Source organism: Ovis aries, chromosome X (genome assembly GCF_016772045.2).
Source record: "Ovis aries strain OAR_USU_Benz2616 breed Rambouillet chromosome X, ARS-UI_Ramb_v3.0, whole genome shotgun sequence".
NCBI lineage: Eukaryota > Metazoa > Chordata > Mammalia > Artiodactyla > Bovidae > Ovis > Ovis aries.
The window spans coordinates 103,640,411-103,712,499 of NC_056080.1; the positions used below are offsets into that span (position 1 = coordinate 103,640,411).

Consider the following 72,089-nt stretch of genomic DNA (forward strand, 5'->3'; position numbering starts at 1 on the left):
AGCCTTCCTCAGTGATCAATGCAAAGAAATAGAGGAAAACAACAGAATGGGAAAGACTAGAGATCACCTCTAGAAAACTAGAGATACCGAGGGAACATTTCATGCAAAGATGGGGTCAATAAAGGACAGAAATGGTATGGATTTAACAGAGGCAGAAGATATTAAGAAGAGGTGGCAAGAATACACAGAAGAACTGTACAAAAAGATCTTCACGACCCAGATAATCATGATGGTGTGATAACTCACCTAGAGCCAGACATCCTGGAATGTGAAGTCAAGTGGGCCTTAGAAAGCATCACTATGAACAAAGCTAGTGGAGGTGATGGAATTCCAGTTGAGCTATTTCAAATCCTGAAAGATAATGTTGTGAAAGTGCTCCACTCAATATGCCAGCAAATTTGGAAAACTCAGCAGTGGCCACAGGACTGGAAAAGGTCAGTTTTCATTCCAATCCCAGAGGAAGGCAATGCCAAAGAATGCTCAAACTACCGCATAATTGCACTCATCTCACAAGCTAGTAAAGTAATGCTCAAAATTCTCCAAGCCAGGCTTCAGCAGTACGTGAACCGTGAACTTCCAGATGTACAAGCTGGTTTTAGAAAAGGCAGAGGAACCAGAGATCAAATTGCCAACATCCACTGGATCATGGAAAAGCAAGAGAGTTCCAGAAAACATCTATTTCTGCTTTATTGACTATGCCAAAGCCTTTGACTGTGTGGATCACAATAAACTAACCTTTTGAAATTGTATTTTCAAGTTGCTTATAGAAAACCATAAAGCTATTTCCTCTACTTACAGAACATTCAAAATAATGTCTTTCTTTCAAATACCATTTTGGAGACAATTTTCCTAACTAACTCTGCAATGTAAATTACAATTGGAGAAAAAAATCATCAAAAGTAATTTACTTATATTTTATTTTATAAAGTTAATAAAATCCATATTCTGTTGCCTAAAAAAAAAAAAAAGAAAAGAAAATTCTGAAAGAGATGGGAATACCAGACCACTTGACCTGCCTCTTGAGAGAAACCTATATGCAGGTCAGGAAGCAACAGTTAGAACTGGACATGGAACAACAGACTGGTTCCAAATAGGAAAAGGAGTACATCAAGGCTGTGTATTTTCACCCTGCTTATTTAACTTATATGTAGAGTATATCATGAGAAATGCTGGACTGGAGGAAACACAAGCTGGAATCAAGATTGCCAGGAGAAATATCAATAACCTCAGATAAGTAGATGACACCACCACTTATGGAAGAAAGTGAAGAGGAGCTAAAAAGCCTCTTGATGAAAGTGAAAGAGGAGAGTGAAAAGTTAGCTTAAAGCTCAACATTCAGAAAATGAAGATCATGGCATCTGGTCCCATCACTTCATGGGAAATAGATGGGGAAACTGTGTAAACAGTGTCAGACTTTATTTTGGGGGGCTCCAAAATCACTGCAGATGGTGATTCAGCCATGAAATTAAAAGACACTTACTCCTTGGAAGAAAAGTTATGACCAACCTAGATAGCATATTGAAAAGCAAAGACATTACTTTGCCCACAAAGGTCCGTCTAGTCAAGGCTATGGTTTTTCCAGTGGTCGTGTATGGATGTGAGAGTTGGACTGTGAAGAAAGTTGAGCACTGAAGAATTGATGCTTTTGAACTGTGGTGTTGGAGAAGACTCTTGAGAGTCCCTTGGACTGCAAGGAGATCCAACCAGTCCATTCTAAAGGAGATCAGTCCTGGGTGTTCTTTGGAAGGACTGATGCTAATGCTGAAACTCCAGTACTTTGGCCACCTCATGAGAAGAGTCGACTCATTGCAGGGGTGCTGCAATTCATGGGGTTGCAAAGAGTCGGACACGACTGAGCGACTGAACTGAACTGAAACTGGGGGAAAAATAGTCAGCTGGCATGCCCCAATTTAAAGATTTATTATAAATCTAGAGTTATCAAGAAACACAATACTTACATAAAAATAGAAAAATAGATCCATCAAACGGAGATAAAATGCAGAAATATACACAAAATGAATGGATGATCAACCAATTGTTGATAAAGTTATAAAGGCAATTAAAAGGATAAATTACAGTCTGTTCAATAAATGGTACTAGAAAATGTGCATATATGTGTAGAAGAAAAAAATGAGCTTCAATCCATGCCTCACACTATATATAAATTCAACTCCAAAAAATTTGTAGACACAAATGAAAAAACTATTTTTTTAAGTTTTAGTTACTTAATATGGTATATTACGTTGATTGGCATTGCTAGTCTTCAGAGAGTGCACATCAAAACCACAGTGAAAAAGCATTCACACCACTAGAAGGACTGCAATAATAAAGATAATAAAAATTGTTGACAAAAATGTAAAGCAATTGGAAATCTCATGCACTGCTGGTAGGAACACAAAATGATACAGTCACTTAAAATAATTGATAGTTTCCAAAAATGTTTAAAAATAAAGTCATCATATCACCCAGCAATTCCACTCCTACGTACATATCTGAGAGAAATGAAAACGTATCTCCACATAAAAACTTGTACTTGAATTTCAAAACAATAAGAGAAGAAACAATTCTTTTGGCTCTCAGCTGATTACTGGATAAATAAAACCACAAAACTTCTAGGAAAAAACATAACAGACAACGGGACCAGAAGTAAAGTGAGGCAAATGAGGGACTTGGGTACAAAACTCAAGATGTCCTCACTCTCAGGGATTTGCACAACTTTGAGAGACACTCCTTAAATTTTATACCCTAGACCAATTATCTCCTCCGTCTGGTGCGGACTTTGAGAGAATGCTTAGTGAGTGTGGAGTAGGCAATGATTTCTTAGAAATGGCACCAAAAATAAGATCCTAAACTTTTTTAACATAGTAAACTGAGCTTCATTAAAATTACAAACTTCTGCTCTTGAGAAGATTCCATTAAGAGAATGAAAAACAAGTCACAGACTGGGGAAAAAAAATTATCCAGAATATAGAGAAAAACTTTCAACACTCAATCAAAAACCTCAGATAAAAATCGGCAGAAGGGAAAATATGAAAAAAGTTCCAGGCTCCTCTATCCATGGAACTTTCCAGGCAAGAATACTGGAGTGGGTTGCCATTACCTACTCCAGGGGATTGATGCTTTCAAACTGTGGTACTGGAGAAGACTCTTGAGAGTCCCTTGGAAAGCAAGGAATTCAAACCAGTCAATACTAAAGGAAAACCTACCCTGAATATACATTGGAAGAACTGATACTGAAGCTGAAATGCCAATACTTTGACCACCTGAGGCAAAGAGTTGACTCATTGGAAAAGACCCTGATGCTGGAAAAGATTGAGGGCAGGAGGAGAAGGGGGCGACAGAGGACGAGATGGTTGGATGGCATCACTGACTCTCTGGACCTGAGTTTGAGCAAACTCCGGGAGACAGTGAAGGACAGGGAAGCCTGGCATGCTGCAGTTCATGGGGTTGCAAAGAGTCGGACATGACTTAGTGACTGAACAACTCTAGGGGATCTTCCCGATTCAGGGATCAAACCTGCATCTCTGGCATCCCCTGCATTAGTGGGCGGATTCTTTACCACTGGACCACGCGGGAAGCTCCAACATTATTGTTTTAGGTAACTATGAATCAAATATGGCACATTCATAACAATAATGGAATATTATTTGACATTTAAAAAGAATGAAGTTCTGAAACATGCTGTGACATGGCTGAATCTTAAAAGTATTATGAAAGACGTCAGTCACAAAAGGTTACATACTGTGTGATTCCATTTATATGAAATGTTCAGAATAGTCAAGCCTGTAAAGATAGAAAGTAGTTTGGTGGCTGCCTATACTTGGGGGATAGGGAAGATAGAGCATGACTGCTAATTAGTATGTGGTTACTTTGGGGGTGATAAAAATATTATTAAATTAGATTACAACAGTGGTTGCACAACTCTGTGAATACACTAACAATATTGAACACTCTAAAATATAGATTGGAAACTCTGAATAAATTGGAAATATCTGAATAAAGTTTTTAAGAATAATCAGACTTCTGTTCAGAGCAAGATCACATAGCCCCCTTTCTCCCAAACTCCTCCCTACCAAGTACAACTATAAGCTCTGGAAATATCTTCAGAGAAAACCAAAGGAGAATCTAAAACATAGAAGAGGAAGGTTTAGGACCCTAGGACAAGAGAAACAGCACAGTACAAAGACATCTTATTAACTAGTGTGTGTGTGTGTGTGTGTGTGTGTGTGTGTGTGTGTGTATGTGTGTTCACTCGCTCAGTTGGGTCAGACTGTTTGTGACCCCATGGACTGGAGCCTGCCAGGCTCCTCTGTCCATGGGATTCTCCAGGCAAGAATACTGGACTGGGTTGCCATTCCCTTCTCCAGGGGATCTTCCTGACCCAGGGCAGGCAGATTCTTTACACTGAGCCACCTGGGAAGCCCTTATTAACTCCTATGCAACAGAAAAAGGTGACCTAGGTCTGCCATTTCCTGAACACAAGCTTAGTTATAGAAAGAGAAGGTGGCCTAAATATGCTCATCCTTTTTCTGGATGAAATGAAAGGCCCACCCATAACAGTGAGCCAGGCAGCACTACAAATCAATAACAAAAAGATGACAGGAAAACTCGAAACAAAAAGTAAATTAACCTTTAGGAAATTTTAACAATATATTGAACTAAATGAAAATACAACATCACAAAACTTGTGATACACTGTTAAAGCACTAATATTTACATTAGAAAAGAGAATCAATAATCTAAGTTCCTACCTAAAGACTAGAAAAAGAAGAGGAAAATAAACAATCATAAAGCAGAAGAGAGGATGTATTTGGAATGAGTTAAGTTGAAAGAGACTGCTGTTTAAGGGGAATGATGTAGAAAATGGAATATGAACGGGAGGAGAATTAGAGACAGACATAACCTGGGGTGTGCAAGAGGATTGTTGAGTGGCCTGAGGGCCCAGTTGGGGTTGGAAAGTCTATCAGATGAACCGATATTTGGAGGGTTCTCTACCTTTCTCTCACGGTGGTCATTATGAAATGGGAGAAATCAGATGCTTAAAGGGACCCAAGACTGAGAGTAAATAGTGCAGATGTGGTATTTCCAAGACAAGGGGATGAAGATACAGTCAGTCCTGAATTAATAATATGCCCTAAGATCCTGCCTGGATAAGGAAAGAAGGGAAGAGAAAAGAAAATGCTTGGGTTACTGGGCATCTCAACAGGACCAAACAGCAGATGATGTGGGATCCAGCTATAATGAGATCTGAGTCATAATGGGATACTAGAGTTGAGTCTTTTGGAAGTGAAATCATGCCCAGTGATGCCAAGTGGCTGCAGGCAGGTGAAATGCTAAGAAATTAAAGGGTGAAAGGCCACGTTGTGTGGGATGGGCCTTCCGTGTAAATATTGAGGTCACCTAGAATGAGGACAGGACTTGAAGCATCAAGGAAGCCTGTTGAGTTGGCCCTTCAAGTATGGGGAAGAGTGAGAATAATACCCATATCTACTCACCACTCTCAGTCCCAACTCCTTGGTTGGTAGTCAGCACTAGGGAGGACTATAGGGGAAGCAATTAGATCAGGAAAAAAACCTGGTGTCAGGGAAGGCCAGGAAGTGAAGGGAAGGTTTTGAATCAATCTACTCAACTGCTCTGGTGGCTCAGACGGTAAAGAGTCTGCCTATAATGCGGGAGACCCGGGTTCGATCTCTTGGCCAGGAAGATCCTCTGGAGAAGGAAATGGCAACCCACTCCAGTACTCTTGCCTGGAAAATCCCATGGATGGAGGAGCCTGGTAGGCTACAGTCTATGGGGTCGCAAAGAGTTGGACATGACTGAGCGACTTCATTTTACTCAACTGCTCACTCTCTGGTTCACTTGTTGATCTTCAAGCTGAGTGGGAAAAACACAGCTGAACTCTTCCCAGGACACGTGGTACTATTTTGGCCCCGTGAAGTCGTGGAATGGATGAGCTCTGTATTTTCTGCTGGCTTTAATATCTGTGAGTCCTTGATATATCTGCTAGAGTCTGCCTGAGATGTCACAGTTATTGTCCAACGGCTTGTCTGAAGAAAGGATCTATAAGGAAGGAACCTGAAGCTTGCTTCTCAAAAGTGCAAAAATACAAACCAAAAAACCTGATTGCAGACATCTCAGTGCATCTTTGTGTCAGAGGAAGAATCCTAAAATTTTAGAATAAGCCAGTCTAGTCAAGCTATGGTTTTTCCAGTATTCATGTATGGATATGAGAGTTGGACTATAAAGAAAGCTGAGCCCCAAAGAATGGATGCTTTTGAACTGTGGTGTTGGAGAAGACTCTTGAGAGTCCCTTGGACTGCAAGGAGATCCAACCAGTCCACCCTAAAGGAGATCAGTCCTGAATATTCATTGGAAGGACTGATGCTGAAGCGGAAACTCCAATACTTTGGCCACCTGATGGGAAGAACTGACTCATTTGAAAAGACCCTGATGCTGGGAAAGATTGAAGGCAGGAGGAGAAGGGGACGACAGAGGATGAGATGGTTGGATGACATCACCAACTCAATGGACATGAGTGTGAATAAGTTCTGGGAGTTGGTGATGGACAGGGAAGCCTGGCATGCTGCAATCCATGGGGTCACAAAGAGTCAGACATGACTGAGTGACTGAACTGAACTGAACTGAATATAATCCAGTGGTTAAATTTTGAAGACCAGTTGTTTTCCACTAACCAGATGTGTAGTTTGGGCAGGGTTTTCGACCTCTCTGTATCTCATTTTCCTCAAGAAGAAAAATGAGAGTAACAGTAGCATGTATCTAATAGAGTTGCTGGGAATATTTTTTAACATGATGCATGTAAAGCTTTAAATATATTTCAAAGAACTCAATATGTGTGAACTTTCACTATGTTATTATAAAATAATTATTATTATAGGAAGGACCCTATATTATTATAGGAAGGACTACATTTCTGCTGTCAGTAAAACTCTACAGAAGGAAATATCCTAAAGCAAAGTGTTCAAAAATAAATACACACCATTCCTCTTTCTGGAAGCCTGTCCCTGACATGGGAAGTTTCCAAGCATGTCATGAACTCTTAGGATTTCAAGAAAGTTTGGCCATTCCATCAGTCAAACAGAAGCATGTTCTCTTGCCCTTGGAAATCATATGTCTCCAAGTGTTTCCAGGTTTGCATTTTTGACAATCCAGGGGGAATTTCTTAGTTGAGAACACTGAGTGATCTCTCCCTTTATTCCCCTCTTTTTCCACCTTTTAGAGGTCCTCCTCTTAAGTTTTATTCTTTCCCCATACTTCTCCTTTATCCCTTCTTCCATTTTAGTCTCCTTCATCACACACCACACCCCTTTACTCTTTCTCACATCTTATTCCACTTCTCTGCATCACTTCTATTCTTCACCACCCCTCTTCTTCATTCTTCATCACCCTAGTTTATTCCATCTCACTTCTTTATTCCACTTCTCTCCATGCCCTTATTTCATATCACCCCTTCCCCTTTATTCCCCAACTTTCCTTTATCCCACCTCTCCCTTGTTTATTCCACTTTGCCCCTTTTATTCAATTTCTCTCCATACTTTTATCCCATATGACCACTTCCTCTCCACTCCTCCTCACCTGCTCTCCTTTATCCCACATCACCTCCCTGTATCCCACTTGCCTCTTTATCCCACCTCACCACTTTTATTCTACTTTACCCCCTTTATTCAACCTCACCCTCTTTATTCAGTTTCCCTCCATCCCTTTATCCCATGTCACCCCCTTCCCTCTATTCCTTATCACCTGCTCTCCTTTATCCCACCTCACCCCTCTGTACCCCACCTCACCCGTCCTATTGCACCTCACCCCCTTTATTCAATTTCTCTCCATCCCTTTATCCCATGTCACCACTTCCTCTCATCACCTGCTCTCCTTTATCCCACATCACCTCCCTGTATCCCACTTGCCTCTTTATCCCACCTCACCACTTTTATTCTACTTTACCCCCTTTATTCCCCTTTACTCAGTTTCTCTCCATCCTTTTATCCCTTGTCACCCCCTCCCTCTATTCCTTATCACCTGCTCTCCTTTATCTTACATCACCCCTCTGTACCCCACCTCACCCCTTTATTCCACCTCCCCCATTTTATTCCATCTCACCCCCTCTATTGCACCTCACCCCCTTTATTCAATTTCTCTCCATCCCTTTATCCCATGTCACCTCTCCCCTACTCATCACCTGCTCTCCTTTATGCCGTATCACCCCTGTATCCCATCTCCCCCCTTTATTGCACCTCACCCCCTTTATTCAATTTCTCTCCATCCCTTTATCCCATGCCACCCCTCTCCCCTACTCATCACCTGCTCTCCTTTATGCCGTATCACCCCCTGTAACCCACCTCCCCCTTTTATTCCTTCAACCTCCATTATTGCACCTCACCCCCTTTATTCAATTTCTCCTTCCCTTTATCCCATGTCACCCCCTCCCCTTTACTTACCACCTGCTCTCCTTTATGCCATATCCCGCACCCCCCCATCCCACCTCCTCCGTTTATTCCGTATCACTCCCTTTTACTGCACCGCATCCCCTTTATTTCTCTTGGTCTCATTATCCCACCTCACCCCCCTCCTCTCTACTCCTCATCACCCACTCTTCTTATCCCACCCCCCTTATGCCACCTCATCCCCCCTTTATTATACCTCAACCCCTTTATTCCATTTTTCTCCATCCCCTTATTCCACATCACCCCTTCCCCTTTATTCCACTGACTTCATCCCTTTATACCATGTCACCCCTCCCCTTTATCTCACATCACCCTCTTCTCTTTTGTTCCTCTTCCCCACCTCGCTTTCCCCTTCAGCTCCAGCCAGAGCTTCCCAACTCACCAAGAAAATTTCACAAAAAGACAAAAAACAAACCAGTAAGCCATGAATATGCTGCTGCTACAATACAGATTTTTATTAAGGATTAAACGCCAGAGAAGTTTTAACTATCACAAATCTTCGAGCTCTGTGGTTGTTACCCATTGTGTGATCAATTTCTATCCCTCAATACAGTACATTCTTCATTCTATGGACCTTGGCTGTTGTTACCCCTCAATAACAGCTATAATTTTGGATGTCATACGTAACCCATATCTGTGTGTTACCGGAGCATGTCCTGCAAATTTGTACCGTCCCGCATAGAGGAACTACAGAGACGATAATTTAGAACTTTTGTAATCAAGTGAGTTTTACTACTTGGAACTATGTGTTCATACCTAACGAGCTGTTATGCTGATAGCAGGATATGCCTGCCAGCTCTCTGTAAAATGGATCTAGGAAATAAAGTCAAATTTTTCCTCTAACTTTTGACTCCAGAAAAGCGTGTTGGGTTTCTCAGTATTTGGGGGAATGACTGTTTGAAGAACCACTGGCCTAAATAATTTGGAAAATTTATCCAATCACAGTGGAGTGACTGTGGGGACACGGCTATGAGTTGGTGTGACATAATCTAGCATTAATTGTTAGTCAGCTGTCAGGAGGCTGATCTAACATCCTAGCATGCCTCTTGAGGGCCTTTCCAACTGAGCTCTTAGGAGGAGGGTAGGAAAGTCAGGAAAAGCATGCAATCCCCTTTGGGGGAGGGAAAGCACCTCGAGATTTGCGAGCTTCTCTGGGACAGGTATTTTACCACAAATGTCACATCAATTAAAGGGACGGCTGCAGTAAGGGGAAAGCCAGGATCAGGGGTAAAAGAGAGAGGCAAGGTAGCACCAGGGTGCCTGAGCATGACACAGAAACATCTCTGCTTTTACCAGCATAAGGAACCAAACATCCCCCAGGAAAGGGGCTGGCAGTGTGTTTGGAATTCTCACCCTGACCCGAGCATCAGGTAGAACTCCTTCTTACCCTCAGATCTTTACCTTCAAGACTCCTTAATGTTTCCTGTGACATCCCAGGTCTACCCCCACCCTTTCCCCCTGTCCGGCACCATAGAGAAGGAAAAACATCTAAGGAAAGAAGTAGCCGATGCCAGTTTTGGCCTCCTTCTCCCGGGGCACACGGAGCAATGGGCGGTCTTGCTCCAGAATGAGGGGGTTACCCGCTCCTTCCTCATCGTCATGGGAACGGGCAGTGCCGGGAGGCACAGCTGGCTCCTCAGAGGAACCTGGAAAATAGTAACAATGTTAACTCATGATTCTAGACTTCATACTTTGCACAGCACCCAAGAGACTAAGACCTAATTTTGAGTTTCAAATACAGTACGAAGCAAGAAGTTAGGGCAGAAATTATTATCCCCATTTAACATGTAAGAAAACTGAAGCTTAACAGTAGAAGATATATCTCTATATCTAGGCCCACTGTGGAAGCTGGCTGTGGGGGACGGAGGGTAAGAGGGCAAGCCTGTGTTAGAGAAGAGAAAAGTCAGACAGATACCCCATGCTCAGAGCAAATGGGAAATACCACCAGGGAAGCAGGGAAGCGGGTGGCCTCCTAACAGCCACCACCACCCTACAGCCAGCCTGACTAATTTTACTAAGCAAATGAGTAACAAAGCCGGAGCCGGAAGCTTACAGAACTTCATGGAGAGGCGAAAGCAGGCGTTGTTCTTCAGTGACTCCAAGAAGGACATGTAGTCCATGACTTGGCCAGGCTGAGACTGGTTCTTAAAGAAGGTGATATCTACAAGAAATGTAACATCTGCATCTTCTTGGCGGAACCAGACGGTCTTTGGATTCTGAACTTCTTTTGAGTCAACAGTATTAGGCACTGGGACTGTTTCCATATTCATGATTTCTTTAAGATTGACAGCTAGGTCTGGCTGAGGGTCTGGAATTGTACTGAGAATGGAGACATCTTCAAGCTCTGCAGTCACATTAACTTCATCTTCTTCAAAAGTGTTGCCTAAGTCTTTCTGAGAAACTGGAATTTCGTTGCAAATTTGAGTGTCCTTGGGCTCTGGAACCACACTGAGAACTGAGTCTTCTTCAAGATCAGGATTTTCTTCAGAGTCTTGGATTTCATGGACATCAGCGGCTTCTTCGCGCCCAGAGATTTCTTCAACATCTGAGGTTTCTTCATTGTTCAGTACTCCACTTTCATCTGAGGATTCTTCCTGGCTTTGAATTTCATCAGCATCAGAGACATCTTCGGGGCTTGTTACCACATGGAGAGTGGGGACCTCTTCAGGACTGGAGTATTCTTCAGATCCTGCAATTCCACTGATTTCTGGAATTTCTTCAGTAGCTGAGGTTTCTTCCTCATTTGGGACTCCATCAAGAGCTGGAACTTCTTCAAGACTGGGGTCTTCTTCAGAGTCTGAGAGTCCATTGATCTCGGGGGCTTCTTCATGATTTGGGATTTCATGCCCACCAGGGGCTTCTTCAGGGCTTGGGACATGACCACCAGAGGCTGCTTCAGGGCTTGGGACCATATGAATACCTGGGACTTCATCATAATCAAAGTCTTCATCAGAGTCTGAAATCCCATTGATTTCTGGGGCTTCTTGGTGGTCTGGAACTTCTTCAGCATTTGAGGCTTCATCATTTGGGATTTCATCCAGGGCTAGAACATCTTCAAGACTGGGGTCTTCTCCAAAATCTGGGTCTTCATCATTATCAGAGTCATTGGCATGGTCTGGAATTTCATCAGCATCTGAAGCTTCTTCAATGTTCGGGACAACATCAAGATCCGGAACTTCTGCGAGGTTGGGGTTTTGGTAGTCTTCAAAATCTTGTCCTTCATCAAGGTCGTGGTCTGGGTTTTCTCCAGGGTTTGGGTTTTCTCCAAGGTTTGGGACTTCTTGCACATCTGGAACTACATGAGGGTCCGGAAAAAAATTAAAATATGGTATTTCATCAAAGTCTGCAATTCCAATGAGGTCTGGAATTTCATCATCCACATCTAGAATGTCCTCAAGGAGAGGAAGACCATCAAAATTCAGGACATCATCGTTATCATCATCATCATCTTCTTCATCAAGCTCTGGAATGCCTTCGAGATGCGGGCCTTGAAACTCAAGGTCATTTGGAATCTCAAGACCTTGAAGTTCACCAAAGACTAATCCTTGATTGAGATATTCAAATACTAGTTCTTCATTGACTGACATATCGTCCTCAGAGGACTCATCTTCTTCAAGGGGCTCGACTTCAGCAAGGACCTGGCCTTCAGGAAGGGCCTGACCTTCACCAAGGGACTCACCTGCAGCAAAGGCCTGACCTTCAGCAAGGGTCTGACCGCCAGCAGGGAACTGACCTTCATCAAAGGGCTTGCTTTGACCAAGGATAGCAGCCCGGGCTTCAGCAGAGGTTTCCACCGGGTCAGAAAGTAAAGCATCCTCTTCCATTTTTATCCGTGCACTCCTGAAGGGGAATGAATTTGAAAAAGCAAGTCAGTTGATATACTTGGGTTGACTAACATAAGGGCGACCTGGAGTCAGAAGCCCCCATAGGAGATCCTCCTTCAGGCTAAGCATGAATAAACCCAGAAAACACTCACTGGATCTTCCTCAAATTCCTGCGTCTGATAAAATCAAGGGCTTCAGGGCTGGATTTCCACACACGCTTAGCAACCTGCTTCTGAATATGGGGAGGCACCTGAGAGCAAAATTAGCAAGGTTAGCTGTTATTACACAACATTTAAAAAGTCTATACTCCTCTGTATCAGGTACCCAGAACTGAAGGCACCATGCACAGCTAATGTAGGAAGGACTTTTAAACTGGGAGATTTGTGGCTGCCTGCTTCGGCTATCCCTCAGGGATGCACATAGAACTCTTCCTTGTCTTGGGAAAAGGAGAGAGAGAGCTGTGAAATGTGTGTGTCCAAAGCTTCCACCCACCTGGAAGAGGACATCCCAGTTATCAATCATGGCACGGACCACACTGACAGAGGCAACATAGTGGTCAATCCCCAGTCTGGTTTTCCTGGACTCCCTCTTGGCAGATGCCCCCTTCTTCAGGAGAGCAGATCCAAACACCAAAGCCAAATTGGTGGACGTCATACGATTGCCTGAAACCTAGGTAAAAGGAAAGCAGGAAGTGATCAACTCAAAAGCAGTAATGGAAATTACACAAATAGAAAGGTCCCTTTTGTTCTTGTTATCCCCTCCCTGTCTCTCTCTCTCTTTCTCATATATTCCCATACATGTCCCCTGCTATGAACCTCACTACCCTTTCCCAGAGCTTTTTACCAACTGTCCATCAATGCCAATGGAGTCCTCGCAGTTCTCAGTGACCTTATGCAGGACCTTCAGCAGACGCTCTAGGGTGTCACTGTGGCAAGGTGGCATCAGGTAAACCAGCAACTGCAGGGCAGAAAGCTGATCCTGTGGCTTCAGCGCTAGAGGGAGGAAATCAGGGGCTGGTTTAGGGGGCGCGCCTTGGCAGCAGCCTGACACAAAGAAAGGTGTGATTATGGTTGCAAATTGCTGAAGGCTATGGGGAAGGTACCTAGGCATCTTTTCTTTGCTCATTCCCCTGGCATTTGCACTCAGGATCCCTAGAACCCAGAAGTGCCCCCATCAAAATAAGACACCCCCCAAAAAGGAGACCCCCACCTCTACAGAATCTAGGTTTTACTTTGCCCTGAGAGGGTACACACAGCCTCAAGAAGCTCTAGAGAGATTTCCAAAGATCAGACTTGTAGTGGAATCTGGAGAGGTATTTTCATCTTCTGCTATTCATTTTGCCTTAGTGCCTTGGGGTCTTGCAGCCTGAGCTCTGTCCCCAGAGCCCCACATCCCCTGTGCTATTTCCTTTCCCTGCCCAACAAGGGCAAGCAGAAGGCTCACTGGCTGTCTGGAGGAAGGACATGTACAGATCATCCGGCAGCAACGAGTCCTTCATGTCCTGGAAAAACTCCTTGAGGAGCGCGGCCACATCGTGTACATTCTGAGAGTCATCCAGCACCACATCCAGGCCTTGGTCAAATTCTTCACGGAGCTAGAAAAAGAGAATACTGCCATTGAAGGCTCTGCCCACCGCAGCCTTCCTCCTGGCCACTCCTTCAATGAAGTTCAGCCCTCAGTAGAGGTAGTTGGCTATATGGTGTGCCTGAGGGGCTAGAAAGAAGACCATGCTCCCCTCACCAGGCGTGACAGTCTCTTCAGGTCTATGGGGGAGCCCCACCCCATGGGCTTTCTCTCACTGACGGAACAAAAGTGTGAACATAGTTGGTTTATTATTACCTTACGCACTCTCTTCTCAGAATATTCCAGGGTGAAAATCCCCACTGTGCTTAAGCCTGAAAGAAAAGACCAAGGGAAGCTCAGTATCTCTGCTCACCCCTCCCCCAGCACTACCCTTTTCCTCCTCCACCGCATTCCAACCCCAACTGGTGGCAGGGGAATGTTGCAAGCCCTTCCTCCTTTGACCTGTCACCCTTCCCCATCTCTAAAACGGCTCTCTTTAATTGCCTTCCACCTTGATTTCACCGCCATTCTTGGCCCCTTACCATGTTTCTCTATGAAGCTGCAGCAAGCCTCAACAACATGGGGGATTTGCTTAGCAATCGGATTGAGGCTCATTTTCCTTTTGGATCCCAGAAGTCGCTGGCCAATTGGAAAGGAAATCCTGGAAAGTTGCAGTGTCTGCAGTAGCAGGGCCCCATCCTCCAGTTCAGCCAGGCTGTCCACAGAGACTGCGCCCTGTGGAGAAACCCAGACTCTGTGAAAATGGGGGAGCTGGGGGGGGCGGGGTGTCACTTCGAACCTTCCTAAAGATTGCGTCACGTTTGCAACGGGAGACAAGTTCTTACGCCCCTCCAACGCGTTCTGTTCAGCATCCCCTTCCTTCTGAGGACACAGGCCTTGACCCTCCCGCCCCACATCCCGGACACTTCACGAAGGGCCCCTGCCTGAAACCTGAAAGGTTGAACTCACTCTACGCCCACGGCGAGTAAACTCCCGGGGCAGGAAGGGCTCATCCCGTCGGCGACTGAAAAAGCGCCGGATGCGGCCAAACATCCTTTGCACCGCGTTTCCCCGACGACGACCACTAGTAGCGGGACCGGCGGCTTCTTCAATCTGCATCGTGGCTCTCAGTTCAACTTGCTTGCGGCGGGTAAGCTCGTTCACCAGGACCTCTTCCAGACGAATGCCAAAGGTCTTGAGAGATACGGCTTGGGAGCCAGGGAGAGAAGGAATGAGAAACGTCAGCGCTCCACAGCGCTTAAATCGGGAGGAACTGCAGGGGCTGTAGCCCTCCTCTAAGCAACCACCCCCAGCCACCCCCACCCCGCCAGACCCGCAGCGCCCCTCCCCCGGGAGGGAGCCAAAGAGACCCTACAGTGATTTGGCTGAACGACTCAGCTCCACTCCACTACCCCGACGGGGTCCCTGCCTTAAGACCTGCCAGGGGGTGACCACCTTGAAGCAATGAGGGCAGTTTCTTCTGGGCGATCTGTCTGGGGTAGTAGATTCATCGGGGATCAGATCTGATGGGACTGTTCAGCACTCCAGGAACTAGTGCGCCATTTCCTGAAACCATACCCTGCGGGGTTTTTGGAAGCCCGAGGGGGGGGGGGAGGGTAGGGGGAAGGGAGGGGACGGGGGACCCAGGGGCAGTGGGCACCACCCTGTCTCCAGTAACCAGGCTCTCGAATGCAGGAGGGGTGCAGCATTCTGTTTCTTTACTAAGGAAAGTACAGTAAGAGAGACCCTCACCCCTCTCTTGTCCTCTCAGAATCAGAAACCACTTCTCCAAGGTGTTTGGACGGTCAGTAGGTAGAGCTATGGGAAGAGAAAAAACGAAAATACACGCACTCTCATACAAAAAGGATTTGATAAGTGACTAAAACATCGCAGTGCACGGATCCACAGGGACGGAGGGGGAAGGGAGGGGCAAACAGCTTTGTCTTGTCCTCCCGAAGTGTTTTGCTTTCACTCAGCCTCAGTTTCCCCATTTGAAAACGGGACCAATTCTGTTTACCTCCCGAGACTCCAAGGATGTCACCACACCAGATCCTGTACGGCGCCGCGTGCGCAGCGCGCATCTCGTTACGCACCAGCAGTAGCGCAACACGACGCTTCAACCTGAGATTCCAGGGCTGCGAGGCCGCGGGACAGCGCAACAGGCGAGGGGAGGGGCTCTGCCTGCGGCGCCCGGGCGAGTAGGGGTCGCTAAGTTACTGCGGGCGCGCTCGTTCCCCGGAGGCCAGCGGCTCCCAGCGCTGCTGCGGCGGGAGAAGCGGCGACACCCGCTGGCCCCGCACTGCCACCCCCCGCAGCGGCGGCTGCCCACGGGGTCTCATCGCCCTTCGCTGGGCTCCTATTTTCGGCTGCGCCCGCCGCGCGCGCGCCTGGCGAGCCCACTGCCCCCTGCACTTCTCATCCCTGCGGCGGCGCCCCTTGGGCTCGAGCGACCCCACCCCCCGACTCACCTCCCCTCAGCCGCCCAATCTGCGCCCGCGGGGGACACCCCGGTGCTCTTCGACCCCCGTCCTGCGCTGGGTCCCGCTCGCTCCCCGGCAGCCAGCCGAGGTGGGCAGCGCTCCCAGCGCACCTCCCGCCGCCGCTCCCCGCACCCGCATCCGCCCTCCCGCTACTCGCCGGGATTGGCGCGTCTCTCTCTCGGTCTCGCTATCTCCCTCCAACTCTTGGTCTCTCAACCGCGCTGTCTCTGTCTGTCCCAGTCCTCCCGGAGTATCTCTCTGCGCCTCCATCTCGTCCTGACTCGTTCTGGCACCGCACTTGGTCCGTCTGTCTCTTCACCTGTCCTCTGTCCACTTGTCTGTCTCTGATATCTGCCTGTCTCACTGCCCCCCAAGCCCCAAGCTTCGACCCAACTCAACTCATCTTTACCTCTTCCCAGTTGACCAAACACCCCTCAAGTCCCACTCCCTCGGTTATCCGGGAGCCGGGAGAACCGGCCAGGTCCGAGACCAGAGGAGAGTCCCTCCCACCCCTCGACCCCCAAACCCCCAATTCGTTCCGCCCGGCCCGGAGGGTCCACTCGGCCCAAAGGCGAGGATGCCACATACCGGGGTACTGCTCACCTCTTTCAGGTTTGAATTCAGAGAGGAACTGCCTGGCCACGAGTTCGTGGTAAGCAGCCTCTTGCAGCTTCAGACGCTCCAGCTCGGAGAGGCTATGTATTGAGATCATCTTGGCCCTGCGGTTCGAGTTGTGTCCTGGGGCTCCTCCCAGGACGTTCACTAAAAAAATCAAGGCAGACAACAACAGCAAAGGGGGCATGATTCTGGGGTACCGCGTCCTTGCTGTCTTCAGAAAAGGAATGCAGCCACCCATTCTGCAATCATCGGATGATTATGAGGACTGCATCATCCAATTGTCTCTGGACCTGGTGGAGAGAACTCTGGGGGGGGGGGGGAGGGTGATAAAGAGGGAGGGAAAACTGGGAGGCGGCTTAACCCTCAAGCAGAGCTGCCTCTGGCTGCTTATTTAAAAAAAAAAAAAAACAACTCCAACTTAAAAAAAAAAAAAAACCCAGCCCTGAACCGACAGTCCAGAAAAGAAAAAACCTAATTGGGCAAAAAAGAAGAAGAAAAAAAAGATTAAAAAAAACCCCAACCACCAACCTTACTTAAAAATTTTCAATGAAAATTAAGATAAGAATAAGGTAATATTCTTCCATTAATTATTTAGAACACTGATGAAGTTTATTTTTATTTTTTTAATGATAATGCTTGATGCTGTTCAGTTTGGGTGAAATGGGTACATTCATCTAGGTTAGGAGCTCTGTAAATTTTGTACAGCTCTTCCAGAATGCAAACTGGACACATGAATCTGAAGCCAAAAGTCATCCCCAGGCCCTTTGACCCAGTGATTTCCCTTCTAGGAATCTATCCTAATGAAATCTTCCTATAGAAAGGAAAAACCATGTGTACATGAACCGTAACAGTAAAAGAACTGTAACAGTAAAAGAAAAAAAAAAAAACTAGCCCAGCAACAAGACTAGTTATATACATTAGGGAATAGCCATTGTATGGAAAATTATGCAGTCATTAAAGTGATGCTTACAAGGAACTTTTAAACAACAAATATAAAATACAGAATTGTATCAATTATGATTACAACTATGTGAAGGAAAACATGCATAAAAATAAAAGACTAAAATAAATGCACCCAATTACTCATGGTATCTGTATTAAGTGGTGGGATTCTGTTGCCCTTTGCCTTTTGTCTATTTACCAAAAATTGTGCAACTTGATTGTTATTTTTTCCTGAAAAAAAAAAAAAGTTTGTACCAAAACAAACATCATTTCCAGTCCGCTTCTAATGAGACCTTCTATACAGGATTGGTATAGTGAAGTTTCTTTGTGTGTTGGCAAACCTGTTTTAGATGCCCCTTCTCCATCGTGCCCGCTATCTCCTACTGCTCCCAGAATGCACAGGACCCCCCCCCAGTGGGGATCTCCCTGAACCCCACACAGCATCCTAACTGCACATCTTCACCTCTAGTATTAATTTGTTTTTTCATGCATGCATTTAAAAGAATAAAAAGGTTTATTAATTGCCCACTTTGTGCCAGGCACTAAAGATTCAAATATGAGTGAAATAATAATATTCTTTTCATTAAGGGTTTAACAGTGCAGTGATGGAAATACGAAGGTTAGCAACAATTTACAAAACCCTGTGATAAGTCAATCGCCCAAGATATAAACAAACTACTGTGAGAACAGAAAGGAGGAATCCTCTAAGTCTGCCTGGAGATAAGGAGGGGGGAGCGTCCGGAAAGAGAGAACAGCTTGTGCAAAGGCAAGGACATGGGAGAGAGGTTGTTATATTCTTAAAGCTGTATAAAGGGGATGGACGGAGATAAATCTGGGTAGGCAGGAATGAGATCATGAATGACCCTATATGCCATGTTATGGAGCTGGACTTTCTCTTGAAGGCAATAGAGAACTACTGCAGGTTTTTAAGTGGGAAGTGACAGAGAGCTGCAGCTTGGAAAAATCACAGAGCAGTGAAAAGCCTGGTTTGGGTAGAAAGACTGAAGTAGATAGATGAGCCAAGAGGCAGGAGACGATGACAGAAGTCAGTGTCATTGGGGCTGGATTTCATGGGTAGAATTGACAGGACTTAGAGAAATCTTTTATTGTAAGGGGAAGGATAGCTCCGAAGTTTATGGTCTGGGTGAGTGTGTGATGCTTATTCCCAACAGAGAAGATAATTTGGGACATGGGAAACTAAACCTTTTGACAGGAAGGGAAGTGGTCACATGCAACTTTTCTGAGCTCCCCTTGCCCATGGAGTTTCACGATAATAGTCTATATATTATTGGGAGGGGGGAGTGCTTTAAACTCCAAAGATCAGGTAATGTAGCATTGACAGAGAAAGGATAGGTAGAAGTTTATCATCCAATAATCTATATAAAAGAGCTCTAGCCAAAAACAAAAACAAAAAAATCCCTCACTTCTTTTGTTTCCAAAATTCTCTTTTGCCCACTTTCCTTAAATGGCCAGAGTCACACATGTCAGAAATAAACACTTGCCTCATAATTAAGTTCAGTACCAGATAGGATGAGGAGTATTTTTTTATGCCTTTTGAACTGAGCTATAAAGCAAAATCTTAGCATACATCTTTATAAAAGTTCCTTCAAAATGCAAAGCAATATCTGTTGGCCCCAAAGTGAACACCTAAGCCCAGCCACCAAACTGCATCCACAAAATGACCATCTTAACCAAAGGCACATGCAGAGAACCTAACCACAGCATCCAATTAAGAGCCAGTAATTCCTGATTCACAAAGACAGGTCCAAAATCAATTAGCCAAAGGTCTCATTCTGACATACACAGCCTAGCTCTGGTTTAATTTTTTTACATGACTCCTTTTTTTTCCCTTACCCAATTCAAACCTTTTGGTACCTGTTTTGGAGTTGCAGCTATTTCTTCTTGCCAAGGGTTACAAGATCTGGTCATCCAAAGAGTATAGCTGGTTCTTTTACCCAAAAATCAGGATGAAAATCAATCCTTCTTCTTCTCCCCAAATAAGATGAGAACAAATAAGAGAACCTCAAAACAATGTCAGCCAAGAGAGAGAGAGAGAGAAGCCTTTGAGAGATGAGTCAGCCTAGATGCTTACAATTCCAAAGAAAATCAAAGGCCTTAGAATAAACCGTTTGTCATTGCCTCCTGCTCAAAGATACAGGGCTAAACTTAAGAGTAATCTTATGCTGCAATTCTGCCAGCAAAATTGACACTGTCTTGCATGCCTTCAACTCTCTCAGGGGAACAGTAGATATTAGACAGAAGCAGAATTAAGAAGGTCAGTGTGCCCAGACAAGAAGCAGATGGGCAGGTTGGGGAGGAGGGACCAGTAACTAGGCTTCAACACTATGAGAGGCACATAACAGATTCTTGAGATTTGAATATCTGTCCTAGGGCATGACTTTCCAAGATGATCACAAGAGGAGGCTCCTCACAGAGAGCCAGGTGCCAAGAGACCTCTCTTGCTCCAAAGTGTCTTCCCCTTCCCATTCAGCATGCTCTGGCACTGGCCAGAAGTGACCATAACATCGAAAAGGAAGAAGGAAGATGAAAGCAAGCCCTCTAAATTTCAGCCTAAAATTCAACACATTTGCAAAAACAATATCCTTAGAAAAATATCTGTAAAGGCCCCTGGGGTCAGATCTAAGTAGAACTGAGTTCAAAGCCAGGCTTTATTACTTCTTAGCTGTGTGGCCTTAGGAAACTTTGTTGAATTCTCTGAACCTCAGTGGCTTCCTCTATAAAATGGGGAAACCGTGAAGTATCCATTTCAGCAATTGTATAAGAATTGAATAATATATATGTGATACTTAGCATTGGTTTTTAATAAACACATTGATATTCAAGGTTCTTTACTGAGGGTCTGACTTTATCAGAAAGTATCAGGTTTCAAAAGTAATTGCATAAAATTAGAATGTGTATCAATGCATCCATCCGACTTGGTTCAATCTTTACAAAATTTGAATTAAATTAAAACAGGCAAAAAAGATCTTGGGAGACTGTTGCAAATAGATCTTCCTTCTTCAATCTCCAATGACATCAGGGTCAAGTATTTAAAAAATTATAAAATTTAGAAAAACTAATTGCATAGGTCAAATTTTCAAATGCTACTATTCAGATTAGTAAAATGCTTGTAAGTCTCAAAATTTATCTATCTTTTAAACCATCTAATTTCACATTGTCACCAGCAAAAGAACATATAATTTCATTTCTATCAGTAAAGGGCCTAGGATATTAGCAGATACTGAGAGACAAAATTTGAACAAAGAGCAGAGATACAACCCAATCAACTCTCCAGTAATAATGAAGAGAGGAAACACACGAGTGGCATCAAGCTTGTTCCTCACATCCTCCTGAAATGCACGGCACAGATGGAGAAACAAATTAACGTCAGAAAGGTCACCCCGCTTCGACATTGTGAGGACAGAAATGTTTCAGCTAAGCATAAATCCACAGCCTTCACAATTTGGAGGACTAATTTACTCCATTGTCCCCATCAAATAGTTAGGGGTGGTACAGTGCTCACTAGTAAACACCTCAGGAAAAAAAAAAAAAAGACTGCACTCATGCTGTTAGAATCCTAATAAATTAGGCATTCTATGGCACCATCAGAATTTTGCTTCTAGCCACTAAGAGATCTTTGAAGTTTGAGAAACTGACAGTGTGCAAGGCTGAGTACCCAGAAGATATTGCATCTACGGTATTCAAATATCTACAGGCAGTAACAATGAATAAAAACATCCCCATTAATATATCACAACATGGGAGAGAGATTACAGGTCTCTAGATGAAAACATTCGGGCACCAATTTGGTCTGCTGGCACATTACCTCATTCGTCCCTGAGCATTAATGAGTTAGCCTTTAAGTTGTTATTCCATAACCTCCATTTCAGCAAAGGCTGCAGTCGTGATGAACAAAATGGCTCATTTTACCCTATGCGGTGTACTGCCCCAAGATAATTAATTCGGGGGCAGCATTCAATACGTGAGTCAGCCCATCACTCCAGAGCAGACACTCATAAACTGAAGGTAGTACTGTTAAAATACATTCAGAAAAGCTCTGGCATCAAAAAATGTTTCCAGAACTTATTAGAATATTAGAATGGATCAGAGGTAGAAGGGACCCTAGCCATCACCTAGTCCAAAGCTTTCACACTACAGTTCAAAAAACTGAGGGTCAGAGATAGGAGTTTGCCCAAGGCCATACAGCAATCTGACAGAAAACCTAGGCAAGAACCCAGTTCTTCTCAGACCTAGGGCTCTTTCCACTGTCTCATCCACCTTTGTTCTTAATAGCTACAAAATAATTAGCTAAATAATGAAATCAAAAGAATAGATACATAATCAAAGCCTGATTCGATAAAATAAGGGAGGTCACATCCAAAGGCAGAGAGCCACCACAAATTACAATCTCTTTGTAAAATAAGGACAGTTGTCATTGTATAGAATGTGGGATGCCCTTTTAAAATTTTATTGACTAAAGAACTCACGCTCAGGATGGTGAAAGGTAATCTTCGTGCTATAAACATCCCAAACCATAGTGTAGACGAGGTGATGTGACATTAAATACAAGAAGACATAGTTGTATTAGGTATAGATATTCTCCCTGTTATCTGCAGTATGTGTCAGAGTACATAATACTGCTAGTATCACAAGCTGTATCACCCTTTATCTTTTTTTCCCTTTTGGTTGCTGCTTCTATTATGTCGTGGTAGAAAAAATAAAACAAGAAAATATGATGTTCCATCAACAGGAGGTAATTTTTTCTAATGTCTAATTTTTCTTGTGCTTTTCACATTCTCAAAAGCTTTCCATGAGTCTGTTATTTTCAGACCCTAGCACACAGTAGGTGTTCAATGTGTTTGTTGGGTGAATCACAGGATTATAAATTCTGACAGTTTTGAGAGAACATAAAGGCCTTGTAATTAAAACTGCTATTTGTGACTCATGGATAAATGAATCATGCCATTTTATTCTCACAACAACCCCTGGGAAGGAGGTAGGTTTGGTATTATGCTTCCCATTTTACAGATAACAACAAATTAGGACTCCGGAGAGGTTGTAACTTACCTGAAGTTGCACTAACATACCATGGAGGGATATGATCTGGGAACTAGCCTATCTCCAGACCTGGTCTTGCCCTCCCCACCAAAACATGGCATTTCTTGGTTTACAACACCAACATTTGCTGCCTGGAACTGGAATGACCTGAATCAAGATTTCCTTTCCTAAAGAGATGGCTAGATTTTGAGGGCTTTCTTTATAAACACTATTCTTGGGAAATGGTAATGAAAGGAGGTGATTGATAGACAGGATAAATAGATAGAGATAAATGATGATAGAGATATATGGTTTTGAAAAACACTGTTATGAAAGAGAGAGAAAAAGAATGAATAGAGAGAAAGGCACCAAAAGTGCTCTGTACTCCACCCATCACATCTCTTGCCTCAGCCCACTCCCCAAACTGTCAGCATGGAATCCTGAAAAGGTCCTGAGATATGGGCTAGAACTCGGGCTCAAATTCCAGCCTTACCACATGTAAGTTCGCACAATCACCAACCAAGTGACCCGGAGCTAATTTTCAAACTTTTACGAGCCTCAGTTCAAAATCATGGTACCTATTAGGTGTGCCTGTGGTAAAGATTAAACAAAAGACAGGATGGAATGAAAGAATCCTCCAAAGGGTCAGTGCTGAACCAAGGTAAGGAACAGCACCCCCCACAGATACCTGTGAGTCCAATTTGAAAGGAAGACTGAACAGAAGTGCTGCTATATGGGATAAAGCAGACAGTGTCCCCCCTGAAGAATGCCCTTGTACCATCCACTGAGGGGTGAAAGTGGGTACCATACCCTGTCAGCAGATAGCTCACTTTCACAGGGGAGGAGTTCAACTGTTTCTTCACTGGGTCTTGCGTGATCAGAAATGCAAGGTAGCTAACTGTGGGGGTTAGGGATCAGTCTAGGCTCTGAAACATAGAAAAAAAGTTAAGTGGCTCACAAAAGGGATTCAGTCCATACCTTTTGTTCCATCAGCACAGTGTGTAAGCCATCCATGCTAGAGATGGTGGAGGAAAGATGGGAGCCATCTGGACTGGAAAGTCTCAGTTCTTGCCTTTGGGATCTTACAGCCTAGCTGTAGGTCACATACACATCAAGAGTCTGCAGGACTATCAAGCAAAGCTCCTGGGTCTAACACCATCCTTCCCCGCCCTACTGAAATACATTTCCTCCCCTTTATTCCTTTAAGGAGTATTAAGAATTGACCATTTCTTCAGGTCCACCAGCAGTGGCCAGACTCTTTCAGCTGTAGGTTGTTAGTGTGCATTCAGTAAACTCTGATTCATTTTTCCCATCTTCTCAACTCTCTTGGCCCCAAGCCCCCTTCTTTAAGACATATTCCCTTTCAGACACACACATTCCCTCTCACAAACAGCCACACATCCTCAGGTATTCTCACATATGCATACACACACACACACACACACACACACACACACACACACACACACAGGATAGACGTCCCCAGTGTATTTGCTACAACAGAAGGAAGGAGGGAAATGAGATTCTGAATTAAAGAGAGAACCATCCAACATTTGCCCCTCTAGACCACAGCTGGGGCTCCCACCAGTGGACATGAGAGAGGAAAGAACATGGGGACAATTCCTCAAACCATCTGGAAGAGAGAGCTGTGAAGGAACCCTTTATAATAAAGTTGTGCTCCAAATAGTTGCTGAGAACTCTCTCTTCCACCTTTGTTCTCCAGCCCCACCTGCTTCCCTCCTTTGTATCTCCCCCAAGAAGCATTCAATTTTCTGCAGTTTTCTTTTTCAAAATCCTGAGTGGCTGTCATAGGGAATTGGGGCTGTGGGAGATGTTTTTCTGATAGTTTTCATGACAGGAATGGTATTTTAAAACTACACTTAAATAATCATATTTTAAAAAAATATCTATGTCTGTCTAACTGCCTGTATCTATCCTCCTTTAAAAATTAGACCACTGTCTTGGCCTATGACGCAGTGAGAAAAACCCTTAGACCAGCCGTCAGGCGGTCTGCCTAGTTACCAAAGCAGCTGAGTGGCCTTGGGCAAGTCTGTGAGCATCCCCAAGCCCCAACATTTATTTATTATTATCTGGCTTATCAGAGAACACGGTGGATACACAGTCCTCACGTCTGCCGTGTCCTTGATTCTTCTACAGGACTCAGCCGCCTCCAGGACAGATAGTCATGCTGGCGTTGTCCATAGCTGGAGAGAGAACCCCTGCCCCTCTGCAGGTTTCTTTGCACCCAGAGTAGGGAGGGGATAGAAGCGGGTCTCCTTTTCCCTCCCTAATGGAGTCGCAGTCCTGCAATCAGCCCCTGACCCAGAGCTAGGTGACCGCGGATGGGGGGTGGGGTGGGGTGGAGACCGGGTGACGGGGAGAGGGACAGGAACCGGCCGGCCATGACTTTGCGCCCTCCCCTCGAAGGGATGTCCCGGGCTACAGGTTGTCGCTGCAGCGCGCGGTCAGGCGGGATTGCGCCCCGCGCGTCTCGCCCCTAAGTGGCTCAAGAGCGCGCAGAACCTGCAAAGTTAAACAAAGCCCCGTCGCGCGCAAAAATCACTCTTGCTGCTTGCCGCTGCCGAGAATTTGAAAAATGCAATCTTCCTTGCGTGCTCCACGTTTGAGCCACTGAACGCGAAACGCTGGGCACCTTGCTCAGCACCCGGAGGCTTCCTCTCCCTCCCACACGTCCGGCGCTCCGCTTGGAGAGTCCTCACCTCCCACTTAGCCCCTCGAGTGGGCTGCACTCAGGCCCCTGGAGCCCTGCCCCTGCACTACCTCTTGGCGACTCTCCTGGTCCGGCCACGGAATAAATGGCTGCGTGACCCGCTGGTCAGTCCTGCGGCGCGACTACGACCCGTCCTGGGACAAGCTGCACGCTCGGCGCAGAGCTTAGCTCTATGGCTCAGATTCCCCGGCGCTCTCTCTGAAGCTCTCGCGGTGGGGCAGGGGCTGATTCATAGCAATTTTCTACGCAGCAGCCAACTCAGTGCCTTACGCATACCTGTTTGCTACATTCTCTGGGCTACTCCCACTCTTTCTCACCATACCCTTCAATCATCTCTCACTTTATTCAAAGCTGATTTCCCTGTCAAGATTCAGCCTGAGTCCCTTTCTCTGAGGGCTCCCTTTCTCTTCCCCTGGCCGTGGCACACTGTCTCACATTATAAGGGACACTGAGGCAGAAGTGGAGGTTCAGACGGCTGAGAAACTTACCAAAGGTCATTGAGCTATTTAGTGGCCAAGCTAAGAGGAAGGCCCAGAATTCCTGGAACCCAGCTCAGAACGTGCGTTATTACCCCTCATCACTTCCACGCCCCCTCTGCCCTGACTTCTGTGGCATTGAAGGGCAGGTGGTATCCCTTTGGACACAAGGACTGCACAAGGAACAACCCCCAGAGCCTCCTTGCCTCACTCTTCTGACGCCTTGTTTGCCATCTCGTCCAGAGCCTCTGCTTTTCCAAACTCAGAGACAAAAAAGATCATTTTGTTCAGAGTTCAATAAACAGCAAGAAAAATAAAGAAAGAAAGAAAGAAACAACAAGAGCAAGTAGAATTCTTCCACCTCTCTGGATGAGAATGGTTTCAATAATCCCCTTCTCAACACACACAGAGTCTTCGTCTTTCTATCTTCTTGGCATCTGGAGCAGTCAGAAGGCCATTCACACCTGCCCAAACCATCTTACCTTCTAATATTACTTCCAAAAATGCCTTGTTCTAATCTGCAGTCCAACAAACATATATTCAAATCACTATTCAGCCAAGCAAAAATGTATTATTCACAAGCACTAAATATTTTCATCTGACGCAACAAGGGCAATATGGGGTTATAAAGGCAAGATCTCAAGTGGGGAGAATCTCAAATACACAGTTACACCCCCTCCCAGCTGAATTTTCTCCTCTCCTGGATAAAGCAAATGGATGGAGAGTGTTGTTGACAGAGGGAGTGGATGGAAAAGAAAGAGGAGAAGAAAATCAAGAATGCCAGAGACTGGATGAGCCCAGCAAGAGGGAAGGAGACAGAACAGAGTCTAGGCAAAGGAGAGGAGGAAGGAAGGGGAGGAGAGAGGATACATATCCATAGGTGCTGGGGCAGCTCTGGAAGACATGAACTTATTCCCCAAAGGCTTGGAGTTGTGGCTTTTGGATTTGGATTGGAAATGAGATCCAGAAGCCCAGTGGCAAGTCTCTTTTAAGCCCTAGCAAAGGAAGAGAGCTTCTGGCTCTCGAATCAGCCTTGGTGGCACTCTTTTCACTTCAAGTACCACCTCAGCACCAGCAATACCAAAAAGGCGCCCTCTTCCCCTGCTCCTCTTTCTTACCCTTTCCTCCTCAGGAATTAAATCAATCTTACCCAACACAGCAGTGTAATTTGACTGCTCAGGGTGGTTTTCCCTTCCCTGGAAGGAGAGGATCTCTCCCTCTCCTGCTGAAAATGGGCTGGGTGCTGCCCCTTTATACATTCTAGAGCACCAGATGAGGAGAGGGGGAGAAAGGGAGGGAGCTGGTCCAATTTGTCCTTGGCATCCTCTTTCTCCTCTTGGTCTTTTTCTGCAGCCCCTCCTTCTGTCCCTGGCAGCTCTGCTCCCCTTCCTCACTACAGCATCCTGCAGCCAGATCCCCCACTCTCAGGATAAGGGACGGATACTGGGGTGCAACTTGCAGGTGATGCTTGCTTTCTCTCATGGGATCTTATGCTGATATGCCAGGGAAAGATCTGAGTTGGGGGTAGGTGGGTGTCATAGGAGATGAAAAGAGAAACCCACCCAGGTAACCAACTGCCTGTAAAGCAACACACGTTGGCATCAGGGGCAGCTGGGAGACATAATCTGAACCTGAGTGCATAAGAAGCCAATCTAGGCAGAGGGCTGACAGATAACTGGCTTGAGTTACCGTGATTGCCTTGGTAACATAAATACATCGAGATGGCATGATATATTAGAAAGCAGACGATTGTGTACCACCCAGCCTCAGTTTTCTCAACTGCAAAATGGGATAAATGCTCACCATATAGCACTATGGAGAAAAGAGTGTGTGGAAATAACATCAGCAAAATACTTGGCACAGGGCCTCAAGCAGAGCCCCTTTCCCCCTTAACTTCCCTCTGGTGTTGAGAACAGGAAGGAAAAGGACTTGCTCAAGGTCATGCAGCAAGTAGCCAAGTCAGAATTGGAAACCAGGTCTCCCAAACATCCCCCAGAAAGGATGCTTTCCACTCCACTTCCTCCTCTAAGAAGCTGCCTGACTCGGGGGAGGGGGAGGGAAGTGTGGAGCTTAGGAGCTGGACTTCCCTTGTGGCTCAGATGGTAAAGCGTCTGCCTACAATGCAGGAGACCCAAGTTTGATCCCTGGGTCAGGAAGATCCTCTGGAGAAGGAAATGGCAATCCACTCCAGTACTCTTGCCTGGACAATCCCATGGATGGAGGAGCCTGGTAGGCTACAGTCCATGGGGTCCCAAAGAGTTGGATACGACTGAGCGACTTCACTTGGACTTGGACGCTTAATGTACAGACATTCTACCACTGAGTCCCAGCTTCAAGGGCTCACCTTTCTGCTTTACCCTCCTGATCATCACTCAGGTAACATCCCCTTTCCATCTTGGACTAATTCATCACCACTTTAGCGCCACCTCTGCTGCCCAACTCTGAGACAGTGACTCACCTTTTAGCTGGCCAGGGCCTCTGACCTCCAGGAAAGAAGCTTTCTTCTTAATGGACTGCAGGAGCCTCAGCCACAGTGAGACAACCCCCCTTCCAGAGAATTTGAGGGCTGGAGGGCTTTGAGGAGGAGTGGAATAGCACTCTATTTAAAAGCCACTGCTCTCCATCCCCCACAGTGCCTGGGGTGCTACTATTGGAATCTTCTCTCTAGACCCTTAAGGATAACCCCTCTGTACCCTTAAGTCTGGGTGTTTCCAAGGGATTCCACCCAGGGCCTCATTTGCCACATGTATACAGCCTATGCTCTAGCTGGCACTGTGCTAGGCACTGGCAAGGCGTAAGTTAAGAGAAGTTGTCCTTGGCATCCAGTGAGTGTTCACTACTGTTAAAAAAATAAAATAAGGTGGCAACTTGGAAAGGGGGAGAAGAATTCAGGGTGGGAGTGGGAATGAATCAGGACGTTCCTTTGAGAGGTGAGGTGATGGGCAGAGTGGTGGTGAACTGCAATGTCTTGTGGCTAGTTGTATGACACCACTAAAATCACTGCTGTGGGTGTTTCCCTTCAACAAAGCACGTTGCTTAAGTACTTGAATGCTAATTGAACCCCTGTCCAGCCTCTGACTTAGAGGCACTACCTGGTGGCCATATCTCCAGCCTCTGATCCACTTCTTCCCTAATCTCCCAAACCTTTATCTCTAGTGAGGATGAGAGAGAGGGAATGGCCATCCTTGGGATCTTAACTGGAATAAGCATTTTGCATGTATTTCCTCCTTTAAACTTCACAATCAGCCTGCAGCCTAAGCCAGGTAATCAACTGCAAAGTGGCAGAGTGGGGGTTTGAACCTATACAGACTCTGAAGCTTGTGCACTTTGCACCGCCAGGCGCTTTACACAATGCGCCGCCTCAGGCGGAAGTCCTCTTCCTCCTCCTCGCCAACGCCCGCGGTCCATCTCTACAGAGAGGAGGCAGGCGGAGGATAGGAGCCAGATGGTTATCTGGCCGCGGAACATTCTGGAGTGACCTTTGTAGTTCCCTACAGTGGGAGGGGACCTCAGAGTTTCCCGCGATGGTTATGCTGCCCAAAGGGCAAAGCACCCTCGGTGACCCTACCGCCCCCTGCCGCCGGTAGCTCCCGGGCCGAGGCGGCTGTCCTTCGGAGGGCTTGTGTGCCAGAAAAAAAGCTCACCGCCTGCCCAAGAGGGGTCGACGCTGGTGCTGGGCTGCAGACAGCCCTGCCAAATTTGGTGACAAAAGGCGCCCTACTATGTGTCCAACGCGGTGTCGGTGATTCCTAATAGCCATCGCCTTTTATGTGAAAATTAGTGGCTTTGCAAAATAGTGAGGTCTCTATTAAAAGACGTCTTCAAACTAGATTAGAAGGAATTTCGCAAAAAGCTTGTCTGCAGGTTCAAACTCCTTACTTCTTGAAACCAATAAAGCTTTCCACCCCCAACAGTTGCTCACTCTCCCTGGAGGGAGAGGAAGCAGCACCTCCCCCCTTCCTCGCCCCCATCCCCACCCCCACCTCCACCCCCAGTCGCAGGGAGCTGGGGTCTAAGTAGCGATGGGATCTGGGAGGGGGGCTGCTGCGGGGAGGAGCCACCGGCAGGGTCGACCAACGCAGAATCAGGGTCTCCGCGGAGCTCACGTGCCCTCCGCCAGCCGGCGGATTCCCCGGGCCTTCCAGTTTTCCCGGGTTCCGATTGGACCCCATCTGGACCCAACTCACTCACTCCCTTTGCTTGGGGATGGGGAACAGGCGGGTTAATGGGGACAACACTCAGGTCAAAGGGAAAAGAGCGTCTGTGCCCGCAGCGCCTCGCCCGCCCATCCCCCCTCCTTCCTTCCCCTCCTCCCATCCTCGCCCCCTTCTCTTCCGCCCGGAGGGAAGGAGGGGGCGGGCTGTATGTGTATGTATGTATGCATGTACGGGTGTGTGTGCGCGCGCAAGTGCGGCTCGCCTGTGTGTGAGTTCCGTGTGTGACTGGGTGTGGGATGTGTGCTGCATGCTTTAGTTCGAGTGCTGAGTGTGAAGTGGATTTGGTTTGAGCTCGGATATGGAGCGTGTGTTTGTGCAGTGTTCGTGTGTGCACGTTTGGAGGTTGTACGTTTCTGCCTGGTTGTAGTGTGACTGTGTGGGTGCGGTCTGGATGTGGGTGTGTTCGATATATGCTTCTGCCGGGGTCCGTGGTCGTGCTGTAGTGTATATATGTATGCAGTGTGTGTATGTTTGTGTGCCCGTAGAAGCTCGTGTGCATATGTTGGTTTGGTGTGTGTTTACTCTTAGCTGTGTTAGGTCAAGATGGATTTACGGGCGGTGATTGTTGTGGTGTGTAGTGTGTGTTCGTGAGCAAGGTGTCTTTATATGTGAGCTTACTTAAGGCATGTGTATTCAAAGGTTTGTGTCAGGGTGCACTGTGTGTGTGTGTGTTTGAGTGTGATGTGCTCTTGTGTGTGGTGGGGACGCATGCAGCCAAGGTCTGTGCTAGGGTGGAGGGCTGAAAACCCGGTGTGTGCGTCTTGGAGGGAGGTCGCCGTGTGGTTTTACAGGTGTAGTGTGTGAGAGCATGGGGTTGTCTAAAGAGCCCAAGTGACTGTGTGCTTGGTGTTTTTTTTTTTTTTAAATTGGGGGTGGAGGGGGACTTTGCTCCAGGACTGGGACGAAGAAGGAGCTAGGGGCCCGCGACTTCGGCAGAGTCGCCTCGTGCCCGGAATTGCCGGGTCTGGGTCCGATGACCCCCACGCTGTGCGCACCAGGCCCCCGGGGGGCTGGGTGTGAGCTTACCTGACTGCCTAGAGGAAAGAAGAGGAGGTCGTCGCCCGTGGTTGGCCAGGTAGGGCGCCTAAGGCGCTGTGCAGGGGCTGGTGGGAATAAACTGGAAAGGTTCTTGGTCACTGATCCCCTCCCCCATCCCCCAGGAGATCCCAGTTCCTGCCCAGCAAAGCCCAGCTATTTGCTCAAGGCCTGGCTGTTTCACAGTTCTTTGGCTTTGTGTGGGCACATACGGTTGCCTGGAATCCCTTTCCCCCTGGGCCTCGTGACAAACTCCTACTTATTTTTTAAGAACTCACTTAGGAGTCACAAAACTTTCTCTGCTTTTCTGTAGCCCTCCCTCCCAGTTGAGGGCTCTCTCCTTGGAGCCATCATAGTTGCTCTCTTCATACTTCTCATGATACCATCAAACATAACTGCAATTATTTGTCTCTCCTTTTAAACTTTGAGCTCCTGTAGTAAATGCCTGGTATATGGCACAAATAATAATAGTCATCATGATCATTATGTTACCATTTATTAAGTACTTATTGTATACCAGGCATTGTGCTAGTGTATTGTCTGGAGTCTTCATAATGACCTCATGAGGTAATTAGAGCTGTGACTTATCACTGTTTTGCACATCACACATCAAACTCAGAGTAGTTAAGCAACTTCTCCAGGGTCACACAGCCAGTGGGAGGTAGAGATAGTATTTGAATCCAGGTTTGCCAAGCTCCCTAAACCTTTCTTCTTTTCCAAGCAGCCTCACCAAGAATCCCTCATTTCTGCTAGGCATTGAGGTCTCTATGAAACAGTATCACTTCCCAACAAATCTTTTTTTTTAGCTTACTGACAGCACCAAGAGTGCACAGCATGATTATTTTCTTTGTCTCTGAGACAGCTGATAGCTTCTCCACCATACCTGCTTTGTTGACACCTCAAAATCTTTAATTACTCTAGGCTCATAAGCACCTCACAGGCTCCAGTTCTGGGAGCTCTCCTTAGGCTGGTGCTGAAAGAAGGAGCAGAGAAGGAGCACTTTCTAGCCATAGGGTCAGGGGAATTGAGCATGGATGGGAATGGAGGTGAGGGGTCAGGATGGAGTATGAATGATTTCACAGCTCCTCCTGATCCATTTTTATGGCACTACCACCAGAAATTGATATGTAGTAAATTTCAAGCAGACCAGTCATCTCCATATCAAACTACACACAGAAAAATAAGCAGAGCCCCCCAGTAGATTTTTGAATGGGCCCCCTTTTGTATTATTCATGTTTGGGGGGAGCACTGTGCCTACCTAGTGGGGTTTCTGCTGCTCTGATGCCTTCCAAGCAGCCTCATCTGAGAATTTCAAATTAAAACAATACATCGCATTTTTTTTTGGAACACATTTATTGGGGGGAGAGGGGGGTTGGCTCCATCACAGCTAAAGGGCCGCTGGAAGAACTGATTTCCAGCTCAGCCCCCCAGGGAACCAGCCTAGACTGCCGCAGAGAGGTCAGGGGGTGGATAGAGAGGGACAATTCAACAGTGGTGAGTCACTTTGCCACTTTTCAGGGGGGGAAGCAGAAAGCAAGAAGCACGATTTAAATTGCCACTGTTATTATTGTGCCCTTTCAACTGGCACAAATGAGCCTGGTGTGCAGACGAGCAGCAGCTGTAACATCCATAAAGCTTCCCCGCCAGCTGGGCCTGGGTCAGCACCTCATCCTGGGTGGGCAAGAAAAGCATTGCCTAAACTACTACGTAGCCAGAAAGTGTTGTGTTTTGTTTTTGTTTTTAAGTGCAGTGGGGAAGGTGGTTCTAGAGAAGTCAAAGACTAGCTGAAGCCCCTTGCTGAAGTCTGTCCAAGAAGTTCATGCAAACTTTGGTGTCTTCCAGCATCTGGTCTCAGGCAGGTGACTTTCCTGCTGCTGCGGGGGCCAGTCTGATACCTCCTCACCCTCCTCTGAATATAGCAAGTCCACTTCCACTTCCTCACTGCCATCCTGCGAGGCTTCTGCCTCCCACCCCTACACACAGACCACTCAACCACGGAACCGCCTATGTAAATTCTGTTGTCTGAGTCCCACCTGAATCCGTGAAGACTGTCTGATTCACTCCAGTTCAGTACTCTTACCTGCGAAATGGGGGACAAACTTCACCTTTGAAGAAGCCGAAAGTTCCAAGGCTCTAACTCCACTTCTAGGCTGCATAACCCACATAAATGGTGGGTTAGGAGGGGCTACCCGGACCCTTGTCAACATTGCCACCACCGTGGGGTAGACACACACACACACACACACACACGCACACATGCACACACACTTCCCTTGGAGCTTAAAATCCCCACTATAAGTCTCTCTCTCTCTCTCTCTGGAGTTCATAACAGGAGGATTATACGGGGAATTGTAAAGGTGGAAAAAATGCTTTAACAACCTCCATTACTGGCAAATGTAAACAGAAATTTGCTTGTTTTCACCCTAAAAACAAGAACCCATATGGGCAAGGCACCAAAACGGGAATTTTATCAAAGAGAAAGATCTTGGTTTTCCCAAGAAAATGTGAGTAAAACCCTTAAAGATAAGGACCTTCAGACAGCTTTGAGTTTAACCCAGCTCCATCACTTACTTGCTGTGTGATCTTGGGAGGGTTACTTCATCTCTCTGAACCTCAGTTTTCTCATCTGTAGTTTGGAGATGTTAACACCTGCCTTAGACATGCTCAGATGACTGAAGGAGGTAAAATATGGAAAGTGTCAGCCAGATGTCTAACACATCTAGTAAATGTCCAAGAAAAGGATAATTCCCTCTCTTGCTTAAGTCGCCCCCCACCCACATAGCCCAAAGTGTCCTAACGGGTGTTCAGGGACTGAAGCTGACTGACTAAGCTGCCAATTTTCCTCATTACTGGTGTGTCTGACACTCTTGAAATAGCCCCTCTTCTTTTAGGGTGATGTTGTGATCAGCCTGATGCAGCCCGGAAGAATTGGCCCCTAAGTCCAATTCTCACTCTGCAGTTTCTCCTGGCAGTGTTAATGAGAACAAGGTTTCAGATGTAATATTCCATATAGGAAAGTTTCCAACTACCTGCTCAGCATCTGGACTTCCTCCCATCCCAGCTATGGACGGTGCTCCCCAGCCCTCACATCAGAGCCAGTCCTGACCCGTCAAATGTGTGCCATTGTACCCCAAAGAAAGACAGGGTGAATATTCCTTGGCTAAACTGCCCCCACGACTTCCGTTATGGTTTTTCTTTTGTTTTCTGAACTCTAACCTAGAAATTAGGAGAGGCGCCCAAGGCCACCCTTTTTCTAGCAGCCACCAACGTTGCAGGGTGTGTGTGGGGGGGGGGGTAGATGAAGGGAGAGATGATGTTTCTCTGAAATATACTTTGCAACACCTAAAATACTGTTCCAATTAGTTGTTATCTAACTGTTCGCAGTTAAAGTAAAGTAAAACCTACCCTTTGGTAAAGTATAAGAGAAGACCCCAATCGGTGCCCTTTCCTCTCTGATGCTATTGCCTCCCTCTAGAGACAAAAACAAGTCACTACAAGCTGAAGCTGCATTTGGGCAGAGTCGGGGTGGAGGTAGGAGTACAGGTTAAGAAGTTGAGGGGAGGGGGTGGATATAATCCCATGGAGGGATAAAGAGGCTACAGACTGTTGCGATTTATGGCAGAAAAGCTCTGAGCGGCCAGGCTCCAGGTGCTCTCAGTCTCTGGAAGATGCCTTCAATTCCTCCCTGCTTACCTCTCGTATTCATCCTGCATGCTACCCCTCCCAGACCCTAGACTCCACCATGTGAGAGAATCTATTAGTGAGTCCCTCTGAGGATTTAGGAATTTAAGCTTTTCTCTCGTTCCTATCCCTGTCTGCTTCTGAGGAGGTCCTATAGCCCCCGCTTTGAAGAGGAAAGTGGGAGGGGTAACAGGGGTCAGCTACACCATACAGAGAATTGCTGGATTAGGGGTTCGAGAGAGGCCCTGGCCATTTAATAAGCATCACTGAGTGCAGGGACCTCCCAGTTACTGGGTAGCAGGTGCCTGTCCCGAGGAAGCTGTGTGGTTTTTCAAGAACTGTATCTGAGACATGACAGTAGCTGCCAAGGCTCATCAAACATGCCATCTACCTACTTCTGCTGATACATGTGAGAACAAATGATACTGCCAGAAGGAAACAGAAATCGTTTCCTAGTGACTCAGAGCCCCAGCAATAAGAACACAGGTGGTGTTTGCATTGCATCTTTCCAGTTGAAATGTGCACCTTTTCATAGAAAGGAATCTATAAGTAATCAAGCAGATCAAAGACCAGATTTTGGACTCTGGGCAAGGAAACATCATCGTGGTATTGACGACCTAGTAAATGTCTGCTTCTGTACCAGCATAGTAATGGAAGCTTTGCAAATGTTATTTCTTTTGATCTCATGCAGGCTTTGAAATCAGACCAAAAGGGGTTGTGGTCCTTGCTCAGCTATTGTGTAGCAGTGAGCAAGTTACTAAACCTCTCTGAGTTTTTGTTTTACAGTGAAGATGATAATACCTCAAAGAGTTGTTATGAAAGTTAAATGGGATCATTTGTAAAATGACTAGTATCACAGCAAATATTTGGAGAAGGAATAAAACACATCTTTCGATACCTGAACCATAGAAGGCACTTAATAATGATATCGCCAATAACAGTAATACAACTACTATTAAATAGTTGTTAAAAATAATAACTATTATTTATAACTTGAAAATGTAGGCATCATTACATTATTTTAAGAGAGGTTAAGACACTTGCTCATTGCAGGACTGTGAAAGCAGGTCTGGAGTTCAAGCCCATTCCGCCTTTTCCCACCCAGTATTAGGGGACATTTCATGATCATTGGGAAGATCACATTTGGCTGACCTGATTTAGTCATTACATTTACTAGAATTTGAAGGAAAAATATCCCTTAAACTATGTATAGTGGGATTCTAGATAATTATAATTATTATATGGACTATTGTATGGACTATTTGCATTCAACTAGCATTTTAAGAATCTCTTTAGTCCAGGTTCGATGCATGATACAGGATGCTCGGGGCTGGTGCACTGGGATGACCCAGAGGGATGGTATGGGGAGGGAGGTGGGAGGGGGGTTCAGGATGGGGAACACGTGTATACCTGTGGCGGATTCATGTTGATGTATGGCAAAACCAATACAATATTGTAAAGTAAAAAAAATTAATAAAGAAGTTATGCTCCTCAAAAAAATAAAATAATCTCTTTAAAATATGAGAGTAATTTAAGCACAAACTCAATAAAAATTTTGGGAAACAGAAAAAATAACTATTATCCTATCAACCTAATAGGGTCTCTTACTTGACCTTGTTGCTGAATTTTCTTCCAGTCTTTTAAAAAATGCATATTTGACACATAAATCATACCATTTTCCATGTTGCTACATCTTTGTCATAAATAGCATTTTTATGGATGTAGACTAGTCTAACAAGTGGAGATGTCATATATTTTATTTAATCATTCCCCTACAGTTGGACATTTAGGCTGTTTTGGTTGATAAGTTGAAAAAAGGAATGACGTTGCTTTCACTGTTGCCATCATCACCCTCAGGGACCTGATATCCTGCTCCATCAATGCCCAATATGCTTTCTGTCATTTGATATTTAAGCTTGATGAATGTCAGCTCTACTGCTGGAGCCTGAGATACACTTGCAAGAGTATCATTTTCTGCCAGTTTTCATCACACAGATGCTGCATTTTATACTATGATGGGTAAAGTGTGGCCTAACCTAGGAACCTAAGCTCTGGAGTGTCACATTTTTTTTTTCCTTTGGAGAAATGTCTTTTGAGGTGCAAACAAATGATTTTCAAAGGCACTTCAGGAAGTCTTGCCATTGGTGGATGGAGGTGCTAGTCCAATGCCATGATCAGGGAAGGAGGGCGTCTCATCAAACTTGCCCCAGCTCTGGGAAGTAATCCTGTGCAGTGCAACCCGGCCTGGTCTCAGTGCAATGATTGGGTCCCATCCCCAAGAAAAGATCAAATTTGTATGTAAAGTGGGCCCTAGGGTCCCTTTAGCTGTAGAGTTTTGGCTGCTTTACAGAAGTCCAATTGTCTGAGGCTAAATCCAATGCCAGGAGTGAACTGGGGACAGAATTTCAAGTGGGTCAATTGTGCTGTCCTTTTCCCTGGGAAAGAAGCCCTTTCTGGGTCCCCATTCTTTCCATACCTAATTGATGCTTCTCCCAGATGTCTTCATATGGTCATCGATTGCCTGTTGCCACCCTAAAACGATTGCTCTGACATACCAACAATGTCCCAAGCAAGAGGTGGTTAGGTGGGTAAAGGAACATTGAGAATGCTTCCCCTAGTCTTCCCAATCATCAGTCAGCTGCTCCCTCCCTCTGACTCCTGAGGATTTCTGGAAGGCATTTCAGAGGAGGCACCAAGGGCAGCTGGAGCCCTACAGAATATCAGTAGTTACCACAGAGTTACATTGAAGTGAATGAGTTCTTACCTGGTCAAAAAACTGTACCCCCAAACCAATTACTTATTTCAAAATGATGTTCTATGACTTAAGTGGGACCACATATGTAAAGGACTGAGGCTGGGGCCCAACATCTGGGCAGCTGCTCTGTACAAGTAATAGAACTGGTCTAGGCAATGGTATACCCCACTGGCATATGCAGGGGGACAGGTCTCACCAGATTGGAAATGCAGTAGCATATATGTCAAACAACTATAGAATACAGACTTTGAAAAGAACTTGAGTTTACTTTTTTCTTCAGGTGAAGAAAGTACTTCCAATATCAATTAGCGATTTGTGTGAACTCTGTGGCGTGTACAAGGGATTTGTGTCTGGCATGTGCATGTGTGATGTGGTTATGTTGTGTGTGAAAAGTATGTGATGCATGTGAAGTATGTGTGCACTGGTGACATTGTAGGTGGGAATGTGTACATATGTGTGTGTTTATGGCTACGTGTCTGTGTACCATGAGTGGGAACCTGGTCTTCCAACAGAGGGAAAGTCAACCATCCAGGACTATATTTACAGGGACACAGCTGGAAATCCTCTTTGGGCCCGGTCATTGGGCATTCACAATTTGGAGCACATTCAAAAAAGAGCAGCTAGATGTGGGTAGGAGCCTTGTAGCCATGTCACATGTTAAACAGAAAAAGGAACTGGGGAGATTTGGCCTGGATGAAAACAGGGGTGAATGGGGGTGGGGAACGGAGAGGGTTGGCACTGTCCTCTTGGAAGGATCATGAAGGTCAGCACCAGATTCAGAAAAAGAGATTTGGGTTCAGCTTAAGGAAAAACCTTCTAATTCTAATAGAAATGACTGTCTTTAGTTGGGAATGGGCTACTTGTGTGATACTGACCCTCTTCCCAATGGGGTTATTCATAAAGGAGACTTCATATCCTTGATCTCATTGGAGTCACAGCTTTCAGGCCAGGCAGGGGTGGAATGGTTCATTCCATCCCCTTTTCAAGGGTAGGGTGTTTGAGCTGAAAGGCTTTAAAAGGCATCTTATAAAACTCCTTTATAATTATTTTTGTCTTCTATATACCGGGATCACATAAACTAGAAAAAAAATATACAGAACAAAAAATGAAACTCTCTGTGTGTATGCAGATCTTTCTTTCTTTCTCAGAGAACGTGTGGCCTGCCAGAGACTGCACTTGAACTTGGTAAGCATGCTGCAGCCCCCTAGTAGTAGGCCAGAGTTCTGGGATGGTTCTCAGCAGGGTGCTCTGGCTGGCAAGGACTAAAACCAGTTTCTGCAGAATTAAACTGCCTAGGCCCCTCCTCTCCCTGCCTCCCCTCCCCTCCCTGTGAGGGGGCAGAGGAAAGAGGAGACAACCCCAGGTTTGGTCTATGGCTGGTGACCAATGACGCACTCTCACCAATATAGATTTTGGAGGTGGAGACTATGGAAAAACAGGTGGCAGTGGGGGCAGGTGGCAGCCTAGAGGGGGTGGGGCCTACCAAGGGAGAGTGAAGGACAGTGTGGGTGGGGGTCCTGGGAAATCTCAAACAGAAAATATAAGTCTCCTGAAACTTAAGGAGGAAGAAAATAAATGAGTTTCCAAAATGTACTTTATAGAAGCAGTTCCCAGGAAAGGCCACCCACATAGCACACTCGCCCTGGGATCTTTTGTACACCTATGCCCTCAACTCCACAGGGATAGGGAAAACAGCACTGATCTCAAAGTATCCATGGGAAGACCCAGACTAAAGAACCCAGGCCTCTGCCATTGGGCAGTTTGGGGCAGTGGGCAGTTGACAGAGCCTCTGCAGAAACAGATAGGCTGCCAACTCCTTGTGTGACCTTGGGCAGGCCTTTGCCATCTCTGGCCTTCAGGGTCACCATCTCTTAAATAAAGGAGCTGAATTTGATGATCCTAAGGGGCCCCTGTCGATATTCTGTAGTTGAGATTGGTACATGGGGGACAGGCTTCAAGACAAAAGGATCCCCGCTCCCCCCCTCCATCTTCAGGGTTCCCAGGCCCGAGCTACCGGGTCGGGGACATACATCCCGGGGCCTGTATGGCCCTTAGGTTTCCGGACTCTTGGTCCTAAGTGTCTGGCCCCGACGCTCTAGCTGTCCCCGAGGACGGCTGAGCCAGCGACTCCGCCCCCGCGCTCGACCCGCGTCTCGCCGAGCCATTAGCGCGATTGCTCGCTGTTCCCGGCAAAGCCGGTGATTTATGCGGGGCCTCGACGGGGCAGTCCTTGAGCCAGGAACAATTAGCTAAAAGCCCTCGGGAAGGGAGGCGAAGGGGCGGCGATCCAAGCCCCAGGGCGCCCGGCCGGGGCGGCAGCCGCCGGCAGCCCCCGGCCGAGGACCCCAGCCCCCCGATTCGGCGGGCCCCACTCACCACGGCGGGGGCGGGGCTCGAAGGCCGACGCGAAAAGGCAGTCCAGCATCCACGCCATGGCCCGCGCTCGGCGCCGCAGCCTCGCAGCCGGCGTCCGCGCCAGCCCCCGCGCCGGCGGCCCTAAGTAGCCCCCGGTGACCACGCCCTGAGCCGCACCCTGCACCCAGCGAAGAGTGTCTCAGTCACCGGACACCTCGGGCCTGTCACGAAAGGGGCAGGGCCTCAGGGGAGCCCCCCTCCCGCCGGAGGAGAGGCGGCTGATCCCACAGCCCCTTCCCCCACGCGGAGGGAGGCCGAAATCCAGCTCCTGTCCGGGAAGCCCCGACTCTGAGGGCAGGACCCTGCCCCTATCCCGGGGAGCCCCGAGTCTGAGGGGAGACGCCATCTCAGCCCTGGTGAGCCCCGAAGCTGAGAGGGAAGGGAGGCCTCTGCCCCCAGAAGCCCCAATCGGGTGTGTAAAAGCGAACCTGTCCCCCAGAAGCTGGTATTTGAGGGCGAGATAGTGCACCTGCCTCTGGGAGCTCAGATCTGAGGGTAAGATTGTATCCCAGCCCGAAAACCCCCACGTTTTAGCGGGCACATCATCGCCGCCTTCGGGAGGAGGCCCAGTCTAGGCGGGAAGTGGTGTCTGCCTTAGGAGCCCTGAACAGGAGGGGGAGGCCTGACCTCCGCCCCTGGGGACCCCCTTGTCTTAGAGGAGGCATCACCTCAGCCGTGAATAACTCCGGATCTGATTTGTGATGTCACAGCTCTGTTCTCCAGGACCAAGAATGTAGGAGCCCCAAAGTTGAGAGCACTTTTACTGTTCCTGCCCTGTGGATCCCTCTGGCAAGTGGGGGATGCTTTCCTGTCTGGGATCGCTTGTTTTGAGGGGGTTGGTCCCCCCGAGACAAAAGAACATGGCATCAAGTGTGTATGAATATGGGGTGTCCATCAGTTGCCGCTAACTTACGGATTCCACTGCCTACACTTTTGCTCAGGGCACTGACATAGGAGGGGCACCAACATTTATTTTTAGAAAGAATTCGATATTTGATATTTCAGTGGGGGGTGGTACTGTGTTAGATTTCATTGCACTTCTCTTATGGCTCTAGGTTTTAAAATTTTAAATGCATATGGGGGCACATACCATAATAGGTTCAGTGTTTGGGAGCCTCCGGTGCTAGTAAACCAGTCCTACCCCAAATCCTGGGGTAGAAGCAGCCACCAGGGATGGACCATTTGGGGCAAGAAGGGCATCTGAGAGAAATTTCCTTTTCTATACCTGTTCAGCCTTATATTAATCTCTCCCCCAATTCTCCATTGGCAGTTGTACAAACCTGACTCTGCCTTGTTTTTCTCTACTGGGAAAATGGGGCTCTGTCGATAAAACACTAGTGAGGAGGTAGAAAGGAATATGAAAAATTCCCTTCCAACAGCTCGACTGCAGGCTTGAGGAGTGGAAGCTGCAATCAAAGGTCCTTTGGGGAGAGTAGTTATTACATTTGCTTTGCTAACCACTGATATTAGTATTAATGCAGCAAAAGGGGTGCATAAAATGGAAAAATCGCCTGTACTTCACCATGCAATTCTGAGTAAAACAGAGCTGTAGTCAGACTTTAAAGGGTTTCCACTCATTTCCCTTCCTTTCCGGGAAACATGGTACCTCTCTGCCTTTATACCAATTTCTAAATCATTTCCAATTTCTCTGTTTTCTAAAAGCAATCAGAGTCAACAAACATTCACCAGACCTGCTCTTTTACCAATTTCTGCTGTGCAAATACCCAGTCATCCAAGCCAAACAAGTCTGACATCTAGAAATGTCCAGTTTCAGGCTCTGGTTATTGAAATCTCTGCCTTACCTCTTCCCCTGAGCATATATACCACTAGCTTTTGTGATGGTCTCAATTGGTTTCTTTTTTTCCCTGCTGAATGAGATTTTGTGTGGGGGGAGGGGGTCCCATAAAGGCTGCCTGTCCAATCCAATCCAATGGCCTTCAGTAACTGAAGTTTCTCTCCTAAAATAGCTCTACCTGAAGTACAAACTCATGACCACTGTCCCTTGTGGTGATGTAGTAAAGGAACAAAGCTAAGCATGCTCACAGGCCTAGACTGGAAGCCCGATTGTGCTATGTACTGGCTCTGTAACTTTAGGAAGATATTTTACCTCTCTGAGGCTTAGTTTTCCTCATCTGTAAAATGGGGATATTAATAGTTGTGAAAAAGCTCTTGGCAAACCAGAGCCTACTCATTTGGAAAAAAAGAAAAGGGAAAATATGGAGTTCAGAATTCTCAAAAAATTTTGTTTAACAGTCAAGTTAGCAGTTTTCCCCAACTCTTTTTGCTTTGACCCATGTCCTCTGCCGCTTAATTACTTAGTGTTGTTTCCTTTGAAAATATTTACCCTTAACTAAATGTCACATAATAGGGGAATGCATTTATCCATCAATCCATCCATTCACTCAACAAATATTTATTAAATGTCCTTTGTGTGCAAGATATTGAACTGTGGATATAATGTTGATTAACTCAATGAATTATCATGCAATTATTTTTAAGTGTATAGTTTGGAAGCCTATATGATAATTTGAAAAAAATTTATGATTATTTTAAGTGAAAAATAATCAAAATGCAAAATGTATGCACACTATTATATAAACAGTACAAATAAATAATAAACTTATACACTAAGCAATGTTAACAGGAACCACATCAGAGTCTTAGTAGTGACTCTTATTTAAGCAATGCAATTATGGGCAATTTTAAACTGTTTTATTATTTCCATATTTTAGTATTTTCTAAATTTTCTTTAATAAATGTAAATCATTTTCTGGAGTTAGAAAATACTACTTATAGGGAAAAAAACTATGACTTTGTCTGCGGAGTAAAGAAAGAGGTTGGGGGGAAAAAAAGAAAGAGGTTGGGTAAGGGAAAGACTGGGGCCTTTACGCTGGGGTTGTGCTCTTAGTACAGGGCTCTGGACCTGGCTGCGGGGACTCAGAAAAAGCTGAAACTTGGTCTGTGAGTAAAATACAGAACTCCCCTCCTGTGCGAGATCACAGAACCCGTATGGTATCTCCTTTCCAAGAGTGCAGAGGTTCATAAGACCCCAATTGAGCAGCCAAGAACCTGCTAGCTTGGACCTGCAACCCCTCACCCCAGGGTGTTCAAGGTGTATTGGGTATAATTGCCCTCATCCTGATAGTTTAAGGCTTAAAGCTTAACAACTTGCTGCCTCTTAAGGTTGTCTCAATTCCAATTAAAAACCAAGCACCCTGCTCCTAACTTAGGTCATTGTTTGCTGTGTAGGCAAAAAACATATACTAGCTAAGAAGGCACAATGATGAAATCAAACTGGAGGCTCACTGACTATGAAAAGAAAGGTTTCCTATCTTTTTTCCTGAACTTCAAAAGTACTTGGCACCCAGGCAAACTGTTTGCTATTTAAACAAGATTCCAAGCATCAAAGGCCTGTAAACCTTGTCGTGGATCAGCATTTTTTGAAGTATGGTCCATTGGACCAGCTGCATCAGAATCACTTGATGTGCTATAAATGAAGATTCCCCTGCTACTCTCCAGATTTTCTTATTTACTCTAGATAAATACCCACAGAATCTCTGGGCATGGGGACCAGGAAACAGCATTTGAGCTCACCTTGGGGGCTCCTGTACCCAAAATAGTTAGAGAAACTCTAATACAGAGGAAAGATCACTCCCTTAAAACCTTCCACCACTGTCTCTTCCCATTGTACTCCAACTACAAGGAACCCTGGGACAGCCCTATGGAGAACTTGATCACTTTAACCTCACTCCACTTCCTTTGGGTATATGGGTAAATATGTAGCGTGAGAAATTGAACAAACCTCAAAACTTGACTCCTGATAGGGTCTAGTGGTACTCAAAATGAGCCTTCACTTGAATTGTCTAAGAATCCTTGTGTATGTTGATGTAGCATATTTTCAGTCAGGTTATCTCATTTGGACTCCCTGCTTGGGGTCCTTATGGGAGGCAAGAGGCAGTGGAGGCACCGTGGAAAGAATATGGCATTTAAAGCTAAAATATCAGGAGTGAGGCTGGGCATTTCGACTGACTGGCTGAATGGATGCTTCAAGTATGTCTGCTTCGCAACCTGAGCCCCAGGCTCCTCCTTTATGAAATGGGGATCCCCGTCCCCCTGCCCACTTTCCCAGCTGGTCAGTATGAAGGTCTCCGCAATTTCAGAAGTGAGATAATAGAAGTAACTACCCCCAGATCCATGGAAGGAGGTGGGAGATTAGCAAGCCTGCCTGGCCATACCCGCTTTTGAGGAGTCCTATGAGAAGGTCCGCATGGTGTGTATAGGGTCCTATGGGTCCCCTAAAGGGGGCTAGAAGCCTTAGGACCTCAGGATTTTGCCTCCCTGCTCTTCTGTTTGGGAAGGGTTTATCTGAACTTATGGTGAACACATAGTAAAATCATGGGAGACCATTTGAGACCTCTCTGAGTCTCAGAAAGTCATGGGTGTCCTCATTTTTTAAGTGGAGTTTTACAAGGAAAACTTGAAGTTCCTTTGCAGCCACTTAGCATTCCCAGGACACACTGCTTCTACAGCACTTTATTTTTTTCCATAGCTCTATTACTTCCAAGCATTTTCATATCACCAAAGCCTGACAAGGTCCTGGCACCATCTTTGTGAGGCAGAAATGGGAGAAAATTATTCCCATTTTTTAAGTTAGAAAAGCTGAGGCAAAAGACAGTAAGTAACTAGCCCGCAGTCACCCGGCAGGGGAAAGATGAGCTGAGACCATCCCCGAGATCTCTCACTCCCCACCCATTCTTTTCTAGTACCCCTCCACAGATCCCAGGAGCTGTCTGTCAGTGCGCTGACACCACTCAAGAAAATGCAAGTTTCATCCTGACACCAGGAAGACAGAGCTACGATTACGCTTCAGTCCCCAAGGAGGCAGAGAAATTGCTTTTAGTTGACAAGTGCATCTCCCACACACATACCCCTCTGGTTGAATGAAAAGATAAAATCAAGTTAAAAATCCCAAATGCTCACTTAATTTTGTAAAGCATTTTGCACTTTGAGCTAAAGGTAGGCAGGATGATAGAATTTTTAAGTCTAGAAGTCTCGACAGGGTGGGGCAGAATAGTAGGAATTAAGGGGGAGCACAGAAATAAAATGTCAGAAGAAAAAGTAGAGAGATGATCATTTAGTTTGTGCCATAATCAATAAGAGAAAATGGAGCTATCTGAAAAAAGAACTAGAAAGAACTGGGTGTATGTGTTTTTATGTCTTTGAAAAACTGCAAAATATGTGAACCACTGAGATTTCCATTATAAGTGAAAATTTTGTGGCTTTCTGTAATAAGAGTTTGGGGGCTGAGCAGCGGGACTATCAACTTCATGTGTCACCAGGGAAGTTAATCTCTTGGTCTTTAGTAGCCCTGAAGGTCATTTCTGTAAATCTGCTGCTGCTAAGTCACTTCAGTCGTGGCCGACTCTGTGCGACCCCATAGATGGCAGCCCACCAGGCTCCTCTGTCCCTGGGATTCTCCAGGCAAGAACACTGGAGTGGGTTGCCATTTCCTTCTCCAGTGCATGAAAATGAAAAGAGTCGTGCCCAACTCTTCGCGACCCCATGGACTGCAGCCTACCAGGCTCCTCCGTCCTATAGGATTCTCCAGGCAAGAGTACTGGAGTGGGGTGCCATCGCCTTCTCCTTTCTGTAAATCACTCACCCTTAAATGTTTAAGTGTGGCAGCTCCCCATGTGTCCTGAATCTGTTTCCACATCTGAGCCTCATATAGCTTGGGAGATTGGCAGGACAGAGATTAGCACAATCCCCATTTTATAGATGAAGAAAGTGAACCCCAAGAAAGGGAAGTGACTTGCCCAAGGTCATTCTGCCTTTGGGACCACTGTGCCTCTTTCTCTTGTGTTTAGCTCCTTCTCACACCACCTATATGCAGACTTCAATCTGGTCTTTAGACCTCATATACTTCTTTTTAAAAAATATTTTATTTTTAATTGATTGCTTTACAATATTGGCTTGATTTCTGTCGTACATCAACATGAATTAATCATAGGGGAACATATGTGCCCTCCCTCTTGAATCTCCCTCCCACCTCCTGCCCATTCCCACCCCTCTAAGGTTATTACAGAGCCCAAGTTTGACTTCCCTAAGTCTAGACCTCATATACTTCTTAACTCCCTTTGGACTCTATGGAGACTGAAGATGTTCCCCTAACTGAGCATTGTAGGGCCCTTAAAAAGCTTTCCAGTAAAGGACACTCTTGTTCTTAGGAGTTATGGGCTGAAGTATCTGCAAGTGAAGTGTCATAATGTCTATAATATAAGAGACGGGGGTAGGGAAGGAGAGAGAGAGAAGGGAGAGTATGCAAATGGCAAATTATTAATGAGGGTATGTACAAGTATTTGTGTCATTCTTTCAATGATACGGTATGTTAAAGAATTTGAAAATATAAACTTGGAGGAAATCTATCCAACCCAGGTAGTCACCCTACCTGCTTATGCTGAAATCTAGGAGGTCAATGGCATATCCCCTTTCACAGGGAATCCTTCAGAATGGCCCAGCCCCAAGTCCAGACCTAGCTCAGCAGGAGGGACAAACTGGACCCATGACTGGTTTTGATGTCTTAGATGGAGCTTGGGTGGTGGGAAGTGACTGCATGTATTGAGTTGGTGTTTGCTATAAGGGGTTTTGTGGCAGTGCAGCTAAATGGAAGTCCTAGAGAATTGGACCTTGATTTTTTTCCAGAAAAGAGTTTGCTGGCTTTTTAAATTTCAGGGTTCGCTTATCAGAGCTGGAAGTGTCATTAGAGATAATCCAGTCCAGCCTCTTCAAATGCCAGGGAGGACACTGAGATCCAGGGAGGGAGAGTGACTTACCCAACATCGCCCAACGAATTAGTGGCTGAAATGGAATTAGAAGCCATGTGTCCAGCTTCCTTGTTCCCAGCTCGGTCCATGACATCGCACTGTCATCTCAGCTTGGATTCGTGGGCTCTTGATAGGTCATCTGCCCATCCCAGGGATTGCCCTCTTCAGACCAGCATGGCACTTGGGGATTTGCAGTCAGCGACAGTCCCTGCTGCTGGAAGCAGAGCCAGGCGCCTGAAGATGGCACCTGTCACATCCCATTGGAATGAATGACCTCCCTCTGAAAGCAAGATGGGCCTGGCGGAATCTGGGAGTGGCACCTTGAGAGCAAGTGGGCCAGGCCTGTGTGGCTGGTGTGCCATGTACATTCACGGCAGAGGAGGTCATGGATCTGTCCTGAGAACTGCTGCTGGGGAGTCTTCCACCTCTTGCAGCCCCCAAGTGATTTATTATTTTGGGAGCAGCCACTCTAGTTCACTGGTTTAGCTTTCATTACTCCTGAGGGGGCGGGGTTGGGGGGGTGGTTGGCCTGCCGCTTCCCCTGCTCTGTGAGCTCACAGGATTGGTTCATCAGACAGCTTAGCTAGACCCTCGTGAGCCTGTCGGCATTAATGGCATCTGACTGTAAATCATGAGAAATCACATCAGTAGCAGCTGGTGGGAGTGGATGGAGGAAGCAGAAAGAGAGCACTGGATAAGGGAGAAGGGAAAACAGTAAAAGAGGAGGGAAGAAAAGGTGGAAGGAGAAGGGCAGAGGAAAATTCGATGAAGGAGTTCTCTTGAACACCAACCGCTGACATTTTTGAGGCTGTAGCTTCTCTCCCTTTTAATCACCTTTGTTAATTGCCATTTGTCAACACAAGTAAGTCTTTCTCTGCTATAACTTAATCTTGGGGCAACTCAAGTCTTAAACAGGGACTCAAGGCTAAATCCAGAGGCCAGTCTTCCTTAGCTAGTGAGTTGTCTGTCCTTCTCTGCATTCCTACACCCCAGGCACTGTGGGGGCTGGTATGTGAACACCAGACCTGGCCTCAGAGCTAAAGATGCTAAAGTGTGAAAGTGAACATGTTAGCTGCTCAGTCATGTCCAATTCTTTGCTACTCCATGGACTGTAGCCCGCCAGGCTCTTCTGTTCATGGGATTCTCCAGGCAAGAATACTGGAGTGGGTTGCTGGTCCCTTCTCCAGGAGAGCTTCCTGATGCAAGGATTGAATCCGGGTCTCCCACATTGCAGGCAGGTTCTTTACCACCGTCTGAGCCATCAGCGGACAATTAGATTACTTCCATGTCTTGGCTTTGTGAATAGTGCTGCTGTGAACAGTGGGGTGCACGTATCTTTTCGAATTAGAGCTTTCATCTTTTTCAGATATGTGCCCAGGTTACCTATGGTTATCAAAGGGGAAGTGGGGAGGGATAAGTTGGGAGTATGGGATTAACAGATGCAAACTACTATATATACAATAAACAACAAGGATTTACTGTAGAGCATAGGGAACTATATCTTATAATAAACCATAATAGAAATGAAATGAAAAAAATATACATATGTGTATGTATGTGCATAGATACATGAATCACTTTGCTGTACACGTGAAACTAACACAATGCTGTAAATCAACTATACTTTTAAAATAAAAGAAAGTCCCTCTTACCTTAGCTGTATCTACCATGTCTCAGAATTTTGCCTGCTTGATAGCCGTCTCATAATAACCTTCTTATTGACCTTCTTTTTCCCTATGGGCTTCTTCCCATAACCCACAAAGATATTTAAATTCTCCTATGTGACAGCAAGCCTTCTTCCAGTTATCATCCCGTCTTCATTTTCTCAGCCTTATTCCTTAGCACCTTCACAGAGCTGTATGGACTTTCTCTCCTTACTTCTCACCATACCCATTCCTCAGTCCACAGCAAGATAAGTAACTGCTCCGTCCACACACACACACACACACACACACACACACACACACACACTTCACTGAAACTCCTCTCACCGAAGCTACCAATGACTTTTGGGAGGCCTAATCCAAAGGGATAGAAGAGTGTAGCCACTCAGTCGTTTCCGACTCTTTGTGACCCCATGGACTGTAGCCCACCAGGCTCCTCTAGCCATGGAATGGGACACATATGTGTCCTAATTTTATTTGGCTTCTCTGTGGAATCCACACATAGCATTCATATGTTAATGTGAACATAAACATGCTTACATTTATGTAGCATAAATTGTGAATCCCTCCACGTTTACTGAAACCCTGTCTTCCCTTGGCTCTAAGGATGCTGTGCTATAGTAGTGTCTTTATCCATGACTTCTCCTGGCTCTGCCTTCTCCCCTGGTACCCCAAATGGGAGCATCTCTCAAGGTCCTGTCCTTAATGCTCTGTTCTTGTGTAGAGGGGCTCACCTTCTTTATTTGTCTGTTATCTCTGTATCACTTACAGGACCTGAAACAGTGTCCAGTGTATAGAAGGCACTTAATTAATGTTTACCTAATTGACTAACATTTGTTAATTGCATAGGTCTGGTACATAACAAATGTTCCGTAAAGCATGTTATTAGGGTCTTACAGTTTACAAACAGTTCCTGTATACTTACCTGACTTCACCCTTATAATAACCTGGTGAGGTTAATTCTTTATTATTCCCATTTTTATAAAAGAAAGAGAGGGAATGGAACCAATATTTGTCTTCTGTCTATTCTGTGCCAAGTGCTTTATAAACATTTGAATTTAATCTTTACAACAGCTCTGTGACGTAGATGTTCTTAGCCACATTTTACAGATGGGAAAACTGAAGTTCAGATAGGTACCCAAGATCACAAAGAGGATATAATTTACCTCCTCTGCTCTTTCATTGTTCTGTGCATTTGATCATACCAAATTTAGTGAGCAATCCTGGGGAGGCATATAAAAGGTATCACAGAATGATATTATAATTATTGTTTACATCTAAGTTTTCTTTTGGAGTTTGCATTCCTATGAAATGTAACGTCAAGCATAAAAAGAACTGAAGAGGAAAATAAAAGCCTTGTATTTCCAAACACCCCTTGCCTTTCCCACTGCGTGTTATAATACTAGGAATTGATTATTGAGCGCTTCCCACGTGCCTGGCATTATGCTCAGTGCTCTACATGTGTGCTCCCATTTGATCCTCACCATCACCCTATGTGGTCTGGGCTGCTGTTACACCCCAATTTATACATAAAGTAATTGCACCTCATAGGAGTTAAGTAACTTGTTCGGGGACCCCTAGTTCATTTTTGAGATAACTGAAATTTTAAGTCAGGTTTCTCTGACTCCAAAGTTAGTATTCTCTCAGTACCGCTAGGCTGTCTTTCTGAAAGGATAGGGAAACCAAGGCTCAGAGAGACTAAGTGACGTCAAGTCTCCTATCTTATATTTTTCCAGCTGCTTGCATCCCTTTGTTAAAGGGACTGCTTTGTACTGTCAGTAATCTTTATACGTCTGTGGTCTGTCTCCTCAGCCACATTGTCAGCTCCGCCAAAACCTCTTTAGGTCCCCCCACAGAGGGTTCTCACGAAATACTTGTCAATTGATAAGCGGGGAGCTCTCCTCAGTTGAGAGAATTATTAATAAACCATCAGGCTTTGACAAAGCCCTTCTCATCACCAAAGGAGTTGAGCCCTTGGTGCTCAGGAGATGTATTGATTCCTCCCCTTCCCTCAGCTTGAAGTCCAGAGCCCACACTCTCCGCCTCCGCGTGGCATCCATTCTCCAGGGAGCCTCAGTAGCATCAGAATCATTTCGATGAAGGCTGAATTATGCGTGTGACTCTGGGAGGAGGAGGTCTGAGACAAGGAGAAGAATGAGGGCCGTTTCTCATCATTTGAGATGATATGTCAACCTCTAGCAGCCACACTCCACAGAACAAACCCTAAAGATTGATTGTTACCGTTATTATTTGGAGTATTAATAATCTTTCCTACATTTGTGCAGTGAACTTCCATTTATACAGAAAGGTCCTGCACAAGATCTCATTAGTTTTAAATGTGTAGTGGCCTTCCACAAAGCCTTTATGGCTTCAGTATTCCTCAAAGAAACAAGTCCTCCATCCAGCTTTGGAGGACGGGACCTCCCCAGGGAAGCTGACAGCTGAGACCCCAAGAAGGGGAACATTAGCCAGTTGGAATTGATCCTGGGGAGCAACACACTACTGAGACGTGTTTAGTGGTGATCCGCAGCCTCCTTCCTCTTCTTTGCCTGTTTCCCGAGCCAGCCGGTCCTTCCAGCCCAAGCAGAATCCTCAGCTCCTCCCACCATCAGAATTCATCCTTCTAGGTCCCATCCCCCATCAGTGGCCTCAGGGACACCTCTGCAAAAGCTGGCTCATCAATTATCTCTTCCCCACCCCCCAGACCAGTTTTCTCATGCCTTTGTGTGAGTTCACTTGGTGCCCTGCAAAGAGACAGGCAGTAGTAGCAATCATAGCTAACACTCCAGGAGCTTTTACTATGAGCCAGGCACTGTATTAAGCACTTTACATGCATAATCTCTCTCCATCTTCATAACAGTACTATGCGGAAGGTTTATTAGGATCCCCATTTTTATAGAAGAGAAAACTGAAGTGCCAAGTAAGTAAGAGGTCAGCCCCTAGGTCACACAGCTAGTCAATGCAGAGCCAGGATTCACACCCAGGCCTGTGTGACAGTATTCTGTCTTTCAGTGTAGGCTTCCATTTCCCAGATAGATGAGATCCACAGATCAGGAGGTCATCTTACATTCAGAGGAAAGAATCTCAGAAAGTCAGAAAAATAGAGTTTCCTTTCCATTTCTGCCAGTAACGAGCTAGATGACTCTGGGTGAGTCACATAAAAGCCCCTGCTTCTAAATTCGTAAGCAGGGTCCACAGTGTGTCAGATTCCAAAGTGATAAGCTAGGGAAGGTTAATCGCCTCCAAATTTATAAAGTTTAAAAACCATGCAAATCAAAGCGTTCCGTATGATAATCCTTAACATTATTATTCCAGCCTATTCATGTACCAATGAACTTGGGATAGAGTCCTGGCTCTGCCCCTGGATTCTGGTGCCATTTAAGTGCCAAGACAAATGGTCTCAGGGAGTCGGGGGTGATCCATTATCTGGATATGGATTATTTCTCAGGAGTAAATCGTTAGCCCTGTCGGGTGGCTGATGAATTTTCTCATCGCACCTGGGGGCTCATCGCTCTGCATGGGATGTGCAGGGAATGCCAGCAGCAGCTGGAGTCTCAGTGTGACTCTGCAGATGGGTCCTGGGTGGGCAACGGGCTTAGGTTCCAAGGAGCAGCAACAGCTCCACCCACCGTGAGTAAGAAGACGGATAATGAACCCCACCTACCCACGGCCCTGCTCAGAACAGGAAAAGATAACTTATTCTCTCTCCTGATGCTTAAAGCATGTTTGGAGAAGACAGAGCCCAAAAGAGACTGACAGATTCATACACAGGAACCTATTGCTAGAAGAATGGGCAGCAGGGAGGGAGGTTCAGGATGGGGGGTGGGGACACGTGTATACCTGTGGCTGGGTCACATTGATGTATGGCAGAAACCATCACAGTATTGTAATTATCTTCCAATTAAATAAATAAATTCTTTCAAAACTAAAAAAATTCAAGTGACAAAAAAAAGAAATGAAAGATGGAGATAAAAAGAGGGAGAGGAAGAGAAAATGGAAACAGATTTAAAAACAAAATAAAAAGACACAGAGAATAAGAGGAATAGAGTAAAATGAGAAATTCAGAAAGAGGAGCTAAGAGGAAAGGGAGAAAGAAAGAAAAACAGTAAGAAAGCATCTCCCCCAAAGAGAAAAAAGATAAACAGAAAATGAAATGACAGTGTTTTCTAAGGAAAATATATGGAAAAAGCTAAATCTAGTAAGAAACAGGAGAAAGGAGAAATAAAGTAGAAAAAATGAGAAAAGGATATAAAGAAATAGAAAGGTAGAACAAGAAGAGATAGAGTGAAAGAAAAGGAGGATGGGAGAAGGAGGATGGGAGGGGAAAAACAGATGAAGGAAGGAGAGAAACACAGAAGAGACTGAGGTCTTAAAATGCACAGGAAATATTTTTTGTTTTTGTATTTCCTATTTGCATCTTTTCGCTTTTGCTCTGTGGCACATTCGATTTTAATGTGATGACTCAGAACATCAGAGTCACCAGGTTTCCCTCCTAGCTCCGAAAGCTCTCTTCCACTTCTACCATTAGTCATTCTTGAGAGGTAACGCATTGAAAGCAGAACCAGAAAGGTAGGGACAATTAATTTACCAAAATAAAAGTCACAGATACGGAGTGCTGAACACACAGAAGAGCACGTGCATATACAGACGCACACACGTCTGCAAAATCGGGCAAACACATTGACACATTCTGAGGCAAGCAGCTGCACAGGTGCTCAAAGACTTGAGACGTAGGCAGGGACAGACCCGAGCAGACAGGTGGCAGCAGAGTCAACCTGAGCACAAGGATGGGCACCAGCAGAAACCGACAAAGGACCTAGGTACACTCGTGTGAAAGGTGACGCAGAGGCACAGAAAAAGAGGGACATACAACCAGACAGGTGCAGAAGCAGACACCAGGCAGGGTGGGAGGAGGAAGGGCTGCTTTAGCGCTGACCTTCCTCCCCTCTCTTTGCCTTTGTAAGTGTCCTAATAAAAGGCATTTACTCCCTGTATCTCCCCCCACCTCAGGATTTTCTTCTGGGCATTGTGACTATGGGTAGCAGTGTGTTTTATTTAAATAAACTCACTCCCGCTAATGAATCTGTTCTGTTAGTTACTGTGCCGTCCTTCCCAAGGAGCAGATGTCCCTAACTGTATCTAAAAGGCCCCTTCATATATGATATTAACGGGGAGGGAGGTGGGAGGAGAGTTCAGGATGGGGAACATGTGTACACCCGTGGCAGATTCATGTTGATGTATGGCAAAACCAATACAATATTGTAATTAGCTTCCAATTAAAATCAATAAATTTATATTTTAAAAAAAGGCCCCTTCAGGCATGAGTTTAAATAGTGGAATATCAGGACCTGTGGCTAAGACAAATTCGGAGTCTGTCTTGAATCTTACTTCAAAACTAGGACTTCCCCCCCTCCCCTGCCCCCACACCAGTATTCCCTGATCCTTTTTAACCTCATTGGATTTTCCTTTTCTCCTCTGCAGTTTGAAGCAAATGAGAGGGGGAGGTCAAGCAACAAGAACTAATACCCGCACTTCCACTTGAGTGAGAGGAACACCATAAAATTTCATGGGATTAAAAAGTGTTTCCCACAAAAGAAAAGTTTGAAAATCTCAGGATTACACAGGGCCAGATGAGTTCTAAGGGTCCCTCCAGCTCTGACATTCTAGGATTCTATGACTAAGAGCTAATTCGTTCAAATCTAAACCCACAGTAATTGGACAAAACTTGATTGAATTTTCTGAGCAAATATGGCGTCACTGTCTGCCCCAATAAATATTTAGCCATGGCCCCAGTTTATTGATTTTGTGCAGTATCAATATTTCTTGGCGCAGTTTCCGACACTGACTAGTATACCTGTAATGATAGGAAACATGCAGGCTCAAGATGCCCTCCCAGGAAAACCATAGATGGTTGTTGGCGTGTTCATCTGACTCACGCTGACACACAGACTGCACCACCTCCTCTGGACAGTCCTGGGCACGTAGAGGGCTGTGACAACTGCCTTTGAACGGGGCATAATGCTTGAGTTGGTAGATTAAGTTGGTTTAGAAGCTCTGAGATAGTGTAGCCAACTGATCACAGAAAGAACCTAAGTGAATGGGGCTTCTTTCTGCTGCTCTGGCTCAATGATGGAAAATATCCCTTGGCACCTGTCTCACCCTTCAATTGTTCATTCATTCTACGATTACTGCTTTCTCTGTGCTGAACTCTGTGCTACAGCTAGGGATGTAGATGTGAACAAGATACAATCAACTTTCTCTCAAATATCTTATTTATGAAGCAGAATTATGGTACAATCAGAAAGGGCCAGTATATTTGCTAAAGCCAAGCAATATTGCTGCTGCTGCTGCTAAGTCGCTTCAGTGGTGTCAACTCCGTGCGACCCCATAGACAGCAACCAGCATCAACAAACTTTGGCTATGGATAAATATTTATGAGAAGAAATAATTTGGTAACACTATTACACTATATGCATGCTTTTAATCATTCCCAATGGCAAAACTGGTGAATGAGACCCTTTTTTGTATGCCATATTCAAGATGCATAGAACTCTTGTAATTAGTTCAGGTAAAATAACCTGATTGTTTTCTAAGTACGATTCTAAAAACTACAAGTTAACTTAATACTTCTTATTTATCTTTTAGTTACGTTACACATTTTTACTGACAGAGCTTCATTTGTTGGTGATGGTTTGAGATCATTGTGTGTGTGTGTGTGTGTGTGTGTGTGTGTGTGTGTGTGTGTGTGTGTGTGTGTGTTTTGAGAATTAAGGCATTTACTGGCAGAGAAAGGACGATTCATTCCTCTCTTTGATGCTGCCATGACATTAACCCTGTCATTTCTAGAGATAGCTTTGTGTAAGTTTATTTTCCCAGTCATTCATTCATTTTGTTTATTTGGTATTTCACTCATTCACCAACTGTACACCAAAACCGTGTCTGAAGTATGTACTGGGTCAGGTGTAGGGATACTGGAAAGATTTAGACATTGCCCTTGCCCTTGAGGGCTTCCCTGGTGGCTCAGTGGTAAAGAATCCATCTAACAATTCAGGAGACTCAGGTTCAATCCCTGGGTCGAGAAGATAGATCTTCAGAAGGAGGAAATGGCAATCCACTCCGGTATTCTTGCCCTCTCCATGGACAGAGGAGCCTGGCGGGGTACGGTCCATGGAGTTGCAAAAGTCGGACACAACTGAGTGACTGAATACGTACTTGCTCTTGAGGGACATACACTCCAAGAGGGGAACTAACACATAACTTGGGGACTTTATCAGGAATGCTGTAGCAGAGGTGTGCACAAAGGGAAGCTGTAAAGAATAAGGACTAAGAGATTAGGGTGGCTGGAGAACTTTGTGATACAAGATGACCCACTGGTGGGGGTAGGTCTGAAGGTCAGCCCCATTCATCATGACTACATGGAGCCATCCCCATTCCCCAAGTTGTTTTTTAATCAGTATGTGTTTGTATGAGCAACAGAGCTACACATCAAGCAGATCAGTCTGTGGCTGGGGTTAACTCAGTAACCTGCATCAGTTTAGCTATTTCAATTTAAGATGAAATATAGCCACTCCTTAACACACACACACACACACACACACACACACACACACACACACACACACACACAGAGTGAAGGAGTTGATCAGAAACAGGTTCTATCCCCTAACTCCAGCTTCTTGAAATCAGACTTTCCTGGCCCACTCTGTACCCCTTTCTAGCAGAATTCTTCTCTCACGAAGTAGGGAGGGAATGTGTTTGAGCCATACTCAAACCATGGGTACCATGGTGGCTTTCAGATTATTCACATTCCAAAAGAGCTTTAATGATTTCCAAGATAATTGGCTGTAGAAATAAGTCCTTCTAAAAATCCAGCAATAGAATATTCGTGATGCCACAGGATGATTCAGAACATTTGGCCTTAATTACTTTGATTGTCCGCCAGGATTTAATATATGAATATTATATTGAGATCTTCAATTTAATTTCTTGTGTAAATGGATTGTGGCAGAATCCTGTAGTCCTGGAACTGCCACATAATTCAGCGTGGGAGACACTATCTTAACTCATCTCATTACTCAAGCCATTTGTTGTCTTTCAGGAGATGGGAAAGTAGCAGAGGTGATGTGATCTCTCAACCTGGATCCAGACAGACATGAGCCAAAGTCTCTACTGATTACGTTGTTACACAGACACAGACAACACTTATTTTCAAAAGGAAAAAAGAACCCACTCTTGTCAACATATGGCTGTGGGTCCTGGTGTTTCTTAGCATACTGAGGTAGAAAAGGTATGCAAAATGCCTGGGTTCTAGTTCTAGCTTGGCCACAAAAATGCTGTATGACCTTGGACAAGTCCCATAATTGCTCACCATGGGAACTCAATTTCTCTGGGCATTCAGTTCCTCACCATTAAAGAGAGAACCACATGATCACTAAGGGCTTTCGAAAGTGAAGATTTTCTGACCTATGACAAATCTGACATATGTGACAAATTTGACATGGCAAATCTGATGGCCTTGGTTGGCATCATGGGTGAGATAAGGTGGTTTCTATTCATCCTGTGAATGATAAGCAGCCCCCCAAGAATGAGCAATGTCAGAAGGAGGGAAGAAAGAGACAGGGGAGATCAGTGGGAAAGAAGGTGATGGTTAAAAGGGAAGTGAAGGTGAAGGAAACAGCCTTGGGTGAGCTGTAAGCTAAGTCACTTCAGTCGTATCTGACTCTGCGACCCCATAGATGGCAGCCCACTAGGTTCCCCCGTCCCTGGGATTCTCCAGGCAAGAACACTGGAGTGGGTTGCCATTTCCCTCTCCAAGCTTTAAGACCTTAGCAAAATGGGGGTCATTTGGGTCCCAGGGGGCTGATAGAAATTAGAGGGAAAGAGTGAGACTCAAAAAGTATTAAGTGAGAATCCATGGTACTGGAGAATTTATTTGCCACATATAAAAGATGAAGTGCTTGCATCTAAAATGCATTTAACAATCCCTAGAAATGAATAAAAAAGGACAATCTAGCAGAAAAAAATGGAAAGAATACTTAAAAAGGCACTGTGCAAAAAAGTATATCTGAAAGGCCAATCAATAAACATATGGACAAGTGCTCAATCTTATTAGTCACCAGAGAAAATGCAAATTAAACCTCAGTGAGATACCACTGCACGCCCACCAGAATGATTACAATTTCAAAAGCTGACAATACTAAGTGTTGATAATTTGGAGCAATGGAAGAGTGTAAATTGGCATAACACTTTGGAAAACTGTTGAGCAACATCTACCAATGTGGAACATGTGCAGTCCCTATGACTCAGTGATTCTGCAAGTAACAGAAACGCATGCTCACATGCACCAAAAGTCAAACAAAAATATTCCCAGAAATAGTAGACCTAATAGCTCCAAACAGGGAATGGTCCATATTCCCATTACAGTAGAATGGATAGATTGTGGCATAGTCACAAGTGGAAGAGTAGAGAGCAATGAGAAGGAAAAAAATAAGCTTCACGAACATGTTGAATGAAAGAAGCCATACACAAAAGAGTACCTACTGAACAACTGTGTAAACAGCAATAACTGATAGAACCATTGGGTTTAGGGATGCATGCTCGAGACAAGTATAAATGAAAGCACAGAAATCATTTACATAAGTGTCAGAAGAGTAACTTTTAGGAGGTGGGAAAGAAGTTGTGATTAGGGAAAGGGGCACAGGGGTGCTGATAATATTCTATTTTTTGATGGAGCGTGAGTTAACACAGGTGTTTCATTGACTAAGCTGTGCATTTATGACCTATGCCTTTTTCTTTATGTGTGGCATATTTCACACACACAAGGAAAAGCTTTAAAAATACAGATATAGGAAAAATCCAAAGACAAATGTTTTTCTCACACTAACATCACCACAAGTTCTATCCATCCTCTCAGGATCCTGCTTCTGGCTAACAGGATTCTAGACTTTAGACAAAGAGAAGGCCAAGATTGTGCCCCATTCCTCTGTGTGTGTGTGTGCCACAATTCTCCATCTTTAAGGCCAGACTGACCCACCTTTGTACCTAAACAGCTTTCTGATAATTGACAAAGTCAAATAGTCAGCCAAAACCAATAGTCAAAGATACTATCCTGGCTACTGTCTAGGCCCCTTTTCATCCCTCACATTCTCAAACTGTTCTACTTCCATTTCAGTTTTTCTCCCGAGTCTTTACTTTGTCTTCTATTTCAGCCTTGTTCATGCCTTTGGACCTGTGACTGAGTGACCCAACTGGGTTTCCTTAGCTTCAACCTCAGCAAGCCTTCCCTCTCCAAAGCCTCCTTTGTTCCCATCCAGCTTAGGTAGGGTATCCACCCCCAACTTGCCCCCAGATCTTACTGGGCTAAAGTGCCTCACTGAAAACCTCCAAGGCCAGATGTTTCAAAATGCAGAGTTTGGGAGATTTTTACCAGGGTCAGTTCAGTTCAGTTCAGTCGCTCAGTCGTGTCCAACTCTGCGACCCCATGAATTGCAGCACGCCAGGCCTCCCTGTCCATCACCAACTCCCGGAGTTCACCCAAACTCACGTCCATCGAGTCATGATTACCAAGGTACTCCTCTGCCCATATTACATAATACCTCTAGCAAGTCGTGATATAGCTCCTGAGAATCAAATACATTAATATTTCTGTCATGAACTACATGAATATTCATACTGAGACAAATAAAGACTATCAATATCTTAACATGACTTAAAATCAGTTTTAGCATCAAGCTTGTGAGGAATTTTTTTTTTTTTCAGAACTTTGTGAATTTGGAAGTGCAAATGAGGATTGATGGTCTGTAGTAGGAATGACTTAGTGACTGAACCGCCACCATCCACGGAGTAATTTTTAGGGCTTCCCTCATAGCTCAGTTGGTAAAGCATCTGCCTACAATGCAGGAGATCCAGGTTTGATTCCTGGTCGGGAAGATCCCCTGGAGGAAGAAATGGTAACCCCCTCCAGTATCCTTGCCTGGAGAATCCCGTGGACAGAGGAGCCTGGTGGGCTACAGCCCATGGGGGTCACAAGAGTCAGACACGACTTAGCGACTAAACCACCAGTAGGAACCCAGTGCTGTTTTGGTGGATGGATGATACAATATGTTTACATATGTTTAGCCTCCCAAATAAGTGACAAATGTGCATGTAACAAGAGTCTTCACAGCTTTCTTTAGACAAGAGTAGCCAACTGTGGGGACATTTTGAATCTGTTGCTAGCAAGAGGTGCACTATTAGAAAAATCTACCACAAATGTCTGCTACCACATCATGGAGGGCCTGCCGGGGGTCAGGTGACTAACCCAGGCCAATGAGTGGCCACTCCTGTTAATAAATCAAGCAGCCTTTTCCCTAACAATGGTACTTTGGGTGAGGTAGGCCTAACTGGAAGGAAAAGATGGGCAAGGCAAGTACCTGGGGCTGTTCTGTTGAGTCCAGTGTGAAAGGAATGGATGGGCTGCATTCATCTTCAGGTTATCCTCCTTAAATAGTATTGCTCTCAGTCATATTTTGCAAAGGTATGGAGGCAGTGAGTTTGAAATCGCCCTCCCCAGGAAGTACTTGGAATACAGTGAGTTTAAATTGCAAGTGAAGTGTAGAGCTAGATGTTTTTAGTTCCAGTCACCTGGGGGCAGAGATGCTAAGTCCTATTGAACTGAGATGCTCCAGAGGCAATGCAGAGAGTTAGCAAGGGGCTCGAGCAGCAGTCAAAGCTAAACCTTCAGGCTCCACCAACCAGAAGACTCCAAGGAATCATGGGACAATTCAACAGGTTAAAACTATGCAAATTCTTCCAGGACCAATGCCTAGAGGGGAAACCCAAGGGAAGGGAAATCAAGTAGAAGTTAGAAGGCTCAGTCTCAGAGCTCCAGGCACTAGGTTGTTTGCTCCTAGAAAGTGGAGACTAGGAGTTACTCACTTGCTCTCACAGCCATGCCCCAGGCTTTTCAACCTTAAAACAAGGAAATGGGACTTACATGATCTCTAAGCTGTCTTCCTGCTCTAGTTTTTAGCACCCATGCCTCTATGATTTTCTTTATCAAATGTTTATTATTTCTCATAAAATTAATGCACACTCCTTATTGAAATTTTGAGATAAATATATGGGAGTTTACACTCATCTCTCCTTCTACATCTTGCCCACTTGAACATATGTGCTTTTTGCTTGCTTGTTTTATTTTCCATCTCTCTATAAAATTGTGATCATAGAGTTTTGTACTTTGAGTTATACACAAGTATATCATGAGCATTTTCATATCATTAGAAAGCTATGATTCCAGTCTAATTTGAATGTCTACCAGACATTGTAGAGCACACTAAAAAGTTCAGCATGTGTACCTTGCCCTTATGGACCTTATAATCTGGTTGAGAAGTTGAGACTAATGTACATGATACCAATAGTGAAAAACTAAAGATGGAATATCGTTAAGTGTCATTTCTTGGGACAGGCTGGAAGGATAGTAAGGACCCAAAAGAAGGAGAGATTGATGTGGGCAACACTAGTGAGGGAAGGCTCAGAGAGAAGGCAAGCCTTCAGTTTCCCTTTAAGGGATAAGTAAAGGAGAGTGAAGAAAGCAGAGGCATCAATGAAACAGCAGCAATCAGGGGAAGCTGGACGGACACTCAAAATCGCTTTATGCTTTTTTGTTGATGGTGATGATTCAGAGCTACCCATGGCCAGGATTTCAGGACTGTCCAGGGGCTCATTTTACATATGAACAAATAAACCCATGTCTCCAACTTAAAGGGAACTTGGAGAATAAACGTATGAAAAATGAAGCACTCATATTAATGTGGCAGTGGCTTAAGCTCAGACCTTTTCCAGTTTAGTAATGACTTGCTTCTTTGCTATCTCAAACAGTAATGTTTCAGGCATCATGGTACTAGTGGCTAGAGTCCCCAATTGAACAGCATCCTATGTACATAGCTGATTAGGTGATTCCAGAGCCCTAAGAGCCAGTTCACTGCTGTGGGCTGATAACCACAAGAAGAGAAAAATGAGAGAATGCTTATGGCAAGCCTCCTTCATCCACTGAAACACATAAAAATTCATTGAGAAAGTTAATTAAGCCACATCTGTGGTCTAAAGAGCTCCCCAGTGGGACTGGGAGTTTCTCAGGGGCAGCAAGCCTGTGCTTTGAAGAACACTAGAAAGGCATGGTTACATGAAATACCACAGTTCTAGAATCATTTGTGCTACATCAGAAAGTGCCCTTGCCTCTGGTCAGGAGACTTGCCACTAGTTCGCTGTGTAACTTTGACCAAATTCCATTACCTGTCAGAGTTTACTTCAGTTTTCTTCTTCTTCTGTAAAATGGGAAATATTCCAAGGTTCCCTTTTGGGCACAAAAATTCTATGAACGTATGATTTCTTTAGATTATCACAGCCTTTCATAGTTCAGGAATCCCCTATGACAGTGCAGATAACCCTGAGAAAAGGCTACTTCTTACCCTTGTGTTGCCGGTCACCACCACACCTGGGAATCGAAGTCCTTTGGGGAATGGGACCAGGAGAGCGAGCAGGCCCAGCCCAACGGGAGAGGCACAGAAAGGAGAAACGGGTGGGCCCCCGAGATGTCACCAGTTAAGCAGAGGGGAGGATCTTGCTACCTCCTCCTCTAGCTGCCTCTTCCTTCAGTGCCCAGCAGCAGGCTGTGCTGGACTGCATGCCTGCGTAGGTGCCTGCTCACCACAGGATGCCCTGGCTGCCAGCATGCTGTTCCAAGCCAATGGGAGAGCCCTGAGGTAAAGTACCTTGGGGCCAATCATAGGTGGAAGTATCTCTTTAATGGCCAGAGAGACTGCATCTTTGGCTCCTTTTCATTGGTTCAGGCCAACTGAAGGCTCCCTGGACTCTCAGCCAATACTGAGCCGTCAGCCAACAGGAGTGTGCTCGGCTGCTGGCTCCTATTTTCCTCTGAGGCTGATGGGTAGCCCTCCCTCAGGGGCTGCCCTCTATCCCCATTGTCATTCCCGATTGAGAACTTTTGCCCTGAAGCACAGAAGGCTTGAGCAGAGGGACCTAATCAAGGCATGCTGGGGGCCAGGAGCCATGCCCAGGCCCACATCCCCTGCAGGTGAGTGCAGGTGAGCCGGCAAAGGGAAAGAACAAGCAAGTAGAACTGGTGGGAGTGGGCACCGTAGGACTGAAATGAAGGGCAAATCCTGACGGTGAAACTCTTATTCCTTCCTTCCCACAAGCCATGATTATCCAAGTGGTTCATCCAAAACCCTATGGTGCCTTCTCTATTCTTTGCCTGTAGCTCAAACCACAGCCGGGGAAGAGGTCCTCCCAAGAGACCAAGAGAAGTTTGTTGGAGCAAGAGCGCTGGCTCCCAATAAGAACCTGTATTTCTTGCCCTTGGATTCTCACAAAGCCCAGAGATAGACTTAGTGGCTTTGGATTCCGAGGACACATGGATCCCATGGTCTTTGCTTCTTACATCTCAGACTGCAGTCTGACCAATTCCTTATGTCCTGCAAGGAAGGCTAAGATTGTAAGTTCAACCCTCAGGAGATTGGCTAACTTTTGTTTCACTCCCTGACCACTGACATTATTATTAGTGCCACCCAAGGCCAAACCCCAAAGCTGAGAAGCCACTTAAACAATGAGTAGAGAGGAGGCGTAGAGTGTATAAGGGGTTCAGTGCAAAGCCTTCTCTATTTCTGGAGATATTCAGTCATTCATCAGATACTTGTTGAGTGCCTTTTTATGTGGCAAGCACTCTACTAGATGTTAAGGGGACAAAGAGGAATAAGACACATGAGCTTTTGGTGAAGACCACCCTGGCAGGGCCAAGGGAAGTATATTTCGAGCATTGGTGATAGATTGCTTTATGTTCTTTAGTGATTGGTCTGATATTGTAGTTGGCTTTGAAATGCTCCAGAACTGGCCCTTAGTATTAAATAAAGCCAATCAGAAATGTTTATCTTCAATGCCTTTAAGGTACTCCTCTAGTAAAACTTTTTTTTTCAGAAGAGAATTTACTACTAAATTGCTGTAAGACCTTGGGAAAGTCAATTCTCCAGTCCTTCCTCAAAATAAGGAATTGGGATAGGGACTTTCCAAATCTGAAAGACCATCCAGGAGTCTGCAGCAGCAGTCATTTACTCCTTAGTATAAATCTAAGTGTCTGTGCTTCTTTTTCCTGGCCTTAGCTACATTTTAAGTTAATTTTAAAGCTCCTCCCCAATTGTGGAATGAAAGGCTTTGTCAATGGGCGAATAAATTTCAGGGATCTACCTACAAGAGGAGGAAGTATTTGAGGAAAGGCAATGAGAAGGAAAGAAGATATACTTTCCCAGTATTCTAATATCTTCTTGCCTTAGGCTTAGGGCATTCTGTTGAGGCTAATCCCAAATCATAGTTACTGATTTAAAAAAAGAATCATTAAAAAATAAAGCCCTCTTTGGGGTTTACAGTGCTTTAACACCAAGGAGCTCTTGTAACCATGAGCACAAAGGGCTTCGAGAAAAGCTCTGAGTACATATCCCACAGGCTCAGGATTCAGGGATCACAAGAGATCTTTGACCACTAGATCAAAGTGGAAACAGGCAGCAGGAATTTCAGTTTCTCTGAAATTTCTGTTTCAGGTTCCTCTGGAGTCCAGATCTCACTCCCACTGACCACGGATATTTTAAATGACACAAGGTCAGGAAAAGGGACAGTGATTCAGAAATGCACATCATTCCTTAAGTATATTTAATGATAAAAGACAAATAATCGATGCAGCCCCATGTCGGAACATGGCAGCTAGAAGAGGCAAAGCAAAGCTTTTGCATTTCACTTCTAACCAAAATAAGAAGCCAAAGGGAGGAGAGAGAGGGGGTGGGATCAATGAATGCAATCAATGGTCTATATTAATGTTTCTTATACGGTAGTGCTGATTTGCAGCTCTCCAGGTGCCAAATGGCATCTGGGAAACATTACTCCATCCCCCAATTGACGTAATAATTAGATTGCATAAATGGCTCCTCTGTGCTCACTGCCAGCACAAGAGACAAATGTTATTGGCAAGCCAATGAATCTTTCCCCCGTTAAAATTTCAACCTGCATCAGCAATTATGCCGTGGAGATCGAAAGCCAACCAAATGAGTGAAAAGTGGCAAAGATGAATTTCAGGAGTGGATTATACTGCCCTGCTTCCCATCAGGGTATGCTTGGAACCTGAGCAGGTACATGAATAGATTCACAACTGGACATACCACCAGGGGCCAAAAGAGGGAAAGAAGGCTAGTGACGTCTTCTGCAATATTTTGCTTTTCTCTGTTCCAACCAATTATCTGCTTCATACTTAGATAAACCAAGGAGCTGAGAAAAGTATGACAGAGAAGAGTTATTTGGTATTAGCCTTTGTGGCTGGTTGAATGATGCCCGCCCCCCCCCCGCCCCTACCGAATACCTATGTTCTAATTCCCAGAATCTTTGAATATTACCTTAAACAGGACTCTGCAGGTGTGATTAATTTAAGGATCTTGAGATAGAGAAATCATCTTGGATTATCTGACTGGTCCCTGAATTTAATTGCAAGTGTCTTTATAAAAGTGAGTCAGAGGGATATTATAGATGGAGGAAGAGGAGAGGCAACATGGTCAGGGATGCACAGATTAGAGTGATGTGGCTACAGCCCAATGAATGCTGGTAACTACCATAAACTGGAAGCAGCGAAGAACATAATCTCTCCTAGAGCTTATGGTGGGAGTGTGGCCCTGCCAACATTTTGATCTTGGCCCAGTGAGACTAACATCAGACATCTGGTCTCTAGATAGTGAGCTAATAAATTTCTGTTATGTTGAGTTACAAAGATTGTGGTCATTTGTTATAGCAGTCATAGGAAACTAATACTATCCTCTATTACTAAGCTCAGGTCACAGGTAGAATGATACGGCATCTTCCTGCTGTAGTACTAAGAGCATCAAAATCCTCCTCTACCCAAAATATGCCCTCCATCTACCACAATGCAATCACTAGCAACCCAAAATTCACATGTATGTAACAACATTTCTACTTTTGGAATAAGTCTTTCTTGCTGCTACATTGCAAACAGTACATATAAGCCCTTGTTTTCCATTAGTACTTTTGCATGAATTTATATATCCAATTACCTCTAGCCACCAGGCAGGCCTTGGGGGGACAGGGAGGGACAGTGAGCAGGTAGGGGAATACAGTAAATATGTCTAAATTGAAACCACAATTGGAATCAAATCAAATCTGTTTTAGTAATAATACTAAGTAGGGCCTTTAGGAAAACAAGTCATGGCAGAACTAACTTAATTTACTCTTCTGATAAGGTTAGAAGGCTTGTGGATCAGGAGAATGCTGTAGACAGGATGCATCTGGATTTTAACAAGACTTTTGACTTAGGCTCTCATAAACCCTTTGGAGATCAAGTGAAGAAACACAGGCAGCAGGTGAGACTCCACGACTAGCAGGAGACTGTTGACAGCAGGTCACTGTCTTCAGTGCCAGGTCACAGGTTTCTGCATTAGTCCCAGTCAAGTCACCATTGCTATCCATGGCTCACACAAAGATCAAGACTGCATACCTTCTGAGAGTGAGGATGCTGGGAGGCTCAAGGGTCCAGCCGACAGACTGGATGTGAGAAGCAGGACACAAAACAGTATCAGTAGCCTGGAACATTGGCTGACCCCCATGAAATGCAAGGTCCCGCACTAAAAGTCCAAAATTCACATATACAAAGACAGGTTTATATACAGAGCAGCCATCAGGGCGCAAAAGGCAGAGGGGGTCAGCAGACAGACAGCTCAATGAGTCAGAATGATGGTGATGCTGGAAAAAAAAAAAAAGAGAAAAAGCTAATGGAGCCAGAGTTGTGTCTCCAGAAACAGGAGAGAGCCCTGCTCTCACTGGAATATTCCTCATTGTCCAGGCCATACTGGGGTTCAGTCTGACTCCTTTCCAACCTTTAATCCCAAAGGTAAGCTGTTAACAGAATAGTTAAGTGTCCTTCCACACTTATTTGCCTATAAAAATTTTAATTTTTAAATGATTATGTGACATTATTTATTATGTAAATTATATACATGAGTAAAAACATGTTATACATATTGTTCCTGACCTTGCTTTTTATTTCACAATATGTCATGGGTGCCTTACCGTGTGAGTGATTATAACAGCTGATAATTATTGGGCATTTTCCATGTGCCAAGTAAATTCTGCAAACATTTCGTGTTTTACTTTATTTTAAACTCACAGGAACCCCATAAGATGGGTACTATTTTTACTATCCCCACTTCAGAGAAAAGAAATCAATTTAGAGCACTTTCTCAAGATTACATAATAGTTAAATGACATAGGTTGGGTTTGAATTCAGGCCTCTGTAATTCCAGAGCTTGTGCTCTTAACAGCTGCACCATGCTGCCTCTCGGTACTTTGAGCTGAAGTGAAGTGAAAGTTGCTCAGTCGTGTCCAACTCTTTGTGACCCTATGGACTGTAGCCCGCCAGGCTTCTCCATCCATGGAATTCACCAGACAAGAATACTGGAGTGGGTTACCATTTCCTTCTCCAGGGGATCTTCCCAACGCAGGGATAGAACCTGGGTCTCCTGCACTGCAGGCAGATTTTTTGCAGTCTGAGCCACCAGGGAAGCCCAGTACTTTGAGGGCTACCTCATTAAAAAAAAAAAAACAGCATAAGAGTTTATTGTATCTGTAGCATTGTTTACTTAATCTTATTTTAGTGGACAAAAGATTGTTTCCTTAATGAAGGACTTGTTAGAGCTTTTAATATGCTAATGTGCACTATGACCTTCCCAAGAGGGGAACACAGTGGGCACTGTGTCCCAAACTTCCTTAATCATGTCATTCATTTTTTTCACAAAGCATTGCAAGGACTGGGGTTTGGGGGACAAATTTTGGTGCATCCAAGTGCATCTGCATTGCCTTGGATGCTTTTCAAATGTAGATTCCCAGGTTCAGCTAAAGTGCTTATTATATATGTAGTTCACGGACCACACATTGAGCAATGCTGCTGTGTGCTATAGGATTAATCTTTGGTGTGGAACATAAATATGAATGGCTACATAACTGCAGTTTTAGATAGACCAAGTGTATGAGTAGATGGAGGAGAGAAGAACACTTTCCCCTTTCCATCAGGCTATCTAGTCATCTAAACTTTATCCACTCCAATGCCAGAAAACCACAGCTCAATGAAGCATTAATCTAAGATTCTTAGTGATCTGTGTTCCCCAGGAACTAATCCACAAATGCCCACACATCGTTTCATTCCCCCTCAATGAAGAACTGTGCCACCACTGAAAGCAGAAGCCAACAATGGGTGAATATTTGTGGGGAGTTCATTCCATATAGATCTGAACTCAGTACTGGGACCTCTCCCTTCAAGTTTATGTCATCTACAGAAACATTAAGAACAAACATCTACAGACCAAGATTAACCCAATATAGAAAAAAGCAAATATGAGAGAATAAAAGTTTCATTTTTTAAAACTGTGGCCTTGGAAAAGTACAAGATGACCTATTCATACTCTCAAGTTATATTCAATAGTATCAAATCCCATTCACCTTTAAGCAGATTATTGCTTAAGGGTCACCTGAGCTTGGACTGGAGATAGGAGGGGGAGGAGTTGAGGGAGAGGACTTCACCGCACTCCAGTATTCTTGCTTGGAAAATCCCATGGATGGAGGAGCCTGGTGGGCTGCAGTCCATGGGATTGCGAAGTCGGACACAACTGAGCAACTTCACTTTCACTTTTCACTCTCATGCGCTGGAGAAGGAAATGGCAACCCACTCCAGTGTTCTTGCCTGGAGAATCCCAGGGACAGAAGAGCCTGGTGGGCTGCCATCTCTGGGGTCGCACAGAGTCGGACACGACTGAAGCGACTCAGCAGTAGCATGGGAGGGGGAGTGTTTAGCAGGGATGTTCCTGGAAAGATTAATGTCCAGTGAGTGGACAGGGGGCTTACTAGAGAAGGGTCAAGAGTAGCTTATTATTGGTTTAGCCCCAAGCCCTGTACTTGACACCCTCTCCACATATCACACATGCTGAGATTTTCAAAATACCCTTGTCTTTAGAATCTCTAGGCTTCCTTACTTCAGCTGTAAGCACTGATGGGATATTTTACAGGTCTGGAAGAGTTAATAGTAAAAAACAGAACTACACAGATCACAATGTAGTAGAAAGTATTCTGATATACACAATTTTACATTTAGCAGAATCTCAAGCATGTCAAATTGCATTAAAAAGCTGTAAGGATGTATGGATCCAATATTCACAGTAATTTCTGAGAGTTTGGATTATAAGGGATTTATGTTTTCTTTACGCTTGGTAGAGTCTTTCTCCTCAAATGTTCTACAATGAACCATTGTCTTTATGCAGAGGAGAAAAGGTAAATATTATATAAAAATAGGGCATCACACTACAGTTCAAGCTTCAGCTCTGACCCTTGTACAAGTTTTTTCACTCTCTCAGGTTTCTACAACTTTCCTAAGGCTCAAAAGTTGAGTGAAGATTATCTATTGAGAGAAAAGGTTAAGAGAGGAGAGGAAAGGTTAAGACTGAGGTGCTGCTTTAGTTGAAGTTCTCTTGAGAAGCAGAAGTACTCTTCTCCAGCTTCAGAGGTAGTAGCTGTGAGAATGCTTTTAAGCTGTCAAAGGATAGGATGCAAGTGACAAGAGTTTATTGAAGTGGGGATGGGCAAGATAGGGGTATAGGATTAGGAAATACGAACTACTATGTATAAGATAGGTAATTGACAAGGATATATTGTACAGCACAGGAACATACAGTCATTTTTTAACTCTTTAAAAATTTATTTTTAATTGACACAGAATTGGTAGATCATTGCTTTACAAGATTGTGTTGGTTTCTTCCATACAACAATGTGAATCAGTCATAATTATACACATATCCCCTCCCTCTTGAGCCTCCCTCCCTTCCCCTCATCCGACCCCTCCAGGGCATCACAGAGTGCCAGACTGGGTTTCCTGTGTGATGTAGCAACTTCCCACCATCTATCTATTTTACACATGTATAGCCAATATTTTGTGGTAACTAAATGGAGTATTTAAAAAACTTTAAATGGAATATTTCAATGGAGTATAATCTATAAAAATATTGGATGACTATCCTGTACATCTGAAACTAATACCATATTACAAATCAATTATACTTCAATAAATAAGGGAGAGCATATGGTTAAATCATAATCAATATGAACCCATCTCTGATATACTTATGAACATTCAATGACAAATGGTGTTTGCTATTATTTTTATTTCAAATAATTAAACAAAGTAGCCATTGCTTTAAAAAAAAAAAAACTCATTGCTATTAGTGACCCCTGATCACCCCTCAGACACATACACACACAAGCACATGCAACACGCCTTCCCCAACTCCCTGAAAATAAACACTTTGACTCAATTTTCTCTTCCATTTCCCTGCAGTATTGCCCTGATGATCTCATTACCAACTCCAGGCAGACTTGTTACTAGCCAATCTAGTTACCTTGGACTCACCACCATATCTGAGCTCATCCCCCTATAGATTGTTCTGTCATTAACAAGTGTCATCTACATAACTCAAAGTCATGCCCCAAAGCTTTGCAGCAGCCAGCATAGTGATTAAAAAGCAGCCTGGTCCAACCAGGACAGGATCCAGATCTCCTTATTTCAAACCAGATTAATTGCCTCATTAATGACAGTGCCTCACCTGACTCGAGTCTATTTTTGCAAAAAAAAAAAAAAAAAGAATACTGCATAAACTGTATACTCCATACCTTTCTGGGGGCTCCCAGCAGCACTGGAGATGGACACTCCCATTTACAAAGCAGAGAGGGCAAGTGACCTGTCCTAGATTCACAGAGAATAGGTAACAGGCAATATCAGAATTCAAACCCAAACCATATCCAGGCCAGACTCTTTCCCCTACATCATAGCATTAGTTCACAGTTGGATGGGGAAAAAGAAACACACAGAAAATACATTTGTAGACACCTGACCAATGAGAAATTTGGCACGATATACAGCAAAACAAGACCCATGACTTGTAATATGACCTGATTTATAATCTAGGGGCCAGAAATGAGAAAATTCTCTGAGATCAACAGTGAGCTCTCCCACAAGTCATTTATTCACTCATTCATTCTATGAAATATATTGAAAGCCTTGTACATACCAGCCACTGTGCTTGGTGCTAGTGGATAAAACACAAAGAAGAACAGGACATGGTCGATGCACTCAAGGAATGCACCATAGTCTACAGAGAGAAAGTGGAAACAGACAAGGATAACTCTAAATGCATAGCAAAGTAGGATTCATGCCATAATGGAACGAAAATCTCTGCTAGCCTAGAAAGAGCACTCAGATTCTCTTTGGGGGATCAGGAATGACTTCATGGGGTATAAGCTTGACTTACAAAGGTTGAGTAGAATTTGAAGAAATGGTAAATGACTGGGAATAAGGCGCTGCTGGGGAAAGAGAATGGCACAGCAGTAAGAAATCAGATGTTCAGTTCAGCTCAGTTGCTCAGTCATGTCCGACTCTTTGCAACCCCATGGACTGCAGCATCCCAGGCTTCCCTGTCCATCACCAACTCCTGGAGTTTACTCAAACTCATGTCCTTCAAGCCGGTGATGCCATCCAACCATCTCATGCTCTGTCATCCCCATCTCCTCCAGCCCTCAATCTTTCACAGCATCAGGGTCTTTTCTAATGAGTCAGTTCTTCGCAACATGTAGCCAAAATATTGGAGTTTCATATTCAACATCAGTCCTTCCTGTGAATATTCAGGACTTATTTCCTTTAGGATGGACTGGTTGGATCTCCTTGCAGTCCAAGGGACTCTCAAGAGTATCCTCCAACACCACAGTTCAAAAGCATCAGTTCTTTGGTGCTCAGCTTTCTTGTTCAACTCTCACATCCATACATGACTACTGTTCAACTCTCACATCCATACATAACTACTGGAAAAACCATAGCCTTGACTAGATGGACCTTTGTTGGCAAAGTAATGTGGCTGCTTTTTAATGTGTTGTCTAGGTTGGTCATAACTTTTCTTCCAAGGAGCAAGCCTCTTTTAATTTCATGGCTGCAGTCAACATCTGCAGTGATTTTGGAGCCCCAAAATAGAAAATCTGCCACTATTTCCCCATCTATTTGCCATGAAGTGATGGGACCAGATGCCATGGTCTTAGTTTTCTGAATGTTGAGCTTTAAGCCAACTTTTCCACTCTCCTCTTTCACTTTCATCAAGAGGCTCTTTACTTCTTCTTCACTTTCTGCCATAAGGGTGGTGTCATCTGCATATCTGAGGTTATTGATATTTCTCCTGGCAATCTTGATTCCAGCTTGTGCTGCCTCCAGCCCAGCATTTCTCATGATGTACTCTGC

General features: G+C 45.0%; 1 protein-coding gene across 4 annotated transcripts; it reads right to left on the minus strand.

Moving 5' to 3' along the window:
• Window positions 1-8,888: 8,888 nt before the first annotated feature.
• On the minus strand, window positions 8,889-40,292 carry ARHGAP36 (Rho GTPase activating protein 36). Of its 4 annotated transcripts, none has more exons than XM_060407220.1 (12): window positions 40,195-40,292; window positions 16,930-17,088; window positions 15,599-15,664; window positions 14,816-15,054; window positions 14,389-14,581; window positions 14,123-14,178; window positions 13,727-13,877; window positions 13,127-13,275; window positions 12,776-12,952; window positions 12,436-12,533; window positions 12,193-12,299; window positions 8,889-10,105 (listed from the first exon to the last, which is right to left on the minus strand). In XM_060407220.1, exons 1-12 carry the CDS (start codon window positions 40,250-40,252, stop codon window positions 9,948-9,950), a joined length of 1,611 nt encoding a protein of 536 aa, XP_060263203.1. In that variant the 5' UTR covers window positions 40,253-40,292; the 3' UTR covers window positions 8,889-9,947.
• Window positions 40,293-72,089: the final 31,797 nt, after the last annotated feature.

Bases quoted from the DNA above. Each gene is read 5' to 3' on its own strand.
- ARHGAP36 (XM_042241555.2), bottom strand. From the start codon at position 17,182: ATGGGTGGCTGCATTCCTTTTCTGAAGACAGCAAGGACGCGGTACCCC. The intron at 12,534-12,775 runs GTGGGTGGAAGC...TTTTGCTCTCAG, and splicing joins ACTGGGATGTCCTCTTCCAG to GTGCCTCCCCATATTCAGAA. The intron at 12,300-12,435 runs GTGAGTGTTTTC...ATTCCCCTTCAG, and splicing joins AGGAATTTGAGGAAGATCCA to GAGTGCACGGATAAAAATGG.